The sequence below is a fragment of the Macaca fascicularis genome, chromosome 9 (assembly GCF_037993035.2).
Source record: "Macaca fascicularis isolate 582-1 chromosome 9, T2T-MFA8v1.1".
Taxonomy (NCBI): domain Eukaryota; kingdom Metazoa; phylum Chordata; class Mammalia; order Primates; family Cercopithecidae; genus Macaca; species Macaca fascicularis.
In genome coordinates, this window is record NC_088383.1 from 87,536,004 (window position 1) to 87,608,092 (window position 72,089).

The 72,089-nt window shown below is 38.9% G+C and overlaps 1 long non-coding RNA gene across 1 annotated transcript; it reads right to left on the reverse strand.

Moving 5' to 3' along the window:
• Positions 1-17,765: 17,765 nt before the first annotated feature.
• LOC135964966 (uncharacterized) lies at positions 17,766-48,494 on the reverse strand. Its single transcript, XR_010577701.1, has 2 exons — positions 48,331-48,494; positions 17,766-18,872 (listed from the first exon to the last, which is right to left on the reverse strand). It is a non-coding gene; the product is annotated as an uncharacterized lncRNA (long non-coding RNA).
• Between the last annotated feature and the right edge of the window lie 23,595 nt (positions 48,495-72,089).

The window sequence follows — 72,089 nt, forward strand, 5'->3', positions numbered from 1 at the left end:
TCAATACTATTATTTTTGTCTTAATATTACTCAAACTATCATTACTAGTATACTGTAACTAGTATTGTTATTGCTTTTATAATTATTTGGGACTTGAAGGGCTGGTAGATAAAAGCCAGGGGAAGGATAGAGACTCTGACAGAGTAACAACATGTTTGAGGGGCTACAGGCAAGAGACATAGTCGCCTGGGGTGACTGGACATTTAGTATGTGTAGAATATAAAACAAGAGACCGGTTGGAGACATAGACCAGATTGTAATCATGAAGAATTTTATAAGGCAAGTCTAAAGAGTTGAGATTCTACCCCAAAAGCCACAAAAGGATGTTACATGCAGTAACATGATTACACACAAACATATCCCATACACAGACTTACACACTCACACCACACTTATATCCATAATTTTCAAATGATCATGTCATAATACAGCTAGGTTTTGTAGAAGAGGTAATTCATGCTTTTTAATTTTAATATTGAAAGAACTGAGTCTAAAGGGAGTAACAGGACATAAGCAGGATAGCAGAAGTAATTACTTCATATCTTTTGAATGCAAATACCTTGCTTTTTCCCACCACACCACACTGCTCTCCTTATCACCCTTTCCATTATTAATACCCTGCTGTTGGCCAAACTGGAACACTTAGTTTCCCAACTAAACTCTTTACCCTTGAAAGTATGTGGGAATCTGTAGAAAATTCTGACACTGTTGAATTGTCTCTAAAAACCAGACTCAAACTTCACACACTGTATTACAGTGGGTTCTTGGGAATCCAGTGGTTTTAGCTTTTAAGCACTGTAGAATTCTCCACAAGTAGATTTTACTGCAAACTGCCCTCCAACCCCCACCATGATTCTTCTATAGATAAAATTCAGTACCAAATTAACACAAAGATGACAGAGAAAATGTCCCCCAGAGGAGCACCCTACAGATTTCAGGAGAAAAATCATGTTGGAGAATGGATTTGTCTTGATGTTGATTCTAGGTGGTTTTGGGGTTTGAATGTTTATAATTTTTGCTAGGCCACAGAGACAAATTCCTTGCAGCTCTCAGATGCCTTCCTCAGTCACTGACTGTAAATTTGATGTAAATCACCAGACTGTAAATTTGATGCATTCTGCACCCAACAACCTACTGTTCCCTCACAAACTGTTTCAAGGGTTACAATCCTGATTTTCCATATGTTAACAACTTTGAACATACCACCAAAATGCATCTGTGTTAGATATCTCTCTGTAGAAATGCCTCTATTGAACTACCATTTAATATTATATATTTTTAAATTGTGTGTTCATAAGATGTCTAACCTGGAATTCCCCAAAAAGCCGGACACATGGACTTGCCTGCCCATTAATAGTTTATTTTGGGAGGTGGCCCTAATGACTAGTAATGGGGGACTGCGAAGAGTGAAAGAGGGAAGCAGGGAAAGCCAGTCCCATGTGTGTAACTGACATGGTCACTGAGTGGGCAAAGAGCCTCAAAACTCCTGAGACGTTCTGAGGAGCTGAGGAGAGCAAGCCACAAAATTGTCCTCAAGAAACAGAAGAGACTAATTAATAACTGACTCCCATCTCCATTGGTTAAAGGTTTGTCCCACAAGTGGTTAATTTTCCTGCATTTTCAGACTTGTGCATGAATCAGAGTGTTGAACAGGTTTCTACAGGTGTACCATGTGGTGATGACAAAGCACAAAGCAAGAGACAACAGTGCAGCTGAGGCAAAGTATGATTGGGATAGGTATCCCAGCTATGGCAGGAGAAAAATGCAGACCAAGAGGACGTGAGATGGAGCACCAGAGGTGTCAGGAAACACACAAGGTGCGGAGGAAGAACTAGGATTTCAATCCAAGTAGTCTGTTTTAGAAGCCCAAGCTCTTACGGCAGTGGTTCTCAAACTTCAGTGTGCTTCACACTCAGCTGGAGGGCTTGTGGAAACACAGCTTATGGAACTCCACTTCTAGAGTTTCTGATTCTGTGTGCCAGAGGTAGAGGGCAGATATTTTGTACTTTTCTCATTTTCAAAGTGGTGCTGCTGATGCTGGTCCAGGAACCACATTTTGAGAACTGCTGCATCACACATGAACACTGCTATCTTGCTAAGGGTCGCTGAGAACAGCAAAGGAAACATTCAGCGCTATGGGGGACAGTTGTGCCCAATTCACTAACTTTCAAGTTTTTAAGAAACTGCTTAGATACCTCTCAAAAGGAAAATCTTCTCCTCCACAGGCAGTGCATGAGTGCGTGGTCTAGATCATAAATATTTGTGTCAGAAATGATACGCTTGGTTCATGAGGCATTAGATAATCAAAGAAATGGTATTGTGGTCAACTGCCACACTTCAGGCAGGAATCCTAAAGAAGTCACCGTGAAACTTAGAAAGTCATAAAAATCCAAGAGGCTTGGAGTATGATGAAGCTGAACTTCAAAATGAGAGTGTGAAAGTGAAAATGGAGCAGCTGTCTTAACTGAATATTTATATCTGGGGTGCTCTGTAATGAGCTTTCAATTTTTGCTACATTTAATGAATAGCGATTACATACAAAACTGAAAAAATACATAAGACATAGTTTCTATTTTTAAACGTTTACAGTTGAGTAAAGATGAAAAACAAGAAAGCAATTAAAATAAAAAGATATTGGGTAAGCTTTTGGAGAAAGAAACAGAACTCTGTGAGAACATAAGAAAGTCGCAAAATTTTGTCTCACAAAACGTAAAAACATTTTAATAAGGAGGTGATAATTAACTGGGTGGGAAGGAGGAAAAGGGCTTGCCATGCAAAGAAGGAAGGAAAGATCATTCTGGGCAGAGGGAACACCACACAAGGAATCATGAAAGGCCCAGAATGTGATGAAAACGATGTTGTGATCAGCTTGATTAAAGAGTATCAAGGTATATACTGGAACCAGACTGTGAAGTTTTCATGTGCCAGCTAAAAGGCTTGAACTTCTTCTAATAAGCAGCAGAGAGATAGCAGAGGTGTTAAAACAAAATTTGGCACAAGCAGATGTATTTTTTAACATTCAATTTTTTAGAAAGATTTCTCGATGAAGTGTGGAAGATGAAATTGATTGAAGTGAGGTGTGGAAGATTAAATGTGGAAATGAAGATTCTGAAAACAGGCACTGGCAGCAGGGATATTCTATCTGTGCTGAAGAGGGCAGGTTTGAAAGATAAAGAAAGATCAAAATCAAGAATCTAAATGGATGCAGGATATGGGAGAGAGGGAGGCAGAAGGAATTTCAGGAGTTAGTTATCAGTTTGGAGTTAGTTCTTCACAAATACGTGAGCTCTTTATCTGGCTCTGTGGGTTTTCCCATAATGCTTAAGGGTTTTTGTTTGGTTTGTCTTGCTATTAAATACCTAGGCATAGGTATCAAAAAGAGACTAAAGCTTCCCATGTTGTTTTCAAAAATACTAAATATAGGCAAAACAAATGTGTCAAGGTCATGTAAATTCTCAAGGCTGTCTTAAATGTGCATTGAGATCCTCTGAGTATTCTCTATTCCCTAATTTACCCAGTTCTTAAAATTCTTTTTATTACAAAAGATCTCTTAGGACCTGTGTTCCGTTGAGCACATTCTGGAAAATGCTGTCTTAGGAGGCCCAGGAGCTCATCTCTTTGACAGTGGGGTAACTCCTAACAAATAGAAAAATGGAAGAAGATCCCTCCAAGGAGGACTTGTGGTGGAGTGGACAGGTACTGACTTCAGAGGCAGTCAAACCTGGGACAATACCCAGATTCTACCTTTAATATGTCTGTGATTTGGGGCAAGTTAGGTAAACTCTGGATCTCAGTGTACTTGTCTGCAAAGAGCAAATAAGGATACCTACCTTGCAGAGTTGTTGGGGAATTAGGAAATATATATATAAAGTGTCTGGTACGTAAGCAACAAATTATAGCTGCTAATTTTACATTGGATAGGCTTAGAATTTTAGCTCTGCTAAAATTATTTTATTATGACTTCTCCTGTTCTAGCTTTTGACTGCATTCTGAATGTCCTTATTCTCCTGTGTCTCCCGGTGCTTTAAATCTTCACCTTTTGTTTTATATTGTTCACCAGTGCTATTTGTTTTATATTGTTCACCTTCTATTGGTGTGTGTTCTTGCGTGATTTGGCTTTTGTTTTCTGAACCGGGTGATCAGTTCATTGGAAGAAGGTCAACGTATCTGTGGTGTGGAACTACACTTGATGATTTCTAGGGTCAGAAATCACACAGTTAGGAGAGTGCTTTTCAAAAAGAAAAAAAAATGGCAAAAGCAGAGTGAGAAATCTGGGAAGCTGAAACATGAGCTATTTCTGTACAATTCCATGGCTCCAGATCCAATTTCTGTTTTGCTAAGAAGGATGACTCATAAGGCTAAATCACAAGCATATCAGAAAAAATAACTATTATGACCTCTTCAGGTTGTGGTTGAAAATGATTAAATGCTATCGCAAGGATACTTCCTCTGGCTGGAGGGTAAATGTTGGCTTAACTGGAACACAAAACTTGACGTATTCTGTTCTTAATTATAAGATTCTAAGCCAGTGAATTTTTTTTTAAATAGTGCATCACATTTGCTCTAATATCAATATCTAATATCAGCTTCTACTCAACCTCTCTCACAAGCCAAAGTAATTTAGAAACCTGACTGCAATAAAGTTGTCATTGGTCATCAAGATTAACAAATTTTAGGCATGTGTTTTTTCATTTTTCTGCTCAAAATTTTCCTTGGATCCCCATTGTTTACTGAATTAACCACAAACTGCTTCAGGTGCAATTTAAGGTTCTCCACAGAAATCATGAAGCAAAAGGGGAACTAAATTATACATCTTAGGCCATGCTTCTCTAACTTCATTATACATACAGATGACTTGGAAATCTTGATAAAATGTGCTTCTGATTCAGTAGGCCTGGTGTGGTGTAGCTCAGAGGAAGGCTATGGCAAGATCTTAGCTGATGAGGGATTAAGGAAGCAAGAAAGGACCTTAAGCACTAAATCACATGCATGACAGGAAACAAGACAGTGAAGGGCTTCAATGGAAAATAGGAGTAAGAGATGAAGAATCCTGGAAAAACTCCCAAGAGGATTTTCCTCCAAATGCTACACTCTTTGAGACAAATGCAGGGTGTTCAGGCATTTGCCTTTCTTTCTAAGGTTTTTATTTTTCTCTATCCAGGTACTTCATACCAAGTTTCCAAGAGGCTTGGAAGTAATAATGTAAAACCACTTGAATTTTTAAAAATCTATACTATACTAGAGCTGTGTTCTAAGTTGGAGAATATGTTCCTTGACTGTTCCATACTTTAGAAAATATATCCATCTTTTTAGGGTAGATTAGGGCAGCCTTCACTTCTCTTTGATTTGAAAACTTTAATCATGATATGTAGGGGCCAGACCATCAGTCACAAAGCCCATTCCAAAATTACATGGACGGTTTCATGCACATCAGACTTGCCAGAAATTTCCAGATTTTTAAGGTGTTAGGATGTCAACTTACTAAACACTTACTATATAATGGCTACCATTAAAAGACTCTATATATATTATTTCACTTGAATCATAATACATCAGCTCTGAATGACTCTCATTTCAATGGAATTGAATGTTTCATAAAATATTCTAAAACCTTTTTTGCGGTTTGGTTAAAGTTGGTCCTTTGTATGATTGGTACATAGTGGTTTGTGTTTTTGTTATTCGATACTGAGTATTTAGCTTCTCTTCATAATTTTGAGGTTATTAGACTCAAAGGTAATTACTGAAAATTCATTATCTATAACTGGAGGTGATTTTGAGCATTAATAATGCATTTGAAGTGTTCTTATTTGGTGTTTGAAAAACATACTGCTCTAAAAATTTCGAGTTCTTGGCACCATTGTTCCTTCTGGGATTTTGCTCAGCTCCTTAACTGAGTCATTTTCATTAATCAAACTGTTGCTTGGAGTTATGATAATACCATAGGAAGTTCTTGTATGAATCTCACTTTGGCCTTTACTTGGTTAATATTCCATTTTGAAATTCAGTTCATGGGTTATGTCTCCCTTCACTGACTTCTGTGAAAGTAAAACATTAATGTGTTAAATTGTTACCCGCTTACTTGCTTTTTAAAGAGAAGTCCAAAGGTTAACAAAATAGAAATATTTTTTCAGCAAAGCTCGGTTGTAATATTAAACTTCTAGTTTGTTTCTGGAACCAGATCCACAGGAAAGCTTTCTCTACTACGTGGAATTGTTTAAACACAGATGCTTTTGGCCTTGGTCTCTACTGTAGTGGTTCTGATCATGGCTATGTCTAGAATAACCTTGGCAGATGTTTGAAAGTATAGATCTTTAGATCCCTATCACAGCTCTAGTGAATTAGAGTCTCTCAGGTATGGCCTGGAACATCTGTGTTTTATTTTATTTTATTTTATTTTATTTTATTTTATAGATGGAGTCTCGCTCTGTCGCTCAGGCGGGAGTGCAGTAGTGCGATCTCAACTCACTGCAACATTTGCCTCCCAGGTTCAAGTGATTCTTGTGCCTCAGCCTCCTGAGTAGCTGGAACTACAGATGCATGCCACCATGCCTGGCTAATTTTTGTACTTTTAATAGAGACGGGGTTTCGCCATATTGGCCAAGCTGATCTTGAACTCCTAACCTCGTGATCCGCCCACCTCGGTCTCCCAAAGTGCTGGTATTACAGGCTTGAGCCACTGCACTCAGCCAGAACATCTGTATTTTAAAACCACTACCATCAGCACCACTGACCACTAGCTCACTGCATGATTCTTGTGCCCAGCCAGGTTCAGACCCACTGCCTTGAAGGGGTCTGATCAAAAATGGAAGACAGCCATGTCTTTACTTGGCCAAACAGCTTAGAAAATCAGAAGTGTGCTCTGGTGAATACGTCAGAATCTCCTGTGAAGTCTATTTAAAAGACCAGTTCCAGGACCTTAACCTGGACTCTCTGAATCACAATTTCAGGGTCTCAGAAATCTCTGCTTCTGTCAGGATCCCCAAGGGATTTCCATGCGCACTGAAGTTTTAGAATTCCTTTCTATATGAGTGAGCAATCAACCACCTAGGGATACTGTATTGAGTTCTCTGCTGTTATTTTATTTTACCTCTTATTTGTGGGCACAATCAGAATCATTCAAGGAATTGTTCTCAAAATTTTTTTAAAAATTAGTGCCCTTAGTGAAATCTATAAATCTTCTCCCTAAAAAATTTCACACAGGCACATGCACACATTTCACACTTTTCATTTCAGAAGGTTCACAGACTTGAGACCAATTTATATATTCCAGATTAAGAACTGGTGTCCTGAAGAACTGAGTTGATTGACTTCAGGAAACATTTTGTCTTGATGAGTCCACTGCAAGACACAACGGGTCTGCAGAAATAGAGGAGATGTCTGGCTCAGAGAGGTAGAGTGGGAGCGAGAACAGGGAGGAGGACACCCAGTTAAGGCCCTGGTCAATATTAAGTCCAGGCTGAATGGAGGCCTTCCTTTATAAGATCCCTAGACCCAAGGATGTGCGCAAACACTCTTTTTCCCTCTGACCCAGGAGCACTGTGATAGGTAATAGCTGTTTCTCAATAAATAAACATTTTTAAAATACCTACTGTATGGCAGGCATTGCCACAAGCTGGAGGTACAAAGATGGATCAGACACACGTGCTGGCTTCAAACGGCTCACAGCTAGTGGCATATTCCATATCGCTGGCTCTCTCACAAACCTCACTATCATGGTCATGAAATATCTAGCCAAAGACATTAAGCCAAAGACGTTAACCGCAGTTTCAGAGATTTGCCTGACTGCTTTCCTATTTGACCTTTCAGCCCACTGCTCAGTGCATTCCTCTGCGGGCTCTGCTCCTGGGCCCCATCCCTAGCCCTCCAGATTTGCTTCTCTTCCTTTGGGTTTGGTGACCCATTTGGACTTCCTTCTCTGGCATATGAACCTCATCTTTCCCAGACATTTGGCTCTACATGCTCTAATGGCTTTGGTGCCCCTGGAGCTCTGGCCTCCAACGTCAACATTCCTGGCCCTCAAAATCCTCATTAGCACTGCAGTTCCCAACCTGGAGAGAAAGAAACTTTCATTCATTTATTCAACAACATCGAGTGTGCCAGATACTATTCTAGGCACTGGGAGCACATGAGTGAGATAAACAGACAAAAATCCCCAGGCTCATAAAGTTTACATTTTAGCTGGAATAAACTCACAATAAATACAAAATAGTTGCATATACAAGCACATAAATAATATATATAATAAACACAGTCAATTTTTATTACTCATGGACTCCATATTTGTGAATTCATCTATGTGTTAAAATTTGTTTGTAACCCCAGAATTAAAATACAGCATTTTTGTGGTCATTTTAAAACGTGCCAGAGCAGTGAAAAATTTGAGTTGCCTGACACACATATCGCTTGCTGGTGTCAAACAAGGCAAAGTTCCGCCTTCCTGTTTCCATCCTCATACTATAAGTATCATATAGGTTATGGGTTTCTCTCATTTTTGTGTTAATGATTTTTCTGTTTAAAATGCTGCCAGCCAAGCATCATGCTAAAGTGCTGTTTAGTGTTCCTTAGTACAGGAAGGCAGTAATGTCACTTATGGAGAAAATACATGTGTTAAATAAGCTTCCTTCAGGCATGAGTGGTAGTGCTATTGGCCATGAGTTCAATGTTTATGAATCAACAATATATATTAAATAAGGTTCTTTTAAATAGAAACATACATAAAACAAGGTTACGTATTGTTTGGGTGACAAAAACATTGTGACCCCCGACCCGTAGAAAGTGTAATGGTTCAAGATTCACTGATTCATTGTTTGCAGTGACATAACCACAGTGAATAGTGAGAATTGACTGTATATATTAATAGTAGATTGGATTTTAGTAAATGTTATGGATGAAAAATAGGTTCTAAGGTATACAGGGAATGTCCACGGTGGGGGTGAACCTCCACTTTACAATTTGATGTTCAAGTGACATTAGAACAAAGATATAAAAAAGATGAGGGAAGAATCCGTGAATCTATCTAGGGGGAAAAGTATAGTAGACAGAGAAAAGAGCAAGTACAAAGGCCGTAAGGCAGGAACATGTTTGGGGAGGAGAACAGAAGGAGATTAGAGGAGTTGGCATGGGGCAAGCAAAGGGAAAAGTAGTAAAAGCTGATATCAAAGCCTTAATGAGGAGCAAAAGATTCTGTAAAGACTGTGACTTTTTCTTTGAATGTAGTGGAAAGCTATTGGAGAGTTTCAAGTGGGGAAAGTGACACAAACTACTTAATGTTTTAACAGTATTTTCTGCATTGAGCATAGACTAAAAGGGAACCAGAGTGTTAGAAGGTAACCCATTTAGGAGACTTAACAATAATCCAAGGGAGAGATGATAGTGGCTTAGTCCTGGGTGGTAGCAGTGGAGGTGGTGAGGAATGACTAAATTCAGGATATAAATTTGAAGGTAGAGCCAACAGGATTTGCCACTGAGGAAATGTGAAATATAAAAGATATAGAAGAAGCAAAAATGATGCCAAGGGTTTTGGCCTACGCAACTGAAAAAATGGAATTGTTATTTGATAAGTCAGGCAAGCTTGAAAGGTACAGGTTTATGGGTGGTATAATCAGGAGTTCTGTATCGCACATTTGAGATATCAAAGAGATGCTCAAGAAGAGACATATGTTAGACAAATTCAGTATTAATTCAAATTTCAGAGGACAGGACTGGACTGAAGCATCATCATTCCATTGATGGCTTTATAGCCATAATCCTGGATATCCAAGGATATAATATATTCAGGATATAATCCTGAGTATATATCCTCGAGATAGATATCCACATATCGATATAGTAGATGGAAGAAAGAAGAGGCTCTAGTTCTGACCTTGGAAGTGCTACAACATGATGGAAGATGAAGAAAAAAACAGCTAAGAAAACTGAGAAGGAGCAGTAGACAAAGTAGAAGACAAAAACAGGAAAGTAAAGTTGCCCTAGAAGCTCAGGGAAGAAAGTGTTTCAAGGAGGAGGAAGTGATCAACTGTATCAAATTCTGCAGTGGAGTCAAGAAATATGAAAAAAAGAACTGAGCTTTGGATTTAGCAACACAAAAATTATTGGTGATCTTGACAAAGCAGCCTAAGGATGAAAACTTAATGGTGGTGTATTCAAGGGAGAACAAGAGGAGATAAATTTGAGTCAGCAACTATAAACAAGTCTTTCAAAGATTATAGCCATAAAGAGGAGTAGAGAAATGGCAGGAGGAGGTGGGCAACAGTACACAGAGAGGACATGAGGGTCAGGAAAGAGGTTTTCATTAATGGTGGGAAAAATTACAGCATACTTGTTACAAGGCAATTTTCCATGAGTCTCTTGCATTTTTGCATGTCTTGTGATAAAAGACACTAATTTTGCTTTGGCTCTAGAATTTCTTTTCAAGGATATTTGTATAGTGAACAACTTTTGAAGACAGAGAGGGCGTCTCTCTCCAGATCAAAAGGCTGTCATGTTTACTGACCAGGTTAATAAATAATTCGAGTTCCCCAAGTTCAGTGTTCCTCTCTTACAATGCAGCTCATTATGTGTGTAAGTACCACCTGGCCCTTTTTGCATCACTCTGTGGGAACTGGGGCTCATGTAACCAGCACAATAAAATGCTGATCCTCTGGCTACTCCCGTTGCTGTCAGCAATTAAGTCCTTTGTCAATGACCCAAGAAGCTTATGGCTTTTCCCAGCAACCACGAAACTGTGGCAGGCTAACTTGTGGCCTGTAAGTAGGGTGAAACCTCAGACCCTTCGCAGTTCTTGACACTTGTACATTAATAAGAACAATCTGGTAGAGAAGAAACAAACTATTGATGCAGGAGAGAGGGGGAAGGATTCCTGGGACAACGCCTTGAGTGGTAAGAGGGGTTGGAATCTATTGCTCGGGTATAGGATCTCAGACATTTCTTCGATAATAATAGAAAAGAAGGCAGAGTAAATAGGAACAGATGCTGGCAGGTGGATAAGTATGGTCATGGGAGTGTGAGGACATTCTTCTGCCATTGCCTTTGTTTCTTCAGTGAAATAAGAAACATTGTTATTAGCTAAGCAAGAGGTTGGGAAGGAAGTGTTGGAGGTTAGAGAGAGAGGAAAAGGTACAGAACTGTCATCTATGCATGTGGGAGAGAATGAACTAGACAGAAGCAGCTGGACTGATGAGCATTATTACTGTCCTAATTCTCACTAAGAGTGAGAAATCTTAGCAGTATGTACTCACACTTGCCCATTATGACAATCATCATAAACAGATGTTGGTGACTTTTTCCCTCTTGGCATTAATAAACCACTGTGATCAACAAGTCTGTATTATCACAGGTACATGGGATGCACAGTCAAGTCAGGTGGATCCAATTCACCAGTTACACACTGGCACATTTGCCCAGAAGTTCAGGGGGTTTATGTCTCTGTGCAAATAAAGCTTTAGATTCACATTTTTGTAACAAGTGGCTATTCTGTTTGCATTGTGAAATTTTAGTTGCATTACTAGAGAATGGCTGTTCAATTTGTGTATTTTATTGGTGATGCTCTGTTTTCCAGCTTACTAGACATTTACTTTACTTCCAGCTAATTACTGTAGCTTAGATTTTAATGTCCTAATTAACTATCCTGATTAACTTTATGGCAAGAGCTGCAGCATAACAATCAATTTGTACAAAAACATGCTTGATAATATAAATAGTATACCTCTTTCACCTGCAGAGAGACGAGGAAGGCAAAGCCGGTGGCATTCATTTAGGCATGGTCCCACTGAATAAATTTCTTTTAAAGCCCAGGCACGTGGACCAGTCCTCAGTGTCTTGGTGAGACAACCTCACCAAGGCAGCTGTGTTGGCTGGGCAACTTCTTCTCAATTAAAACATTCAAGCCCCAGACACTTTTTGAAAACTAGTAAAGCATGCCAAGAGGAAACATAGTGATGCCTGTATTTCTCAAATAGTCTTTATTCAGTCAGAACTCTCTGATATCCTATTTGTTATGATGATTTAACTAGTCAACCAACAAGCACTTCTCTGAACCTCCCATGTGTCCACATTGTTTTGTGTATTAGTCAAGATAGGCTAGGCTCTGCCATGGTCATAAGTAACTCCCTAAAGCACAGTTGCTAACACAGTAAAGGTTTACTTTTCAGTCATGTGAGTCCTATGCAGGTCAGGACACTATCTCTTATCTTGTGCTACTCAGTCGGGGATATGGGGACCCCAAGGTTACCATGGCATGGGGAAAAAACCCAGAGTGTTAAATAGGATGGATTTGGCTAATATCACTTTTATCCATAGCATATTGAGTGGATTCCAGTACATGACCCTAACCCTAAGTGCCAGGAAAGCTGAAGAATGTGAAGGAGCATATGCGTGGTTGGGGAGCCACTACGGTTTCTATTACATTGTGCCAGGCACTGAGAATGGACACAACGGAGAAGAAGGCTGAGTCCTTGCCCCTGAGAAGATTTTAACCTATTAGGGTGCAGAAGGGAAAGCAATTGATATTCACCAAGTACTTCTCCTTGTCAGGTGCCTTACTAGAGATAATATAATATTTTTGTTCATTTTATAACACTGCATTCATCATTCATCCACTAGTTATTGAACAACTACTATTTCCTAGGGACTGAGAAGTGTACTAGATTTCAAAGTTGTCTGAGACTCAATACCACCTTTCAAGAGAAAAAAAAGAAGATAAGCAAAACTGTCAAGCCAATACAATATAGTGTGGTAAGTACCACAGTAGGAGTATATGGGTTTCCTAGAGCTGCTCTAAAAAAGTATCACAAACGAGGTGATTTAAAACAACAGAGATATTTATTATCTCACAGTTTTGAAAGTTAGCAGTCAGAAATCAAGGTGTTGGCAGGACCATGTTCCCTCTGAGACTCTGGGTGGAATCTTTCTGTGCCTCTTCCTAGCTTCTAGTGGTGGCTGTCAATCCTTGAGATTCCTGGTCTTGAGCTACATTACTCCAATATCTACCTCTGTCATCACATAGAATTCACCCTGTGTATCTTAACCTTCACATGGCATCTTTCTCTTATAAGGACACCAGTCTTATTGGATTAGGGCCCACCCTAATGACTGCATCTTAACTTACTATATCTGCAAATACCTATTTCCAAATAAGGTCATATTCATAGGTATTAGAAGTTAGAACTTCAACATATCATTTAGGGGGCATAATTTAATGCATAAAAAGAGATAAGCTCAGGATACTATGAAAACACACAGTAGTAATATTTGGGTCAAATAAATTTCCTAGAGAAGATAGTGTCTAAGCTAAGTCCTCAAAAACTAGAAGTGAACAGTCACTGAAAGAAAGGCACTTCAGGCAGAGGAACCAGCATGTGCAAAGCTCTAACAGCAATAGGAAGTCTGGTGCACTGTGCAAGCAGTTCAATCTGGCTGGAGATGAAGTTCAAGTTAGGGATAATGGGGAATTTTATGTGTCAACTTGTCTGGGCTAAGGGATGCCCAGATAGCTGGGTAAAAACAAAACACACACACACACACACACACACACACACACACACACACACACACACTTTACTTCTGGGTGTGTCTGTGAGGGTATTTCTAGAAAAGATTAGCATTTGAATCTGAGTAAAGACGATCTACCCTCATCAATGCCAGTGAGCATCATTCAATCCATTGAAGGGCCAAAGAGAACAAAAAGTTGGAGGAAGCATGAATTCTCTCTCTGTCTTCTTTATCTAAGACAGCCATCTGCTCCCATTCTCAGACATCAGAGCTCTTGGTTCTTGAGCCTTCAGACTCTGGGTCTTGCAACAGCATCAACATTCCCCCAATCAGTTCTCAGGAATTTTGCCCTAGTTCTCAAGCCTTCAACCTCAAACTAGAAGTTAGACCATCAGCTCCTCTGGTGCTCAGGTGTTGGAACTTGGACTGAAAGACATCACTGATTTTCCTGGCTCTCCAGCTTGCAAAGGGTAGACTGTGGAACTTCTTGGACTTCATAATTGCATGAACTAATTTCCATAACGCCTCCTTAAATCTCTCTCTCTACATATATCATATTGGTTCTGCTTCTCTGGAAAACCCTGATTAATACAGTGAGAAAGTAGGAAGAGATGGGACTAGAGGGCTGGAGAAAGACTTGATTGTGAAAGGGATTTGAATGAGCTGAAACTATCCTAACAGCCAAAAGGTTTAAGCAGGGAAGTGAGAGTATCAGGGGAAGTGACAGTATGAGAATTTTAAAAATATTATTCTGGTAGCAGAATGGGGCAAGGATTGAAGAGGGCAAGGTTGGAGTTTGGAAATTATTATAATAATCTAGGGAAGAAGGAGTGACAGCCCTGAGAATGGTAGTAAGAGTAGTGGTAAACAGAAATGGGAAGATGCTGGGGATATTTAGAAGGGAAAATTATACTTTATGATTATTAAGATGTAAGGGAGAAATAATAGTAAGAGATGACCCCCAGTTTCTGGCTAGATGGTGTCACATAATTTAGTGAGATAAGGAACAATGGAAGAGGAGTAGCTTTGACAGGGGGTGGGGAGTTGGGGTTGGGTGGATTGAGGATGGGAAAGTTGCTGATGGTGAGAAAGTTGCTGAGCTAGAAATACCTGTAAGACATGTCATGGGGAACTCAGGCAGTTTGATAGCCATGCAGGCTAAAATCCCCATGCTCTTTCAAACACATCTTATTGTCCACCAAACCTGCACTAGCAAAATTCTAATGGAAAACAAAAATATGCTTACACTATTCAGTACTGAGTATAACTGGAATTCATCAAAGGGAAAGTCCTTGTGACCCAAGAGGAGAGATAAGTCTTGAAGAACAAGGCAAAGACTCTTCAACTAGGTGTTTGAATGACAGAATTTGGAGAGCCAAAGAGAAGTGGGAAGGCATACCAGATGGGAGCACAGCAGGAGGAACGGTGAAAAGGGAGACTGAGCCTGGCCTCCTGGGGTGAACAGTTCAATTTGAGAAAGTGAAAGAGAGTAGATGGGGCAGCTGAAGACAAGTGAGGGAGGTCCTGGCAGCCAAACAGCAAGCTCTTTTCAGTGTCATCTCACTAAAATGGCACTGCCTATCTCCCAAGAACATCTCATGCTCTCTCTAGGTATGAGGAGAAAGCTCATTCCACAGTGCTTTCAGAATGAATGAACGTGTGAATGAATGTTTACTGGGATCACCAAATTATTAAGGTTTCTTTTCGATCCATGAGTCAGCATCTTTGTTTACACATTTTATTTTAGTGACTTTTTCTTGTCCTTCAATGAGAAGATGAGGACATTTTTTTAAGAGAAAAGAAAAGAACAAGATGATTTTGCTTTTTTAGTAGTGGGGATTTATTTTAGTCTCAGGGGAGGCATCATAGAAAAAACCCTCAGCCAGAAGTTAGGACATTGTAGTTCTCAGCCACTAATGAGCTGTATGACCTTGGTCACTAGGCCTCTGCAGACTCTGGTTGCTTCATTTGTAAAATAAAACCCAGACTGGGTCATCTTTTGGGTCCCTTCCAGCTCTATTGTTTTAGGATTTGCTCTTAGTCTTTATGAGCCATGTATGATTTATCAGTCTCCCTGATGCACTCAACTCCTGATGCAAAAGCATTGTAAAGAGCTGAATTTTGACTATGTTTTCACAATCTCAGAATAACTCAGTGATTGTTTTAATTCAATTAACCAAATATTCAGATACTTTCCTGCTGGCCTGCATGCAACTATACCTGGTTATGTGCCAATTCTGTTTGCTGTCCTACCCAATCTGATTGGTACCAACAAGGGAGCCTAGTTCAGTTATCTTACTTTGACAGTACCTGAAGATGATTGTTTAACCAGGGACTTTACCGTAGAGGTTCTTTGATTTTAATGTGGGAGAGTGGGGGTTGGGTGGATTGAGGATGGGAAGGTTGATGAGAGTGGGAAAGTTGCTGAGCTAGAGATACCTGAGAGACATGTCACAGGGAACCCAGGCAGTTAGCTAACAATGCAGGCTAAAATCCCTATGTTATTCCAGCCACATCCTATTGCCAATCAAAGCCCCACTAGCAAAATTCTAATAGAAAACAAAAATACACATACACTATTCAGTACTGAGTGTAACAGTAGTTCCCTGAAGGGAAAGTCCTTGTGAGAGAGAATGTTCTGAGGGAGTGTGTGAAAAAGCAGATTCCTGGGCCTTAACCTCAGAGAGTTGTGGGTGGTACCCAAGTCTCTTCATTTTAACAATCTCAAGGGAGGGGTCCATAATATGAGAAATGTTACCTTAGATGGGGAAAAAAACTTTGCTGAAAAACATTAAGTCAACACTCTAGATAAATTGTGGTTTATGGTTTATAAACCAGTAACTTAATTGTGGATGTTGGTACGTGAAATTATTGGGATGATTGGTACTAGGACTACTACACGGCTCTGACATTAGCAACAATTCACTCTAAGAACAGGCTGGGAAAGTGCATAGCTCTGAGTGGCTACCAATATTTTGTCTCCTTCTGGCTTTATGTGCTGCTCTGACTAGTGTTGCCTGTTTCTTAACTGGAGTCATCAATTTGTACTGATGTTGATATTCCCATTGAGGAGAGGTCCATCTCTCTCGAGAACATCCAGTTCTTCTGGTTCAGGCTTCGTGTTTCAGACAAGGAGCTCATCAAATTCCAAGCTCATCAACTTCCCAGCTTGCTCTCTGCCCTTTCTTGTTTGCAGTGTCTCTGCTTTCATGTAGGTCTGTGTAGAGAGACAACCAAGCTTGAGGATGGAAAGACTGCTGCAAGATACTCTGATATGACTCTCTTTGGAGACTCCTTGAGACAGTTTTATGCTGCTGAACAGTGGGAGATTTTAATCATGACACTCAGCATTACAAAGAGGATTCTCCTTGTAGCTGGAGTCTGGAAAACATTTCACCATTTTTACACAGGCTCAGTTGCATCTTGCCTTTTGGCTCTTTCAATGTATGAGAAGTAGGCTTCCGTTTACAGAAGTTTTACAATGTGTAATTACAGTTTACAACACTGGGTTCTGTTTAACACTGAACATATTTGGAACAGAATTGACCAGTCTGTGTGATAGTGTATAGGCACATAACCACAGCACAACTTGGAGTAACAGCCTTACGGTTTGTCCTTCCCTACATCTCCACCCCACCTAGAACAGCCTAAACCAGATGGTCCTCAACCTTTATTCATCACACTCACTCTATGAAGAATTTGGAGGAGAAAGGGTTGCTTCTAAAATATAGATTCCTCTTGCCACCTTCAGATATTCTGATTCAGTGGGCTTGTGCTAGGGTTTAGGAAGCTAAAAAATTAAGCAAACACCCCAAATGACGGTGATTTTGATCACCATAGTTGGTGAAATATTATCTAGCTCTCAAAGCCTTCAGGTTTACATGTTTTTTGGGCATGACATGCACTTCCAGGTCTCAAGGCCTTTATTCAGTTTGCCTATGCTGAAATGCTCTTCCCAGCTTTGTCTAAGGATGGGAATTGAAATGTTAACTCATCCTTTGCAGCCCAGCATAAGTGTCTTTTCTCTTCCACCTTTCTCATAAACTCTCTCTTCTTTACCACTGTACTTTGTTCTTCATCTGTGCTCTTACTGCATTTTCTAAATAACACAAATGTTATATATAAGTAGTTATTAATACACTTGCCTTTCTAAAGTGTGAGCTTCTGGAAAGCAGGGGCTGTGCCACCCTTGTTTCTTCAGTGCCCATCATTGTATCTCACATGCTGTATTAATCTGTTTTCATGCTGCTGATAAAGACATACCTGAGACCGGACAATTTACAAAAGAAAGAGATTTATTGGATTTACAGTTCCACATGACTGGGAAGGCCTCACAATCATGGTGGAAGGCAAAGAAGAGCAAGTCACATCTTACGTGGATGGCAGAGGCAACAAAAGGGAGCTTGTGCAGGGAAACTCCCATTTTTAAAACCATCAGATCTTGTGAGACTCATTCACTATCACAAGAACAGCACAGGAAAGACCTGTCCCCATAATTCAATTCAAGATGAGATTTGGGTGGGGACGAGGCTAAATTGTATAACAAGTTTGAGGTACCTTTTTTTTTTTTTTTTTTTGAGACAGGGTCTCACTTTGTCATCCAGGCTGGAGTGCAGTGGTGCCATCTCCACTCACTGCAACCTCTCCTCCTGGGTTCAAACGATTATCATACCTCAGCCTCTTGAGTCACTGGGATTACAGGCATGTGCCACCATGCCTGGCTAATTTTTGTGTTTTTAGTAGAGATGGGGTTTCACCATATTGGCCAGGCTGGTCTTAGATTCCTGATCTCAAGTGATCCACTTGCCTCAGCCTCCTAAAGTGCTGGGATTACAGGTGTGAGCCACTGTGCCCAGCCTTAGGTACTTTAAAAATACTTTGATTCTAATAAACAGGTACAGACACAGCTAAGCTGTGTAATGCATCTGCACAAACTGATACACAGGTAGCAGTTGTTTTCTTCAAAATGTTGTAAAGTAGCACTTTGATCTTTAGTGTCCTCTTTAGTATCTCAACAGTATAAAGGCACAACGTGAGATGAAATCTTAGTGTTTTAATCAGGAGGCCCTATACTTGTGTGGATCACTCTTACCACTGTGGTCGCCTTTACCAGAATCAGGTTGTAGAATCACTGTTCACTCTATTGTGTGTGTTGCTTTGTGAGCGAGCGATTGCTTCTAGGGGTTAACAATGAGGACAACCAGAGGCAGAAGAGAAGAATCTTAGTGACAGAAGCTGGGATCCGATTTCCTCACCAGGGCAGCTTCTTTTCATCTCTAGTGAGAAGGCCATTTCTGCCTTGTTCTTTGTCTGTTTCAAGCTTTCTCAGAAGCAGCGGCTCCATGGGAACAGGCATTGCTGTCACACATCAGGCATTTAGGCGTCTGTTAAGGAAAGATGAAAAGAATATTAGATGTGGCAGGGAAGCGGAGAGGCAGTGGAGAAGCGTGCAGAGGACAGGATTTGGATTGTGGATGGTTATCTTGCTAGTGGGAGTAATGTGTGGCTGGAGGGGGATGTAATGGCATCTATTGTCAGTCCCCTTAAGATTCAATTACCGAAGGACCTACAGCTGTCCTTCCTGTACTCCAATCAGCTGCAAAGAATCCAGAGAGAGGAGCACCAAGCAGAGAGCTTCAAGAGCCTGAAAGTAATGCAGCTTTGAAAATTTTCAGTTAAGTCTAGTCTACTTCCCTCCAGTATCTCCCAAAAAGTCCGAACTCAGCTTGATTTCAGCCCAGAATCAAAATGTCCCAGAACCTCTCCTCCAGGAAATATTTTAAAAAGATGTTTGTATCTATTACATTTTCTCTTCATGACCATGCTATGAGGGAGACAGGCACAATAAGAAGTCTCAGTTTTAAAGATGAAAAACCTACGGTCCAGTAATTTTCTCAGTTACTTCAATTAATGATGACAGAGCTATGGCTGAGTGAGGAGTAATCGCTCCTTTTCCAGCCATGCTGAGGTATAGGTTTGGGTGTAGGGAGGTGAAGGACTATTATTTTCCCTCCCAGACAGAAAGCATGAAAGAATAATAAAACTAAGAAACAAAATATCCAGCTCAGTCATTTCTAAGAGCAGAGCCCAATACTCAATGGACTGTTGATGGCAGATGTGTGAACACTAAAATCAGAAAAGGGGACTTTAATCTGGAGGTAATGACAAATTCAGTGTGGGAAGAATCAATAGATTATTATGTGAGTCACTGAGCATTGTTATGAGCAGCAGCCTTTCACAGCAAGCACCTTATTGCCATCACACAGCAAGACAAAGAGGGCTTCTTTTCCTTCAGATCATGGGAATTAAAGCTATTACAATTTGGATAGAAATTACTTTTAAAAGCATTTGTTTATCACCTATCTCCCGGCTACTGGGTGCTGAAAACAGAGGCAAGCACCGTCTTCCAAGTCTCTGAGTGCACGCTATTCGGCACCAGCTAGTATTTCTTCAAACCTCCGGTGTGAATCACTATTAGACCACCAGTTTCTATTTGGGGGTTGGAGGATTTAAAGTCCTAACCTCCAAACAAATTGATCATTTTCTATTTTTAATCAGTATATATGTCTGAGAGCCTGAACTACATTAGATCATATTGTCTCTTTTGATGAAACAGAATGGGTGTGTTGGGGCTAATGGGCAAGTTTTTCTTCCCCTTCTGAAGGTTCACTGAAAAATCATCTCATACAAGGTAGATTAATTAGAGAAAAGGCATACAACTTTGTCTAATGTGCACATGGTAGACTTCCGAATAAACACCCAAATATACAAGGGAAATTGCCCATTTTTATGCTTAAGGTTCACCAAAGAAAGTACGGCCATGTAGAAATATGGTGGACCTAAAAGGGTATGACCTAATGCTAATAGACTGAGTGGGGAGATGCAGCAAGTCCTGTCTGTCTAGATTCTTCTCGTTCTCTCTGAGCAGCATTCCTTCCTTCTGGGTGTATGGCAAATCCTTGTCTGGAATAGGGGTCATATGACCTGCAGTCATAGAAGTTAGGTCAGATAATTTGTTTATGGCCAGTTTTCACACAGAAAGGTGCAACAAAAGTTAGAGTGATGTGTTTAGGTTTTATGGCTGGCTTTGGGAAAAAGGGGTTGTGATTTCCATAACCTACCCTGTGGAAGAGGGATTCTAGTTTCTATATCTAGCCTCATGGAAGAATGAGAATGAGAGGCTGGAGGACAGGAGAAGTTTGGAGAGAAATTTAGACTGCTTCTGAGGCCTTTTTTTGGGTATTGTTTTCTGAATTCCAATAGGAGCATAGGAGTACCAGAGTGATGATATTCTGTTTAGACTTCTGAAACACTCTTCGACATTATTTTGTGATGAAAGTCCATGAAAATGACATATATATGTGAATAATGTAGCTGAAAGTGACATAATAACTCATTGATTGGCATCTAAAAAGGCCCAGATTAATAACAGTGCTATTGCCTATTATCTTTCTCCTTTTAAAAGATGACTTCATTGAGGTATATTTTACTTATCATATAATTCACTCACATCAAGTGTACAATTCAATGATTTCTTAGTGCATTTTCCTAGTGGAGGCAACCATCACAATACATTAGTTTTAGAACATTTCCATCACCCCAGTAGGATGCCTCATGCCCATTTTATGGGTTAATTCCCACCCCTACTCCATGCCAGGCAACAACTAATCTACTTTCTGTCTCTATAGATTTGCCTTTTTTGGACATTTTATATAAATTGAATCAAACAACAAGAGGCCTCTTGTGTCTAGCATCTTTTACCTAACGTGTTTTTGAATTTTATCAGTGTTGTAGGATACGTCAGTAGTTTGTGCCTTTTTGTTGTTAAATAGCATTCTGCTGTATAGATATACACATTTTGTCCATCTGTTTACCAGCTGATGGTTCTTTAGGTTGTTTCCAAGTTTTGACTGTTATGAATAATGCTGCTAAAAACAGTGATGTGCAAGTCTCCATGGATATGCTTCCATTCCACTTGGGTATATACTAGGAGTGGATTTTTTTTTTCTTAGGTTACCCTCACTTCCCTTACCATGGAATTTCTTTAACATGATGACCCAGGTCAATCTATGTATCATCTGACTTTTCCATTGGAAAGTCAAAGTGAAAAGAGATGATAAATCAGGTAGTCAAGGGATATTTGGAGGCAAAAATCTCCCAAGTTGGTAGAAAACAATTTTCCCTGAGAAAAATCATAGCAGGAAATGGATAAAAGCACATGACATCAACCAACGCAGAGAAAGAGAAGTTGAAATGCTCTAGTTTACATTTTCTCCTGTCCTTCAATCTCCTGCCACTGTATACTTTTGGCCAAATATGGCTGGAAGCCGGTTGGCAAAGGCATCCGGAAAACAGAGCAGGGCAGAAGAAGGGCAGAGAGAAAGATAACAGAGCAAACAGGTAAAGGGTCAGTTTTGCTTGCTTACTCACCTAATTCACAGTCGTCAGAGTGTTTGTGTGTGTGTGTGTGTGTGTGTGTGTGTGTGTGTGTGTGTGTGTGTACGCCATGGATCTTCTGGCCTCCCAAATGGAGCCAATACAAATTCGTGTATGTTTTCCATGCCTTGAATAAGATTCTAGTGCCAGAGGGGATGTTATCGACCGTCCAGTCCTATGGTTTTTGAAGTCCCATAGGGAAACTGCTGAGCAGAAATCAAAACAATGCTGCTTTTTTCTGTTTTACATGTTAAAGCTTCCAAGTAAAATTCACATTGAGTAAAGTCTATGGATTTCAAAAGGTAGAAGTTCACTGGTTAGTCCAGCTCTGCCTTTGACAAGTGGAGAAAATGAAGAATGAAGAACTTAGTGACATTTTCGACATCCTGCTGAGCTTCCTCCCACAGCTGAAAAATATTTGCTGAGGGCAGAGCCAGGACTCAGGTTGCCAGGGCTCTGTGTACTCACCACCAACCTCTACACTAAAACTCTCAATCTCTAGTGTTATCATATGTATTTAAAATTATCAGAAGAATTTTAAATACATATGTAGGTGCCTTCCCTCCCCACATCAGAATATCCAGGGTCAGGGCCCAGATATACATTATGTTTTTTAAAGTTACACAGGCTTTTAGATACAACCCCGGGAACAACTGCTCTAGGGAATCACCAAGACTCTTCCATCAAGAGTAAATTCAATTACAATCATCCCAACTTACGTCTGTATAGTACTCTCCCATTTATTATTTAACTTAAGCATTGCAGAACCCTAGGAAGTAGATGGCAAAGAGAACTAAAGCTTACTCAAAGTCAAACAGCAGGAAATGAGCCCCAGCATTAGAATACTGGGCTTCTGACATACATAGTCTTGTGCTCATTCTTATCACTGCATGTTAACTTTCTCTACTCTGGTTATTATGATAGGAACATGGCATTTTAGAACACTTTTCAATAAGGGAACCATATACAATCCCTGTTTCTGTAAGCATTATGAATATCATGAAAACAGTAGGAAAGAAGTGTTTCTTCAGTTGCATGCACATCTGTAATTTACAAGAAAACCACCTACTCCAAAAATCAAGTGATTTCAGGAAGTCCACAGCATTTGCCTCTCATGTACTAGGAAAAAAGTATCTTTTCAGCGTCACACAGAGCTCACTATGTTCTTCCCCTCATGCTCTAGCCACAGTGGACTTTCTTCTGACCTTCTCAGTGTGCATATATGTGATTCCCCTCCCACTTCATCTCAGTGAAGTCTGTGGGTAGAAGCCACCATTCTCTTTGTGTTATAGTGTGCACTTAACCAGCCACTTCAACATTGGAAATTATCCGTCTCCCCCTTCATGCTCGGTCTGTGATATAAAGCAGGAGCCTGGGTATTCTGAAAATGTTACTGATTTCATTTCTGGTGTGTAAACTTCTGATTTTTACTACCTCCGTCTCCTTGGCTGGCCTCCCTCCTGGCATCAGCCCATTACCTTTGGGCCAAATGGGGACGCTTCATATTCTCTTCTTTGAGGGTAGTACTTCCCTGGAGGCTTGTGGGTCCTGTGCATAAATGGACCCATGGTGAGTTTATAACATTAGCTTCCTAGAAATGTCAGAATTTATTATTAGTTTCCAAAAGATGACAGCTCTCCTAGCTCAGTTCAGAATGAATTTGACACAAAATTAAACGAACTGGAATTCCTAATTATCTGAGCATCCTAATCAAGATATTATTATAAATATTATAAGGTAGATGCTTACAGTCATCAATATTTATTTATTTTAAATCAGAAACCAATTACTTATGGATCTCAAATACTGATGTGCATAAGAATCATCTGGGGAGCATATGTAAAGTACAGATTCTTGACTTTTCCATCTAGAGGTTCTAATTCAATAGGCCCTCGCCACAGCCTGAGAATTAGCTTTTTCTTAAGCACCCAGGTGACTGATTGGGTTAGAACAAGACCAAATCCTGAGAAGCACTAGTTTACAAGCTCAGCCCTCTAAATGTTAACTTTTTTTCTTCTTTAAAACCTTTCAAATAAGTTCCACTTCAGAGCTATTTAGAACCAGAATCTAGCAAGAGAATAGGAGGTAGGAGGATAGTAGATTATATCTGCAGTAGATTCAGTAGATCGTCTAGAATTGGGAACCAGTCTTAAGTTTTATTTTGCCCTAAAATTAAAAATCATTATCAACACATGAGAATTATTTGATTTGAGAACCATGCTTCTCATAAGTCTGACAAAATGACTGAAAGGAAAACTGTAGGCTTTCCTTGTGTAAATGAACATTTTAAAAAGATATCAGGTACCCAAATACAATGTGATACTTGAACATTTTATCCTCAAGTGATAACATTGTATGTTTAATTTAAATTTTCATATATTGGCTTCTCTCTGACTTGTATTGTCAGACTATTTTACTAGGTTGAAAGTTCCAATTAGGATAAATTCTTATCATTCTATTCAGTCTCTTTGTACCTTCATTTTCCTGCCTCTCTTTTCTATTAGCAAATGGACAGATTAATTTTACCTAATGTTACCATATTCCTCTTGCCAAGATATCAGAACAACAATCTAACAGAAGCTTAAGTATGCTTAAGAAGACAATGAGACCAAATGTTTAAAATTAGAGCTGCCCTGGAAGATGCAAAACACACCTTTTCCTGTTTGAAATGCTGCGATTTTCTTATCCTCACATATATCTCTTAGCTGTTCTAAGCACCTCCCCCTACCCTCCCACAGCATATCAGCTGCTAGGTGTAGCTTAACTAATTTAAATACCATGTTGAGGCTTGCTGTGCACCAACTACTCTCTGATTCACAAACATGGTTCCAATACAGACTGTTTTGAAGATGTAGGCTTTGGAATTATAGAATCCTCTATAAACTCTTCTAAAGTACATGTAAACCTGGTCAGATTTAAATGCTTTTCCTCTCTCTCTCATTAATTTATTCATCTCACTCTACAAACATCTATGGGGTGCCAGGGCCTATGATGGGCCCTGAGTACAAAGATGAAGAGAGCCCAATATACCCAACAGTCCGGAGGAAGAGAGACAGTAAAACACATTAAACAAATGATTATGGTCATGTTAATTATAACTCAGTGATAAGAAGTACAGTAATAGTTTAGTAACAACTAAATACTAATTACTATTGGTAATAGTAATAACTGAACAAGAAGTTATGGCAAGGCACAAGAGGGAGAAATTGCCTGGAGAAGGATGGTGTTGCGAGAACGTCTCTCCAAGGAGTTACCATTGGAATGGAATCTTGAAAGTTAGGCAGTTTGCTAAGTGCATGAGACAGGAGACTGCAGAAGGAAACAAACGGCTTAACTGAGGAACTGAAATGCATTCAGAACTGCAGAGTGAGGTGTGAAATTATAAAGATAGATCCAGATCATAAACGTGCTTGTGAGGAACATCCCACAAAGCAGTCTCCTGAAGGACAGGTACAAAGGACTTTTGGAGTCGGCCCTGGGTAGACTATGAGAGAGAGGGAGAGAGAGAACTGTGGCAGCTTTCAACGCCTTTCTTCCAGACTCAAGTCTCCAAAGCTGCCCTGCTTTCCCCTTCCTAAAACTGATCCTTCAGTGATTTCTTTTATCATGTGCCCCCCTCCTCTCCATTAGCCTTCTAATAGCTTGAGCTACTTTGAATCAGATTTTTGTCACTGACTCTCTGGTGCACTGACTAATGAGGAGGTCTCCATTGACCCCTCTTCTTCCAGAAATACCCACAGTCCCCCACCCTGTATGGAAAGAGAGGCTCTTCCCAAAGTTCCCATTTGTCATAGTAAACCCCTGTCCAAAAATTCCATGCCTAAACAAACATAAAACATAAACACATACACACACACACACAAAGCAAACACCTTTTACTTAAGAAAAAGCAGCAGCTGTTCTTAGAAGTAGACCACTAACAACAAAAAGTAACAGCTGTGGCATGGATAACCCTGATTATTTGCTTAAACTACTATGCCAGTTGCACAATAGAGCAAACAGAACTACAATCATCAAGCAGACAGGATATAGAGTCACTGCTGTTTGTGAGTCTTTTTCATTTTGTCCACCTGTTTGAAGATGGCAGAGACTCAACTTAGAAGGTTAAATTTGTGGTCTTTATTTCCACCACACTAGTAGCATGATCAGATGTGCATTTAAGTCAGATTTTTCTGGTTTGCTGCTTGGGAGATCGCTGCACTATAATTCTTCAAAGTGAGTGTAAAGTGAGTTTATCCAGTGTGTGGTTAGAAGAATTAGAAACCATGCTGATTTCCTAAAACACACACACACACACACACACACAAATATATATATATAAAAACATCAAATTAAGGGCAAGTGCATCAGTTCTCTAGGGCCAAGACCAACTGCTTTAAAAAGTGCCCCAGAAAAGAATTCAGTTTCTATTCACTTAGAAGGAAATAGGTTGTCTCTGTCAATATGAGGGGCCAAATTGGAAAGACTTTGGCAAGCCAAGTGCTGAGTTGCTGGACTGAACTGACTGGAGCCTGGCTGTCTCCAGCCCTGGGCAGATAACACTGGCTTCAGGTTCTAGAGGCATTTCGAGGGCAAACCCCAAAGAGGCTGCATTCCTGTAATCTGGCCTGAGTGTTCTCACAGCACAGAGGGAGACTATCTCTGACTTGCCAATCTCCATCTGAAAAAGCAAACCCCGTTGGCAGCAGCCTCTGCTCCCAAGGATTCTGGGAGAAGATCCAGACAGAAGCACTTTATGTGGGGCAAAGGAGGTACCACTTCAGCATCCTATTTCCTCTCCTGGCAGACAGACATTTTTCTAATTGTCTGTTGCAGAAACTAGAACTGGATCATGTGCCTAGGACATCTAAAAGATGGAAATCAGTGACTGAGGGAAAAACTGCAAAGTTTTTGAGGGGGCCAGGAAGAGAGGAGGGAGAGCAGAGAAAACTCTAATTCAGGTACCAGTGCAAATCCCATGGGTCTGGCTAATACTGACAAGGAGCCTCTAGTGGGAGGCTGAGATGGGGCCAGCTTGCACAGGGGACTTCCGTTAGCAGAGGAAAGTTTCTGGTTCTGGAATTGTTGGCATCATCTGCCATATTTGGGGTGAAAATCTTCTATTTTTACCTAAAGATGAAATGGTTACCTTTTGGATGGCAAGAGAACACTAAAACTGCGATTGCAACAAAAACCCATTCTTGCTGGTTGGCCATATGAAAGCTCTTTCTCCTCAGTCTCAGACTACTCTTGGATCTCTCACATATTCCTAAACCTGGCCAATGTATACCAGCTACAAAGCTTTTATTTGTTAAAAATGACATTGTTACTATTTTCTAACTGTATATGCTCCTTGGAGAGAAAAAACATCAAAGAAATATAGAAAAGTACAATATTAAAAGTGAAAACAATCCAAAAGTTCATCAACTGCTATAAACATTTTTGCAAATCATCTTTCCATTCGCCTTTCTTTCCTTTACTGAATCCTTTCTGCTCCCAAACATTTATTGAACATTTACTTGTTCAGCATTCCCCAACCTTTTTGCACCAGGTACTGGTTTCATGAAGATAATTTTTCCATGGATGGGGGGGTGGGGCTGGGAGTTGGGGGATGGTTATCAGGATGATTCAAGCATTTATTGTGCACTTTATTTCTATTATTATTACATTATAATATATAATGACATAATAATACAACTCACCATAATGTAGATTCAGTGGGACCCGTGAGCTTGTTTTCCTGCAACCAGATGGTCCCATCTGAGAGTGATGGGAAACAGTGACAGATCATCAGGTATTAGATTCTCATAAGGAGTGCACAACCTAGATCCCTTGCATGCGCGGTTCACAATCGGTTCCAATGATGATCTAATATCATGGCTGATCTGACAGGAAATGGAGCTCAGGAGGTAATGTGAGTGATGGGGAATAGCTGTAAATATGGATGAAGCTTTGCTCACTTGCCTGTCACTCCACTCACCTCCTCCTGTGGGATCTGGTTCCTAATGGGCCATGCACCAGTATTGGTCCATTGCCCTGGAGTTGGGGACTCCTGTAGTAGTTGACAGGCACTGCAGATTCAAATGTGTGTGCAAGAGAGAAAAGTGTCTGTCCTCATACCTTAGAACCTATGTCCTCCACCTCTCTGTGCATAAACACTCACATGCATTATATGCATATATATATGCATATAATTCTTAAAAATGTGTTGGATCAACATATAATTTTACATAAAATTGCTTTAAAATCAGAATGCAACCTATTTATTTCCCCTTTCAAGAATAGATAATGACCATATTGAAAATATATATCACCATGTTAATGGCTCCAAAATGAAATCATTCATTGAATGAACATTTTATTCATTCATTTGGCACAAGCACTACACTTTTGTCCAAAAAGGCCATGCCACTTCAAGCAAGCAATAATGACATATAGAAAATCTTGTGCACCACATCGAGTTTACTATTGTCTTTCAACCAAATTTATACTGATTTTGTTTCACATTCATGTTTTGTGTTTTTCCTTATGGAATCAAATTTATCCATCTTTTCTCTCATAGTTTCTTTTTTATGATGTTTGGAAAGGCTTTTCCTGTCATAAAATTATTTTAAATGATACTTTCTTCTAACACTTTTAAGTTATTTATATGTATATTCAAACCTTTGATCCATCTGGAATTTAATTTAGTGTAAGGATTTACATAAGGATACAGATTTATTCTTTTCTAAATATACTCAAAAATTATTATTTCAAAGGACTGTTTTTATGCGTAGGCTGCATGCTTCATGGTGTAATTTTGTATTTCTTCCACATGCACACTGATGCTAGAAATTCCACTGCTAGAGACTGGTTTTTCATCCTTCGTTAAAATATAAACATCCTATGGAGAGGAAATACCTCAAGGTTTGGCAGTCCTTCCTTTCACTCAGTGTAAACTGAGACTTCTCAAGAGCAGTGCAGGACATATGGAATGGTTTTGGAGTAAGGACATGGAAGGTACAGTATTTCCGGGGGAAAAAAAAACTCTAAAAAGAGAATTTGGCATAGCTAGAATATGGAACCAGTGACAGAAAATGATGGGCGATGGGGCCAAATGAGAAGGCAAAAGCCAGACTCTTGGTAAGTCTTATATCTATTTTAAGAGGACTAGACTTTTTGTGATCTGGGTAGGGGTAAGGAGCCACAGAAATGCTTAAACACAACAAAAACATGGCAGATTTAGGTTAGGGGTAGATAATTCTGATGGCTTTGTAGCTCATCTATTTGGAAGCAAAAAGAATAAAGCACTTAGGAGGCTGTGGAAGTTGACAAATTAAGAAACAACAGAGGCAATGGATAAAGGTTTTGGCAATAATCGATGGCAGTGAGCCAAGAGATTTGAGAAATATTTATGTGGAAAAATTAGTATGTGAGTGTAAAGAAAGAGGAGGGACAAGGATGATGCCCAGATTTCTAATTTGTGACCAGGTGGACAGTGGCACCAACTTAATGAAACATAGCATGCAAAAATGATTAGCAAGTAGTTCCCAAGCAAACGCAAATTAAATTTGTGCACACACCTGAATGGCTAAAATGCAAAAAGACTTCTTTAGCAATACCAAGTGTTAGTAAGGACGGATAAATGGGAACTCACGTATGCTATTGATAGTGTTGATAGTGTGTAAGTTGGCATACACTTTAGAAAAGCATTTGGAAATATCTATTAAGGTCAACTTACGTGTAACCTTGAGCCAGCAATTCCATTTTGGCCATATAGCTAGCAGAAATCTGTACATATATTTGCTAAAAACATGTATAATAAATGTATAGCTTCATTATGCTTAATAGCCTCATACTTAACCAAAAACCCTATCAGTAGTTGACTAAAAATAAATAAATTGTGGTTTGTTAATACAGTAGAATATCATATATTTATGAGATGAACATGCTACAGCTATATACAACAACATGGATGAATCTCATAATATTGTGCTGAAGAAGCCAGACACAGGGAACATACTATATGATTCCATTTATAGAACATTCAAAATCAAGCAAAACTAATCTATGTTATTAGAAATCAAGATAGTGTCACTTTTAGAGTGGGGAAGATAAAAACTAAAAGGGGTATGGGGGTGCTACTAGCTACTGGTTATATCTTAGCTTGATGTGGGGTCTGCTTATATAAATGTGTGCACTTTCTGGATATTCATCAAGTCATGCCCTTAAGATTTGTGCTGCCTCTAGTGTTGCAGGAAGTCAGGGACCCCAAACGGAGGGACTGGCTGAAGCCACAGCAGAAGAACATAAATTGTGAAGATTTCATGGACATGTATTAGTTCTGCAAATTAATACTTTTATAATTTCTTACACCTGTCTTTACTGTAATCTCTGAACATAAATTGTGAAGATTTCATGGACACTTATCACTTCTCCGATGAATATCCTTGTGATTTCCTATGCCTGTCTTTACTTTAATCTCTTAATCCCGTCATCTTCTTTGTAAACTGAGGAGGATGAATGTCGGCTCAGGACCCTATGATTGTGTCAACTGCACAAATTTTTTGTAGAGCATGTGTGTTTGAATATGAAATCTGGGCATCTTTAAAAAAGAACAGGATAACAGTGATGATCAGAGAACAAGAGAGGTAACTTTGAACTGGCCGCCAGTGAGCCAGATGGAAACAGAGCTATATTCCTCCTCTTTCATAAGCAAATAGGAGAAATATCGCTGAATTCTTTTTCTCAGCAAGGAACATCCCTGAGAAAAAGAATGCGCCCTGAAGGTAGGCCTGTAGACGGCCCCTTTTTAAGGCGTCCCGTCCAACGGGATGAAATAAGCCCCGGTCTCCTATAGTGCTCCCAGGCTTACTAGGATGGGAAAATTCCCACCTAATAAATTGTGGTCAGACAGGTTACCTGCTCTCAAACCCTGTTTTTGATAAAATGTTATCAAAGACAATGCGTGCCCAAAACTTCATTAGCAATTTTAATTTCTCTTCATCCGGTGGTCCTGTGATCTCGCCCTGCCTCCATTTGCTTTGTGATACTGTATTACCTTATGAAGTATGTGATCTCTGTGACTCGCACCCTATTCATGCCCTCCCTCCCCTTTTGAAAATCACTAATAAAAACTTGCTGGTTTTACGGCTCAGGGAACATCACGGATCCTGCCGACATGTGATGTCTCCCCCGGACACCCAGCTTTAAATTTCTCTCTCTTGTGCTCTTTCCCTTTATTTCTCAACCCAGCCGAGACACTTAGGAAATAGAAAAGAACCCACGTTAAACATCGGGAGCAGGTTCTCCCGATACTCTAGCCTGTATGTTATCTTTGAATAAAAAATCTAATCAATTCTGATATGGTTTTGCTGTATCCCCACTCAAATCTTGAATTGTAGCTCCCATAATTCCCACATGTCATGGGAGGGACCTGGTGGGAGGTAATTGAATCATGGGAGCGGGTCTTTCCCATGCTGTTCTCATGATAGCGAATAAGTCTCATGAGATCTGATGGTTTTATAATGGGCAGTTTCCCTGCACATGCTCTCTCTTGCCTGCCACCATGTAAGACATAACTTTGCTCCTCCTTTGCCTTCCACCATGATTGTGAGGCCTTTCCAGTCACATGGAACTGTGAGTCCATTAAACCTCTTTTTCTTTATAAATTGCCCAATCTCAGGTATGTCTTTATTAGCAGCATGAGAACAGACTAATACAATTCCTTATGAAATACAGTGTATGAATAATTAGTTCAGTTTGGCATATGTTGGACATTGAGGTGAACCATCAGACAAATAGATCACTGGGTGCATGTGTCTGAATCTCAGGGCAGGAGTAAAAGGCAGCAGATAAGGAATCTTAGCCACCCTGTGGGAGGAGATTGTGAATGAAAGCAGATGGCCTTGGATATAACTGGAGAATATGAGCACTTAAAGTATGGGCAGAAGAATTCTGAATTTCTGTTTACTCATTTTATTAAAATAAAGCCATCAATACCTGTTTAATAGAATTAAATGTATGAAAATAAAACAAGTGAATGTGTCTGCCTGTTATTGTATGTTTTTCCCTTATTCTCCTTCTATATGCATATAAGCTCATGACACTCTCTTTCCTGAAGGCAAATGCAAAAATGAAAATTACAATGTATACAGTGCCAGAAAATGATATCTAATGGGAATCTGGCCTGAAGACAGTTCTTGACTTTGAACAATTTACAATTGTTAATGTCAGTAATTCTCAAATTCATATTTACTATATTATGCAAAAGTATTCAATAACTGGACTCACAGATAACCCAGAATCAAACACTCTTCATATGAGAAAATGGAAAGCCTGATTAGAATAAAGAAAGAAAGAGTTGAACTATGCATTGAGAAACTAGATGGATTATCAGTAGGATCTTCCAGGCATCAAGGTGGCACAAGGTCACCACTACTGCTTAATAGGCCTTGGGCGACTGAATGAATTCCTGGGCACTACAAAAGGTGATATTATGCCTTGGGGTAGATTCATCCATTAAGGACCAGTTAGGTGGGAAATTGTGTGTTTGGAAGTGGAATTGATAAACCACCTTTCTGAATGGTATACTTTCTGTACTTCATTAAGTTGAGGGGGATGGGAGGGAAGAAACTGCAAAAAGTATTTTGCTAGTGCATGCTAGGAAATTTAAGCTTATCCATTGACTAGTTAAAATAGACTTTAAACCAAAAGGAGTAAAAATAAATGACAAAGAAGAGCATTACATAAAGATAAAGGGTTCAATTCAGCAAAACTATTTATCCTAAATATGTATGCACTCAACATTGGAACACCCAGATTCATAAAACAAGTACTAGACCTATAAAAAAGACACAGATGTCCACACGATAGTAGTGGGGGAATTCAACACTTTACTTGACAGATCATCAAAGCAGAAAACTAACAAATTCTGGACTTAAATTCAAGACTTGACCAATTGGACTTAATAGACATCTACAGAACATTCAACTCAACAACCAAAGAATATATGTTCTTACCAACTGCACACAGAACATACTCTGAGGTTGATGACATGCTTGGCTGTAAAGCAAGTCTCCATACATTAAAAAAAATTGAAATTATACCAACCATACTCTCAGACCACAGTGAAAGAAAAATGGAAATCAATACCAAGAGAATCTCCTAAAATCACAAAAATTACATAGAAATTAAACAACTTGCTACCGAATGACTTTTGCAAATATAATGAAATTAAGACAGAAATCCAAAATTTCTTTGAAACAAATTAAAACACAGATACAACATACCAAAATCTCTAGGATGAAGCAAAACCAGTGTCAAGGGGAAAGTTTATAGTGCTAAACACCCACATCAAGAAGTTTAAAAGATCTCTGACAATCTAATATCACCCCTTGAGGAACTAGAAAAACAATAACAAACTAAAAGACCTCAAAGCTGGCAGAAAAGAAATAACTAATATTAGAGAACTGAATGAAACTGAGAGCGAAAAACCTATACAAAGGAGTAACAAAACAAAAAATTTGTTCTTTGAAAAGTAAACCACAATGAGATATCATCTCACACCAGTTAGAATGGCAATCATTAAAAAGTCAGGAAAAAACAGATGCTGGAGAGGATGTGGAGAAATAGGAAGACTTTTACACGTTGGTGAGACTGTAAACTAGTTCAGCCATTGTGGAAGACAGTGTGGTGATTCCTCAAGGATCTAGAACTAGAAATACCATTTGACCCAGCCATCCCATTACTGGGTATATACCCAAAGGATTATAAATCATGCTGCTATAAAGACATGCACACACGTATGATTATTGCTGCACTATTCACAATAGCAAAGACTTGAAACCAACCCAAATGTCCATCAATGATAGACTGGATTAAGAAAATGTGACACATATACACCATGGAACACTATGCAGCCATAAAAAAGGATGAGTTCATGTCCTTTTTAGGGACATGGATGAAGCTGGAAACCATCATTTGAACAAACTATCGCAAGGACAGAAAACCAAACACCGCATGTTCTCACTCATAGGTGGGAATTGAACAATGAGAACACTTGGACAGAGGATGGGGAACATCATACACCAGGGCCTGTCATGGGGTGGGAGAGAGGGGAGGGATAGCATTAGGAGATATACCTAATGTAAATGATGAGTTAATAGGTGCAGCACACCAATATGGCACATGTATATATATGTAACAAACCTGCACATTGTGCACATGTAGCCTAGAACTCAAAGTTTAATAAAAAGTTCATTAAATTTGAAAAAAAAGATAAACAAGGTTGATTAATCAATGACTAGATTAATAAAGAAAAAGAGAGAAGATTCAAATAAGCACAATCAGAAACAACAAAGATGACATTATAACTGATCCCACAGAAATACAAAGGTCCTCAAAGATAATTATGAACACCTCTATGCACACAAACTAGAAAGTCTAGAGGAAATAGATAAAGTCCTGGAAACATACAGCCTCCCAAGAATGAATCAGGAAGAAACTGAAACCCTGAACAGACCAATATCAAGTTCCAATATTGAATCAGTAATAAAAAACCCACTAAACAAAAAATATCCCTGGACCAGACGGATTGACAGTCAAATTCTACCAGGCATACAAAGTAGAGCTGGTATCCTGATACCAGTATGACAAAGACACAATGAAAAAAGAAAACTACAAGCTATTATTCTGGACGAATATAGACAAAAAATCCTCAACAAAATACTAGCAAACCAAATCTAGCAGCACATCAAAAACTTTTTTACCACAATCAAGTAAGCTTTATTCCGGAAATACAAAGTTACTTTAACATACACAAATCAATAAATATGATTCAACACAGAATCAAAAACAAAAACCGTAAGATCATCAAAATAGACACAGAAAAAGCTTTCGATAAAATCCAACATCCTTTCATAATAAAAACCCTTAACAAACCAGCCATCAAAGAAACATACCTCAAAATAGTAAGAGTCATCTATGACAAACCCATTGCCAAAACCATAATGACCAGGCAAACACTTAAAACATTCTCCTTAAGAAAAAGAACAAGATAAGAATGCCCACTCTCACCACTTCTATTCAACATAGTACTGGAAGTCCTAGCCAGAGCAATTGGGCAAGAAAAAAAATAAAAGGCATCCAAATAGGAAAAGAAGACCTCAAACTATCTCTGTTTACTGACAATGTGATTCTAGATCTAAAAAACTCTGAAGTCTCCACCAAAAGGCTTCTAGAACTTCAGTAAAGTTTCAGGATACAAAATTCAATGTGGAAAATCAGTTGCATTTCTATACACCAATAACTCAAGCTGAGAGCCAAATCAAGAATGCAAGCCAATTTACAGTAGCCACTAAATAAATAAACAAACAAATAAATAAATAACTAGGAATACATCTAACCAAGGAGGTGAAAGATCTCTACAAGGAAAGCTACAAAACACTGGTGAAAGAAATCACAATGACAAAAAGAAATGGAAAAATAATCCATGTTCATGGGTTGGAAGAATCAATATCATTAAAATGCCATATTGCCCAAAGCAGTCTACTGATTCAATGCTATTCCTATCAAACTACCAAAGTTGTTTTCACAGAACAGGAAAAAACTATTCCAAAATTCATATGGAACCGAAAAACAACCAGCATAACCAAAGCAATCCTAAGCAAAATGAACAAAGCCAGAGGCATCCCATTACCTGATTTGAAACTACACTATAAGGCTACAGTAGCCAAAAACAATTTGGTACTGGTACAAAAATAGACACATAGACCAATGGAAAAGAATAGAGAACCCAGAAATAAAGCTGTGCACCTTTAGCCATCTGATCTTTGACAAAGTTGACAAAAATAAACAGTGGGAAAAGGACATCCTATTCAATAAATGGTGCTAAGATAACTGGCTATCCATAAGCAGAAGAATGAACTTGAACACCTACCTTTCACTACATACAAAAATTAACTCGAGATGGATCAAAGACTTAAATGTATGACATCAAACTATAAAAAAATCCTAGAAGTAAACCTAGGAAATATTATTCTGCACATAGACCTTGGAATAGAATGTATTACTAAGTCTCCAAAAGCAATGCAAAACGAAAAAGGACGAGAAGGACCTAATTTAAAGCAATTCAATAAGCAAAAGACAAATAACCCCATTAAAAAGTGGGTAAAGAAGGCCAGGCACGGTGGCTTATATCTGTAATCCCAGCACTCTGGAAGGCTGAGGCAGGTGGATCACAAGGTCAAGAGATGGAGACCATCCTGGCCAACATGGTGAAACCCTGTCTTTACTAAAAATACAAAACTCAACTGGGCTTGGTGGCACGTGCCTGTAATCCCAGCTATTCGGGAGGCCGAGGCAGGAGAATCACTTGAACCCAGGAGGCAGAGGCTGCAGTGAATCAAGATCATGACACTGCACTCCAGCCTGGCAACAGACTGAGACTCCGTCTCAGAAAAGAAAAAAAAAAAAAAAATGTAGGCAAAGGATACGAATGACACATCTCAAAATAAGACAGACAAGTGGCCAAGAAACATTTGAAAAGCACTCAACATCACTAATCATGGGAGAAATGCAAATAAAAACCACACCGACATACTATCTCACACCAGTCAGAATGTCTGTTATGAAAGAGTCAAAAAATAATTTGTTAATGGGGCTATGAAGAAAAGGGAATGCTTATACACTGTTGGTGGGAATGTAAGTTACTTCAGAGACTATGGAAAGCAGTTTGCAGATTTGTCAAAGAACTAAAAACAAAACTTTCATTTGACTAAGCAATCCCATTAGTGGGTATATATCCAAAGAAAAATAAATCTTTCTACCCAAAAGACACATGCACTCGTATATTCATTGCAGTACTATTCACAGTAGCAAAGACATGGAATCAACATAGGTGCCCATCAACAGCTGGCTAGATTAAGAAAATGTGGTACAAATACAGCCATGAAACAGAATGAAAGTATGTCCTTTGCAGCAACATGGGTGCAACTGGAGGTCATTATCCTAAACAAATTAACACAGGAACAGAAAACTAAATATTGCATGTTCTCGCTTATAAGTGGGAGCTAAACATTGGGTTCACATGGAGATAAAAACAGAAACAATAGACACTGGGGACTACTAGGTGGGGGGTCAGGAGGGGAGGGCTGAAAAACTACCCATTGGGCACTATGCTTACTATCTGGATGATATTAATTGTACCTCAAACTTCAGCATCATGCAATATACCCACGTAACAAACTTGTGCATCTACCCCCTGAATCTAAAATAAAAAAGGAAAAAAGAAAAGACCACTTAATTCATCTCCCATATAGCAAAGATACTATAAAAACAAAACAAAAAAAAAACTACAATGAATCCAATACTGGTGCATAACACATTCCATTATGAAACTATAAGAAAGAATTACTTTCTATGCAGCAGAAATGGTACTCGTTATTTCTGGCTAAATTTTAAAGATAAGGAAATTGAAGCTCATAGAGTTTAAGTGAGTTACTCGAAGTCATACCTGAGTCTATTTGATCTACTGCCTCTGCAAAAGCTTTTATAAAGCTTTGGGGTCTATGCAATTCTCACACTAAGGGGATATGGTATAGACTAGGTTCTGACTTTCTTATATGAGGTACAATCCTTGCTTAATGTGCCAAACAAATGGTACGGAAGAATCACCTCTGTGGCATAGACTGACTAGGTGTTCACCTAACCTATTTCCTCTTACTCCTGGGAAGGCAACCAGATTGTATTTACCAAGCTCTTTGCAGTGAGTTGTGGTCCTGTGATTTTCTAGGCAATAGAAGATCAGTGGACGTGACGTATTCTACCTCCAAGCCTAGCCCAAGAGCAACAGAATAGAAGAAAATTAGATCTCTCAATCACTTCTCAGAGAAGAGACATACTGGTGTTAAGAATATCCATTTAGTTTTGACTTGCATGAAAAAAATAATAACTTCTATTTTTTTAAACCACTGAGATTTGGGGATTTATCTATTATGGCAATCAGAATAACCTTGGAGGCCTTTTCTTTAGTTTCACACTAAGTGGTCCTGTGATTGATATCAACAACTATTAATTAAGGTGGCAGCTAGATCAAATTGGTGAGGGCTGCCAATGCCTTCCTCAAGACAGGAATCAAATTTACTGTAAATTATGTGAAAGTCCTTCAAAACTGAAATAGAAATTCAATAATTATAAAGAATACAGTTAGGAGCAAGCATGAACATACTCAAATACATGATGAGAAAATTGACTAACTGCTGTTCTTCCTGCAAAAACAAAAAACAAACAAACAAACAAAACTTCATGGTCAAAATGTAACACAAATTGGACATAAATAAACAACAATGTTGCTAGTTTAGATGCAATTATTGGTAAATAGACACGCAAAAATATATACTCAAGATATGTGAAGAAGAGTCACATTAATACAGGAATTTGGGGTGGGGGGGTCCTTTTAAAATATGAGAACCTATTATTCACAGGTAAAATCAGTCATGGGTGTCATCAAAAAAGCAATGTGAAACTAGATTGGATAGCATTAGGTTTTTAGTAGAATTGACCCTTCCTTTGCCTGTGACTCCACGTGAGGAATTGGTGATGGGTAGTGTGACCATGTGTCCCACTTTGCCCAGGTTAGTCCCAGTTTGTGACTACTGTGCCCCCTTTCTTTCTCCAGAATGCTCCAGTTTGAATGATAAATTATACAAAAATTATATGATTCCCTTGCTTGGGGACAAAATGCGGGAGCTCAGTACAGACTTCGCTCTCCACTCCCAACTGCTGATGCTCATGTCAGGCTACCAGTATCACAAATACTACCATGAAAGCTAGGTTGATGAAGCAGAAAACATTTTCCTTCCCTGTCAACTTTATGTAATGGCTATTTGATTACAGCTTTGGATGAGATCCATACACTGTTACCCTTCCCCTGTGCTCCACTCCCATAAGAGAATAAATGCAGGAGACAAGTTACATTGTTACAAATCCAAAATGGACATAGCAATTAAGTATTCTCTATTATATTTAATCATTGCCAGAATGAAAAACAACAGATCAATGATATTAAAATGAAAAAATCATCATTTTAGTTGGATTTTTCCCAAATTTTATCTGGATCTAAATAACTCTATACCATATGGCATTGAGTTACAGTAACAGACATTTCACAAACAGTGTATATTACAGGGCACATTGGGATGTAATTCTGAGTGATGCTTTGTCTGTTGATGCTTTGTCTGTTGATGCACACTGGGATGTAATTCTGAGTGATGCTTTGTCTGTTATTTGGGGGTGGATTCTGTGAAGGAGGAGGTAAGTGATGAAAACTCCTCTGAAATATCTCACATGCTAAAGGTACCATAGTCATTGCTATGTCTCAGATTCTCAATCTGAGCTTTCCATAACCCTGGAGAACTCCAGGTAACAATAAACATGATGTATCTTTTTAGGAGATTCAATTTCACTTGGTGTTAATAATTTTAACTTTTTATATTTGAATAGACATGAATATATTATTAAATGGAACGCAAAACATACATGGATTTTTAAGATTAAAAAGATGAGCTCCTAAATAATCTCTCCCATTTCTGGTAGACCATGTTGTGATTCTCCCCATGTCTTCTGAATACCAGGGTAGAAAAATTAGAAAAGTAGCACTTTTCTAATTAGAAAATTAATTTAGAAAAATTAATTTAGAAAACTAATTTTCTAATTAGAAAAGTGCTACTTTTCTAATTTTTCTAATGGGGCCTTGATCATCCAATCATCTGTTTGTTACTATGGTCCCAAACATAATGGGCGATAATATAGCCTGGGGGTTAAGACCACAGGCTCCAATATTGAGCAGACCTGAGTTTTATCCAGGCTGTGCCATGTACTATCTCTGAAACCTTACATGAATGCGAAATAGGGGTAATGATTGCCATAGTATTTTAACTATTAAAGAATGTATGTAAGTTGCTCAACACAATACCTAGCACATAGTAAGCACTCCACAATTGTTCGTAAGTATTGTTTCTTGAGAGGTCTCCTGGCCTTATTCATTGGAACTCTATGATCACCTAGTCTGTACAATTTTGTTCCAGAAAGTATAAAAAGAGACATAGAAAAGCTGCAAGTGATCCTGAGAAAAAAAGCAACAACAAAGGCTTTTTAAAAAGCTGGGAAGCTGTAAATAAAGATGAAAGGAGCTGGAGTGTTTTTAGGTTAGAGAAAAGGAAGCCAAAAAGTGACAATAGCATCCAAGTGTAAGAATCATTAAGAGGATGCGGCTGACAGGTTGTTTTCCATTTCAACAGGGGTTAGCACACGTAAATATTACAGCAAAATAACTTGATTTAACACAACTAAGAACGTTTTTTCAGGGAGAGTGACAATACTAACATGGCATCCTAGAGAGGATATGGATATGTCAACCTTAGTGCACCTAAAAATATCCTGGCTAATTTAGGTGAAGATCTGGTTGTGGCTGCCCTGGCTGACCTTTTGAATATGGGTCTCAGAGATAAGTTTTCAAACAGCTCAGGGACACAGTTTTTGGTAAATGTTCATATCAGACTCTGTAACATAGGGCAAAGAGATGTCTCCAGTCTTTTTGAGAGACATTTATAAAAATTAATGTGACATATAATCAGAAGAATACTCTTAATTTTGTAATAATAATGATGGTAATGTTAATAACAATGCTAACATTTTTAAGTACTTAACTACATGAAAGATTCTATTCTAAATATATATCTTATCTCTTGTTGTTTCAATAATTAGCATTTGCACTTAATTACATGAACTCTTCCAATCCAGGTGTGCCTTGGACCTTTTAGTTTAAATCTACCCAGAGGTGAATACATGATGAAGGACACCCCACCTAACCAAATTCTACACATCCTTCTTTGCCAAGCTTAAATTGTTCCATCTCTGTGAGAGCAGTCTGACTTTCTCTAGTAATTTTTTTTTCTCTGAACTCACAACACTTATCCTCAATACCATTCAGAGGGACTTAATCATATCATTACTTTGAGGTATTTGTGCTGTTGTTTTACTTGGCTATTCAACTCTTATCCCTTTGGTTAACTCTTCATGGAGGCATGTCACATCTCCCAAATCTTATTATGAAATCTCCAGGAGAACTAACTGTAGTAGTCATATATGTTGGTTTCTTTGGCTGTACAGTATTCATTTCCCTAGTTTGGTAACAGCAACCTTTTTTTTCTTTTGAAAAATATTCTCTCTGTTCCAAGGTGGCTGAATAGGAACAGCTCTGGTCCATAGCTCCCAGCATGATCGATGCAGAAGACGGGGGATTTCTGCATTTCCAACTGAGGTACCTGGTTTATCTCATTGGGACTGGTTGGACAGTGGCTGCAGCCCATGGAGGGTAAGCCAAAGCAGGGTGGGGCATCGCCTCACCCGGGAAGTGCAAGGGGTCAGGGGATTTCCCTTTCCTAGCCAAGAGAAGCTGTGACAGATGGTACCTGGTAAAACGGAACACTCCACCCAAATCCTGTGCTTTTCCAATGGTCTTAGCAAATGGCACACCAGGAGATTATATCCTGTACCTGGGTCTGCAGAACCCACACCGATGGAGCCTTGCTCACTGCTAGCACAGCAGTCTGAGATCAACCTGTGAGGCAGCAGCCTGCCTGGGGGAGGGGTGTCTGCCGTTGCTGAGGCTTGAGTAGGTAAACAAAGCATCCAGGGAAGCTCGAACTGGGCAGAGCCCACCACGGTTCAGCAAGGAGAGCTGCCACTGTAGACTCCACCTCTGAGGGCAAAGCATAGCTGACAAAAGGCAGCAGAACCTTCTGCAGACTTAAACGTCCCTGTCTGACAGCTCTGAAGAGAGCAGTGATTCTCCCAGGATGGTGTTTGAGCTCGGAGAACAGACAGACTGCTTCCTCAAGTGGGTCCCTGACTCCCGTGTAGCCTAACTGGGAGACACCTCCCAGTAGGGGCTGACAGACACCTCATACAGGTGGGTGCCCCTCTGGGACGAAGCTTCCAGAAGGAGGATCAGGGAGCAATATTTGCTGTTCTGCAATATTTGCTGTCCTGCATCCTTTGCTGGTGATACCCAGAAAAACAAGGTCTGGAGTGGACTTCCAGCAAACTCCAACAGACTAGCTGAGAGACCTGACTGTTGGAAGGAAAACTAACAAACAGAAAGGAATAGCATCAACATCAACAAAAAGGACATCCACACCAAAACCCCATCTGTAGGTCGCTGACATCAAAGACCAAAGGTTTTATCTACCAAAGGTAGATGGGGAGAAACCAGAGCAGAAAAACTGAGAATCCTAAAAACCAGAGCACCTCTTCTCCTCCAAAGGATCACAGCTCCTTGCCAGCAACAGAACAAAGCTGGACAGAGAATGACTTTGATGAGCTGACAGAAGCTCATCAGATGGTACCTGGAAGAACGGTAATAGTAGGTCAGTAATAACAAACTTCTCCAAGCTAAAAGAGGATGTGCGAACCCATCACAAGGAACTAAAAACCTGGAAAAAAATATTAGATGAATGGCTAACTAGAATAAACAGTGTAGAGAAGACTTTAAATGACCTGACGGAGCTGAAAACCATGGCACAAGAACTACATGACGCATGCAAAAGCTTCAATAGCCAATGTGATCAAGTGGAAGAAAGGGTATCTGTGATTAAAGATCAAATTAATGAAATAAAATGAGAAGAGAAGTTTAGAGAAAAAAGAGTAAAAGGAAACAAACAAAACCTCCAAGAAATATGGGACTATGTGAAAAGACCAAATCTATGTCTGACTGTTGTACCTGAAAGTGACAGGGAGAATGGAACCAAGTTGGAAAACACTCTTCAGGATATTATCCAGGAGAACTTCCCCAACATAGCAAGGCAGGCCAACATTCAAATTCAGGAAATGCAGAGAACACTACAAAGATACTCCTCGAGAAGAGCAACTCCAATACACTTAATTGTCAGATTCACCAAGGTTGAAATGAAGGAAAAAATGTTAAGGGCAGCCAAAGAGAAAGGTTGGATTACCCACAAAGGGAAGCCCATCAGACTAACAACAGATCTCTTGGCAGAAACTCTACAAGCCAGAAGAGAGTGGGGGCCAATATTCACCATTCTTAAAGAAAAGAATTTTCCACCCAGAATTTCATATCCAGCCAAACTAAACTTCATAAGTGAAGGAGAAATAAAATCCTTTACAGACAAGCAAATGCTGAGAGATTTTGTTACCACCAGGATTGCCTTACAAGAGCTCCTGAAGGTAGCACTAAACATGGAAAGGAATAAACAGTACCAGCCACTGCAAAAACATGCCAAATTATAAAGACCATTGATGCTAGGAAGAAACTGCATCAACTAACGGGCAGAACAATCAGCTAGCATCATAATGACAGGATCAAATTCACATACAACAATATTAACCTTAATTGTAAATGGACTAAATGCCCCAATTAAAAGACACAGATTGGCAAGTTGGATAAAGAGTCAAGACCCATCAGTGTGCTGTATTCAGGAGACCCATCTTATGTGCAGAGACACACATAGGCTCAAAATAAACAGATGGAGGAAGATCTACCAAGCAAATGGGAAGCAAAAAAAAAAAAGTAGCGGTTGCAATGCTAGTCTCTGATAAAACAGACTTTAAACCAACAAAGATCAAAAGAGACAAAGAAGGCCATCACATCATGGTAAAGGGATCAATTCAACAAGAAGAGCTAACTATCCTAAATATATATGCACCCAATACGGGAGCACCCAGATTCATAAAGCAAGTCCTTAGAGACTTACAAAGAAACTTAGACTCCCACACAATAAAAATGGGACTCCCACACAATAATAATGGGAGACTTTAACACCCCACTGTCAATATTAGACAGATGAACGAGACAGAAAGTGAACAAGGCTATCCAGGAATTGAACTCAGCCCTGCAACATGCAGACCTAATAAACAGAAATCTCCACCCCAAATCAACAGAATATACCTTCTTCTCAGGACCACATCACACTTATCCCAAAACTGGCCACATAGTTGGAAGTGAAACACTCCACAGCAAATGTAAAAGAATGGAAATCACAATAAACTGACTCTCAGACCACAGTGCAATCCAATTAGGATTAAGAAACTCACTCAAAACCACACAACAACATGGAAACTGAACAACTTACTCCTGAATGACTACTGGGTAAATAACAAAATAAAGGCAGAAATAAAGATGTTCTTTGAAACCAATGAGAAAAAAGACACAACATACCAGAATCTCTGGGACACATTTAAAGCATTTTGTAGTGGGAAATGTATAGCTCTAAATGCCCACAAGAGAAAGCAGGAAAGATCTAAAATTGACACTCTAACATCGCAATTAAAAGAACTAGAGAAGCAAGAGCAAATAAATTCAAATGCTAGCAGAAGGAAAGAAATAACTAAGATCAGAGCAGAACTAAAGGAGATAGAGACACAAGAAAACTCTTCAAAAATCAATGAATTCAGGAGCTGGTTTTTTGAAAAGATCAACAAAATTGATAGATGACTAGCAAGACTAATAAAGAAGAAAAGAGAGAAGAATCAAATAGATGCAATAAAAAAATAAAAAAGGGGATATCATCACTGATCCCACAGAAATACAAACTACCTTCAGAGAATACTATAAACACCTCTATGCAAATAAACTAGAAAATCTAGAAGAAATGGATAAATTCCTGGACACACACACCCTCCCAAGGCTAAACTAGGAAGAAATTGAATCTCTGAATAGACAAATAACAGACTCTTAAATTGATGCAATAATTAATAGCCTATCAACCAAAAAAAGTTCAAGACCAGACGGATTCACAGCCAAATTCTACCAGAGGCACAAAAAGGAGCTGGTACCATTTCTCCTGAAACTATTCCAATCAACAGAAAATGAGGGAATCCTCCCTAACTAATTTTATGAGGCCAGCATCATCCTGACACCAAAATTTGATAGAGACACAACAAAAACAGAGAATTTTAGACTGACATCCCTGATGAACATCAATGCGAAAATCCTCAATAAAATACTGGCAAACCGAATCCAGCAGCACATCAAAAAGCTGATCCACCATGATCAAGTCGGCTTCATCCGTGAGATGCAAGGCTGGTTCAACATATGCAGATCAATAAACATAATCCATCACATAAACAGAACCAATGACAAAAACCCTGTGATTATCTCAATAGATGCAGAAAAGGCCTCCAAAAAAATTCAACAGTCCTTCATGCTAAAAACTCTCAGTAAAATAGATACTGATAGAATATATCTCAAAATAATAAGAGCTATTTATGGCAAACCCACAGCCAATATCATACTGAAAGGGCAATAACTGGAAGCATTCCCTTTGAAAACTGGCACAAGACAGGGATGCCCTCTCACCATTCCTATTCAACATAGTGTTGGAAGTTCTGGCCAGGGCAATCAGAAAAGAGAAAGAAATAAAGAGTATTCAATTAGGAAAAGTGGAAGTCAAACTGTCCCTGTTTGCAGATGACATGATTGTATCTAGAAAACCCCATCATGTCAGCCTAAAATCTCCTTAAGCTGAAAAGCAACTTCAGCAAAGTCTCAGGATACAAAATCAATGTGCAAAAATCACAAGCATTGGTATACACCGATAACAGACAGAGAGTCAAATCATGAGTGAACACCCATTCACAATTGCTACAAAGGGAATAAAATACCTAAGAATCCACTTACAAGGGATGTGAAGGACCTCTTCAAGGAGAACTGCAAACCACTGCTCAATGAAATAAAAGAGGACACAAACAAATGGAAGAACATTTGTTTGTTCATGGATAGGAAGAATCAATATCATGAAAATGGCCATACTGCCCAAGGAAATATGTAGATTCAATGCCATCCCCATCAAGCTACCAATGACTTTCTTTACATAGTTGGAAAAAACTACTTTAAAGTTCATATGGAACCAAAAAAGAGCCCACATTGCCAAGACAATCCTAAGCAAAAAGAACAGAGCTGGAGGCATCATGCTACCTGACTTCAAACTATACTACAAGGCTACAGTAACCAAAACAGCATGGTACTGGTACCAAAACAAAGATATAGACCAATGGAACAGAACAGAGGCCTCAGAAATAACACCACACATCTACAATCATCTGATCTTTGACAAACCTGACAAAAACAAGAAATGGGGAGAGGATTCCCTATTTAATAAATGGTGCTGGGAAAACTGGCTAGCCATATGTAGAAAGCTGAAACTGGATCCCTTCTTTGCACCTTATACAAAAATTAAATTCAAGATGGATTAAAGACTTAAATGTTAGACCTAAAGCCGTAAAAACCCTAGTAGAAAACCTAGGCAATACCATTCAGGACATAGGCATGGGCAAGGTCTTCATGACTAAAACGCCAAAAGCAATGGCAACAGAAGCCAAAATAGACAAATGGTATCTAATTAAACTAAAGAGCTTCTGCACAGCCAAAGAAACTACCATCAGAGTGAACAGGGAACCTACGGAATGGGAGAAAATTTTTGCAATCTACCCATCGACAAAGGGCTCATATCCGTAATCTATAAAGAACTTGAACAAATTTACAAGAAAAAAAAAACAAACAACTCTATCAAAAAGTGGTCAAAGGATATGAACAGACATTTCTGAATAGAAGACATTTATGTGGCCAACAGACACATGGAAAAATGCTCATCATCACTGGTCATCAGAGAAATGCAAATCAAAACCACAACGAGATACCATCTCACACCAGTTAGAATGGTGATCATTAAAATGTCAGGAAACAACAGGTGCTGGAGAGGATGTGGAGATATAGGAACCCTTTTACACTGTTGGCAGGACTGTAAACTTGTTCAACCATTGCGGAAGATAGTGTGGTGATTCCTCAAGGATCTAGAACTAGAAATATCATTTGACCCAGTGATCTCATTACTGGGTATATACCCATAGGATTATAAATCATACTACTATAACAACACATGCACACGTATGTTTATTGCAGCACTATTCACAATAGCAAAGACTTGGAACCAACCAAAATGTCCATCCATGATAGACTGGATTAAGAAAACGTAGCATATATACACCATGGAATACTATGCAGCCACAAAGAAGGATGAATTCATTTCCTTTGCAGGGACATGGATGCAACTGGAAACCATTATTCTGAGCAAACCATCACAAGGACAGAAAACCAAACACCACATGTTCTCACTCATAGATGGGAATTGAACAATGAGAGCGCTTAGACATAGGGTGGGAAACATCACACCCCAGGACCTGTTGTGGGGTGGACGACAGGGGGAGGGATAGCATAAGGATAAATGCCTAATGTAAATGACGAGTTAATAGGTACAGCAAACCAACATGGCACATGTAAGCCTATGTAACAAACCTGCACGTAGTGTATATGTACCCTAGAACTTCAAGTATAATAAAAAAAAGAAAGACATCAATAAAATCCAAAAAATCAGTAAATAAATATACAAGAAATGAAACACTTAAAAAAAAAAAAAAAGAAAAATATTCTCCCTTCTCTCGTGTACAATCTTGATTGGACAATCAGTCAAGCCTCTCTGCCCTTCTTTTCCTAAGGTTAAATAAATGACTTAATTAGGCCAGTAGGAATTTCTCTCCAGGAATTTGAAACTTCAATGATGTATCATAAACAGAGGGAAAACAGTTGACTGATTTCAGAGGCAGTGACCTAAGGAAGCTGTCTATCTTCCTTTACCTTGGGCTCTAGATCTACTTCCCTGGCCCAAGACTGCTATTCCAGCCCTTCTTTGAACTACCAGAAAGCCTTGCAATCAGTTAGCCAGACTTTCTGCTGCTGGCAACCTAAGCATGCTAACTGTTACAGGGGCAAATCCTCTAATTCTTTAGATGACCTACGATACAAAGTATAGTACTTGGCGCAAAGTAGGTGTTCATGAGTGATATTTCAAAGAACATAATGGAAAATTGAACGCTGACAAAAACAAAGACCAACTATGAAAGCATTTTGTAAATACATAAGAGGTATAAAAAATTCTAGTGTAGAGGCCCAGGAATGTGACATTAGTGATAAAATGATTCAGTATTGACTCTACACAATCCTAACATCCACCCTAGCTACCTTTGCTTTGCTTATTAAATCTTTGAGACAGGAAAGCAGCACACTCTACTAAATCCCATTAAAATGCCCCAAACATGCTAGTTTTTAAAATTCTTACATCTAGAACTTATAGCACGTACCGGCCCAGAAGGCCCTCCCTTACCTCCTTTAAGGAATGATAAAGAAATTGATCCGAGCCAGGAAGAATGACACTCACTGGATCACACCACAGAGGTGTCCTATTTTTCATTTTGAAATGGATTTAGCACAATCATGCAAATGTGTACTACCCAGGGTTGGAAAGAAATGAGGACAGAGCTCAGAGAAGTCAGGCAAAGGTCAAACATGAAACCAAAATAGAAAGCAATACCCACAGCAGTTGTACTGTTGCACACATCAGGTAGGCAGCTGGACCGAATGACCTCTAAAGCCTCCTCCAGTTCAAGCATTCTTTGATTCTACTTCTTTTAGTTGTTCATGCTTATAACTGTCAGACTCGGCCCCACTAAGAAGCACTGGTAAGTGTAAAAAGACTGTTGAAAATGATGTTTCAACAGTTTTCTTTTAAAAAGAAAGAAACTTCATTAGTCTACGAGCTGAATTTTTCATTCATTAAACATTTACTAATGACTTGTTATGCACAAATAACTGTGCTAGGAGGAAGGTGAGCAAAGACACAAAGAAAATAATTACAGGTGCTGTCTTTAAGTAGCTAATAATTTACTAAAAATAATGCTGGGCCACTTTGTGCTTTCTGACTAAGACTAGTCATTGTAAACAGCAGCAATTTACAAATTCATCAGTGAAAAATGAAGAAGCCTTCTTACTCTCAAGGAGCTTTTTAGTTCTTTGTTCATTCACTGATTAATTCCACAGTCCTCACTGACTAAGCTCCATACCCTACACTACGTGTCATGGAGACCAATTACCAATATTAATAAGGTGTCTGCCCACAAAGAGCTCGAAAGGAAATGGGGTGACCTATGCCATCTACTTAGTTTTGTTATGCCAGTTCTTAGTCTTCTCCAAGTCTGTTCCTCCTGTAGTCACAGTGCCATTCTGATCAGGTCACACACACCCCCCACCGTACACCCCCCTTATCCTTCCCCTGCTTAACACACTTTGTTGGCTTCTCTTGCTATATAACTCAAATCTGAATGGTCTCTAAATGGCAGGATGGCAACCTCTCATAATCTAATGCAGCCTAGCCTAGACAGATTGCAGTTGATGTAATAAGCAGGATGAAGTATTATCACCAAGCTTAGCACAAATACCCTGTGAGTATTCAGTCATCATCTCTACCCACACAATCCCCAAATCTGGCCAGAATATAGTGAAGATCCAGAATTGATGGCTGTGAATAAATAGATCACAGGCAGAAATTGAGACCAAATGATTTATGTTTTATTGCTTCAAGGCAAGCACTCTAGCCTCAGTCCAATAGATATGTGGATAGATGCAGACTTAAGAAAGGAGAAAACATGATATCCTAAAAAGATCATTGTGGCAAGGATTTTTATCATGTTTCTAGACCTTTGAAGCATTCTCTGGATAGTTATTTGAGATGTTCTCAGGTCCTCGTAGGCCGCAATTGAAGACTGTGGAGAAATTTTGATCCTTTACAGGAGAGATGTGCTAGACCAAAAATATACTTTAAAGGGACCAACAATATTTATAAAATTCCTTAGAAAACTTATAATTCAGTAAAAATTAAGAACCACAATAGACAAACCAGCTTTATGGGCATAATTCCATTATTGAATTCCAGTTTTCTTTGCTAAGAAGGGCAAACTAGATTCCCAGGTGAGTATACAAGGCCAGTGGTCACTGAAATGCTAGCTTACTGAATAATGAAAAACTTTCTCTAAACCGTGGTTTCCTTAGCTATAGTTGGGAATACAAATACTTATTTTACAAGGTTATTGTAAGGATTAAATAAAATAATGTGTGAAAAGCATTTGGCACAGTGCTTGAAACTTTGTAGACACCCAAAATGCTGTTCTTGCTGCTGTTATTTCTCTGTTTGTCACGTGGAGTTAATGCCCATAACTTTACATTTTCCCACTGGGGTGCTACCACATGCCATTTCTATGCACCCCTTTTCCCTCATGAAGAAGAACATTATTCTACATCCTCAGATCTTTTGTAAAAACATAGAATATTAGTGCTGGAAAGAATTTTGGAGAAACTCCAAGAAATAGTATGCCAAGGCCAAAGACTTATTCAAGGTCTCCCAGCTAATTCGTGGCATAACTATGTCTTGACCTAAGTCTTCCGTTTCCTAGTTCGGTGGCTTTTCAGCTGCATTATTATTGTCCAAGTTACGAGGGGAACCTCAAATCAATACATTAATATAGTCTTATTGAGCACCTACCTAAAAGATATAGAGCTGCACTGACAACTTTGGACAATATAAAAGAAGTATGAGACACATTCTTGCTCCTCTCCTTGCAGACTTCTTTCCTCATTAATTTTATATTAATTTTGAATGCTCCTTTTAAGGCTCCTGTCTTCAACTATAAGAATAAGAGAATGCAACTGTATACACGAATTCTTAGCTAAGCAGTTTATGGCTGATTATTACTACGTGGAAGTTCCATGGTTAGGGTCAGGCATGCATCCATTTACTTTACATACATTGTCCAGTTAAATTTCCCAACAATCCTATTTTATAGATGAAATGAAAAAAGAATGGAGACATGAAGTTACTTGCCCAAGTCTCTCTCTTGGATGCCAGACAAAGCCCCTGTTCCTGCCAAACAGACTCCTTTGAACTTTTTAACTTCAATATTAATCCTTTGAAGCAAAATAAATAAAAAAGGACAATACTCAAGTGGGATGCATATAAATTGCTTAATTAGTAGACATTTATTCCTCAAATATTTATTAGGTGCCAATTATTTACCAGACTACATCACAAGAGGGTAAAATCAGTGTCACAGCAAACAGCCACAAATGGTGCTTTTGCACTTTGCCCATACCCTTGCCACAGGAACTCTCACCCATGGGTCTTGCTGTGGTTGTGAGCTAGTCCTTCCAGCTGCCAAGGGCTCAGAGCTGTTGCTTCTTTTGCTGTTTCATCTCTGGGTGATCAAGCTTGCTGCTCAGGCCACTGTGCCCTTGACCTTTTTAGGCTCTAGAAGTTACCTCAAGGGGGAATGCTTAGTTCACCCAGAATTTAAGCCATTTAGAAAACCATGTGGACATGTGCTCTGAATGCGCAACCAAAGTGTGAGTGAAGGGCATTTCTCCTTCTTTTAATCTCATTTTGGGCCTTCGTCTAAGCCTGAGGCATGAGTCCCACAATCTAGACCATGGAAAAGTTGAGTAGCAGATAAAGTGTGGTATTCAAACTCCTTCCTGAGCTTGGCCCATGGCCAGTAGTTGCTTGAACCTGGAAGAATTCTTGCCTAGGAGACTCCGCAGGCCTTCTAATAAGTTAGGGGTGGCCCAGCTACAGAGACCTGTGGGTATGCCCAATCCTGAGAGTGAAGAATGTTTAGGTTCTCAAAGATTAATCCTGTTGCACTCTCCTATGGGATGTGGAAGTCCTGTGTATGCAAAAGAGAGTGGGACCTCATTCCCTCCAACAAGCTTTCCACTATTTTTACCTGCTAACTGAGGCTCCCAGATATCCCTTGGTTTTATCCACACATTGAACTCTTTCTCTAACTCCATGTCTGAAACAGTGATTCTGCATATGGTATGGCTGAGGAATCACCCTCTCTCTATCAAAACAACTTTCATTTGAAATAACATTAATTAGCCTATGGTGAACTGCAACTTAAAGCAAAATAACATATAATGAAACCAATTTTACCACAGGCTAATTGAAATAAACAAGAGTTAAATTCCTACAGCATATTTCTGGTCACAAAAACATCAGCAAACTTCTAAATAAGAACCAAAACATTTCTAGTCTAACACTGAAATAAATGTGAGCTATATATACATTGTCATGCACTTGTATGATTATCATTGAATCTACAAATTTTTACTTGATAATAATAATTATTTATTTATTTATTCATTCATTCATTTTCTATTCTGCTTTTTCTAGTTCAAGGTCACTGGTGGCCAGACCCTATCCTTGCAGCTCAGGCTTCAAGGCAGAAACCAGCTCTTGCCAGCACATTGTCCCATTACAGGGCATGCACACGCGTGTTCTCTCACACCCACACCCACACACACACACTCAGATTTGGACTATTTGGACACGCCAATGATACTAGGAGTCACATCTTTGGGATGTGGGAGAAAACCGGAGTACCTGTAGAAAACCCAGGAAGACATGGGGAGATCCTGCGAACTCCACACTGACGGTGGTCCCAGCAGGAATTGATTAAAACAATGTTATTTGAAGACCTGCTGTATATATCATTTAAACCTCAAAGGAGCATAATTGCTTAGGTACGAAAACGGAGGCTTCAAAAGGTTAAATAGTTTCCCTGAGGTCACCTAGGTCTTAGGTAAGAGAGCTGGGAGCAGGATGAAAGCCTGACCACAGAGACACTTTCCTGACAACTAAGCTACTTTGCCTTCCCTAAACTGCTTCTGTTTAATACTAACTGCTGAAATGCAAAATAGATAAAAGGACAACATAAGTAAGAGGAATACAAATGCATAATTAGCATGAATAAAGTGTACATTATCATTTTATGTCAAGCCCATTTCTGCGAATGTTCCATTATAAGAGCGTCTCAGTTGATAAAAATTCAAAGATGCACATTTGCTAGTTGAAGCAAGAAAATGTCAATAATCCCACTTTATTTTATTAATTTAGATATGGCTCAGGCAAGTACAGCTGGTACTGCTATTCTTAGAGCTGGAAGGAATGAGGGGGAAAATATTTCTGTTAACAGACAGACTCAATCAGATTCAGGAACTGACTCTACTCCCCCAAATCCCTAGTCATCCCGCATCCTGCTCTGCCCCTAACAAATCATCCACTGCAAATTGCCAGAGAGATGAATGTGAGAATGAAATTAATCAAAATAAGATAAAAGACCAGCAGTCTATCCCAAGTGGCAGTTTGATTAATGAAAGCCAGAAAGCAACTAGTACAATTTGGGAAATCAATGAGACCTAGGTGAAAGCAAAAACAACTGGAAAGCTCTAGTTTTCCCTAGGGGAAAAAATGCTTTGTATTTGTTTAGACCCTTTGACCTGAGGATGTCAAGGCATTTCACAAGCAATTTATTTTATTCTAGTTTCTGTTATGTGGAGAAATAAACACTGACATTAATGCAAGTTTTCCTCTGGGCTAACAGAGGAAACAGGAACAGAGAGAATAGAAAAGGAGTCACTGTGCTCACAACTTTCCTTGTAATTGATGTCTCCATGAAAGATCAACCAGGCCTTTATGCAGTCATTTTGATTAATCTTGTAGTAGATATCTTTGGGGGCATCTGCCCAATTCAGAGTGGTCCTTCTCTGAGAACTATTCCCTTCACTCATAGAAGCAAATCCTATCTGCCATATTTGTTCTGAGTCCTTCCCTATCCCTATCCTGGCCATAGTGGATTGTATCAAGGGTGGACACCTGACCCACCTGGGGCCAATCATATTCTTTCTACAATAACTGGAATTGGGATTCAGAGAACCATTTAATATGGAAGTCAGCCACCGTGAGTTGGGCAAGAGCAGAGGCAGTCTTCAAAGAGAAGAACGAAGCAGTTTAGAGAACTGAGCAGGTGTCTTGCTTGGTTCCTGATAGCTGTCCAGTTCCTGGTTCCAGCCCCCTGTGATGCCCAGTCACTTGGTCTGACTTTAGGTTGGGTTAAACACTCTTGAACACTGTCATTAGATTCGTCTCATCTACTTAAGTTAATTCAAGTGAGTTTCTGCTACTTGCAACTAGAAGTATCATCGTAAGTATTTCATTGCTGGGTCTGCCAGGTTCACCTTTGTCTCAAAATATCTGCCTTGCAATCTCTTTCAGTTATTCTCCTTCCTCTCTATCAATTTCCATTCATTGTGCCTTTTGTTTCTGCTTGCTCATTAAATATAGGTATTCTCTAATGCTCTGTGCTCAATCTATTTCTTCTTCGCCTTCCTGGAGAATCTCATCTCCTCCATGGTTTCAGTTAATACCTATAAGCAACTAAATCCCAAATCTATATCTTCAGCCCATACCTCTTGGCTAATATTGCTAAGCCACTCTGGACAGACCTATGGGCTCCCCAAACTAAAAAAAAAAAAGTGAAATTACTCAATCATTTTTCCTTGAAAAAATCTGCTCCTTCTCTCCTGATTTATATTAGAATATGGCATTGCACTCTTACCAGTCACTCAAGCTAGATGCCACAGAGTTATTTTCAAGTGTCTCTCTTATATTCCTTTTCATAGTTCTGTCTTCATCATCTCTCAATTGGACAATTTGCTGTAGTTTCCTAAGAATTTTCCTCCTGTTACATAACTACCTCCAACCATTGCTAATCCATTCTCCATACTGTCAGAATTATGATTCTAAAACACAAACCAGCCAATGCCACTCATATGCTCAAAAAGAGTCAATAGATCCATATTTTTAATAAAATAAAGGCCAAGATACTTTTTATGATATATAGGTCCTTTCTGAACTTGGCTTCAAATTCTTTTTAACTCCATTGCCTACTTGACTTTGTGCAACAATCACACTATTCTGTTATTTCTCAAACACTTTATGACATTCATTAACTTTTCCAACATTCATCAATCCATCCATCTGTTCATTAATTCAGTGAGAATTTACTGAGCACACCATAAATACTTTGCAAGGCACCAGGATTATAGGCATGACTTAGGCCTAGTATATGCTCTGAAGGAGCTGCCAGCCTAGGAAGAGACAGGTCATTTCAATTTAGTGAGCCTCCATACTGTTATCCTATTATACTCTTTGTCTAGATATACTTCCTTAACTCCTAAACCCAAGAAAAGTCTACCCATCCCTCAAAACCCTAACTCAAATACCTGCTCAATCTCCTCGAGCCTGAATTACTCATTCACTATGTCCTCAGCACTTCTTCTCAATGCCAGTTTGTTGTAGTGTGGTCTGCATTAAAATTAGGTTAGTGTTATATCTATTTCTGTCTTTACTTGTGAGTTCATTGAGAGTAGTTTGTTGAAGAAATATTTGTTGAATCAATTTTTGTTAAATTTAGGACTAATTTATGACAAAAATTCCTGTTTGGATGTATCATGTTTGCTGAAAATTTCATTTTGAAGCCAATAATTTGCACTTTACCTATAGTCAAATTGGACATCTTAAGAGCAGGACCTGTCTCATAGTTTCCTGTGAGGATCAAATGAGTTAACAAATATAAAGCTATTAGAAAAAATAGCAGATACATAAAATAATTAGCTATCATTATTACTACTGTTGTGTCAGTGGTCAATATAACTAGAGAATTGCTCATTTCACTTTCCTAGGTTTTGAAACATAAAAATATAGAAAACCATGTGAGAATCAGTATAAAAGGGTTCCAATATTTCCACATTCTCATCAACACTTTTTATTATCTATCTTTTTTTAGTATGGCCATCCTAGTGTGTGTGAAGTCATATTTCATTATGGTTTTGATTTGCATTACCCTGATGGCTGATGATATTGATCAACCATAATACTGTGCTTGATTTCTGTGCTTATGGCCATTTGTATATCTTCTTCAGAGAAATTTCTTTTCAGATTATTTGCTCATTTTAAAATTGGATTATTTGTCTTTTTATTATTAAGGTATAGCTGTTCTTTATATATTCTACATATAAGTCCCTTGTCAGATATATAATTTGCCATTTTTTTCTCCTCTTCTATGGGTTGTCTTTTTACTTTCTTGACGGTATCATTAGAAAAAAACACATTTTTACTTTTGTCGAGGTCCAGTTTATCTATTTTTTGTTTTGTTGCTTATGCTTTTGGCATGATATCTAAGGAACTATTGTCTAATTTAAGGTCATGAAGATTTACATCTATGTTTGGTTTAAGGAGTTTTGTAGTTTTAGTTCTTAGATTAAGTCTTTGATCAATTTTTCAGTTACTTTTGTGCAGAGTATGTGATATAGGTCCAACTTCACTCTTTTGCATGTGGATATCCAGTTGTCCTAGCACCACTTGTTGAGAAGATTATTCTTTCCCCATTGAGTTATCTTGGTATCCTTGCCAAAAACCAATTGGTCTTAAATACAAGAGTTTGTTTCTACACTTAAACTTCCATTTCAGTAATCTATATATTTGTTCTTACAATAACACCATGCTATCTTGATTGCTATAGCTTTGTAGTACGTTTTGAAATTGGTTGGAATTTCTGGGGATTTCCTTTAAAATGTAGATTTCCAGACCCCTTCTCTAGAAATTCTGATTTAATCAATCTGGGGCAGACTGTGGGAGCATGTATTGCAGGATTTAAAGAATGCCATAGAGTAATGGTGAAGAATGCAAGTTTTGGCCAGGCATGGTGGCTCCCGCCTGTAATCCCAACACTTTGGGAGGCCGAGCTGGGTGGATTGCTTGAGGCCAGAAGTTCAAGACCAGCCAGGGCAACATGATGAAACACTGTCTCTACAAACAAACAAACAAACAGACAAACAAACAAACAAACAGGCATGATGGTGCATGCTTGTAGTCCCAGCTATTCAGGAGGCTGAGGTAGGACGACTGCTTGAGCCTGGGAGGTGGAAGTTGCAGAGAGCCAGGATAACTCCACTGCACTCAAGCCTGGGTGACAGAGTTAGACCCCATTAAAATAAAAAGTGAGCCTGACTTACCAGACTTACCAAGATGGAATCTGACCTTACTTACAGGATGACTTGAGAATGACATTTACCTTCTGTAAAATAAGAATAATAATGAAACGGGAAAAGTTCCCTTATCCCCCTCACAGGGCATGCGATGGGGGTGTGGCTTGCTTCTTCCCTGCTCTGCTGCTCAGACCTCTAGGGGAGCATACAGTTGGGCAGGCTGTGGGGCTCCAGCCCCACGACACTGTCTAGGGGTGAATGTTTATAGCTGAAGCCTCAGTGGGCGTGTGTTACAGGGTGCTCTTTTAGTTCAGCCATCTGTAGGCGGCTTGTGTTAGCTCAGCTTGTGTCAGTCAACTCAATTAGACTCCCTTCCTTATCTCAAGGACAGAAGGCTTTTTGTATCCTGGGATTTCTTGCCTTGATGTACCAGAAGAATTGGATCACTTGTGGGCTTGGGGAATGAGTGCAAGATTTTATTGAGTTGAAGTAGCTCTCAGCGGATGGGGGAGCCAGAAGGTAGATGGTTTTCCCATGGAGTCTGGCCACTCAGCGGCCCAGGCTCTCCTCCAACCTCTGCAGCCAAACTCTGCCTCCTTCTGCTGGCCACTGGTCAATGGCCTGCCGGCGTCTTTCCTGTGTCCTTCCCCTGGCATGCTCCCCTAGACGTCCTCTCAATGTCCAGCCGCTCGTGTATTCCTTTTGACATCCAGCTGCTTGTGTCTCTGCCTACCAGGGTCTTGGGGGTTTTATAGGCACAGGATGGAGTCGTGGAGGGCTGAGATGGTCTTGGAAAATGCAACATTTGGACAGGAAGGCAGGAGTGCCTCTCATTACCTAGGTTAGTGGGCACAGGTCCGGGAGTGGAGCCCTCCCCAGGTACCACGCCCTCCTCTACCCTGCACTTCCCTGACCCCCTTCCATAGCAAAAACAGTAATACTTTTCACATAGAGGTTATGAGAACTAAATTCATCAATTCATGTAGGACAGAAGGGTGCCTGGAATTCAATAAATGTTAAGTAATTGGACTTCCTAACAGTTGGTCATAGGAGCAGAAAATGGGAAAATGCAGAAAGGTAGAAAATGCAGAAATGTAGTAGGTTTCAGGGGAGTTGGTCCCTGTTACTAAAAACATTTGCACTGTGAATAAAAGAAAGGTAGAAAAAAGTATGTGTCAATCTAATGAGATCGAAGAATTTTTCAGAGACTTTGCAAAATCTAGGAAAAAAGTTTTGAATAACAGGAAAAAAACACATGCCCTGATGAGTAGCTGATCTTTTCTTAAATTGTGGTAAAATACACATAGCATAAAATCGCCATTTTAACCATTTTTAATAATTCAGTGGCATTAATTACATTCATAATATCCTGAAACTATCACCTGTATCTGTTTCCAAAACTTTTCATCATCCCATATGGAAACTTTAACAATTACACAATAACTTGCCATTTTTCTCTCCTACCAGGCCGTGGCAACCTCTAACCCACTTTCTGTCTATATGAATATGCCTATTCTCAATATTTCATATAAGTGAAATCATGCAATTTTTTTTGTGTCTGGAATATTTCACTTAGTGTAATGTTTTTAAAGCTCATCCATATTGTATTGTATATACAATTTCATTCCTTTTTATTGTTGAATAATGTTCATTATATGCATATACCACATTTTTAATACATGAAATTGCTGATGGACACTTGGGTTGTTTCTACCTTTTAACTATTGTGAATAGAGCTGCAATGAACACTAATATACCAATATTTTTGTGAGTCTCTGTTTTCAATACTTTGGGGTATACATCTAGGTGTTGAATTTGAGTAACTGACCTTTTACTAGAAATAAAATGGTGCTTTGGAGTAAAGAAAGCACTTTGCTATCTCTCTCATAGCTTGTCCTTATACGAGGCTACTCTTGTCACTTCTTCCTTGACCTGCATGCCTTCAGCTCATTATAATTGCTGTCTGGGGCACAGAGATATGAATGCCTCTGGAGCCAGGGCAGGCTAGTAGGAAGTAAGTTAAGACAATTCCCAGATGACAGAAATTAGTGATAAGGCTCAAGGGAACCAGAGAGTCTGACCTGTAACCCTTCTTTGCCTCCTTCTCTGACACCTCTTGTTTTGACAGAATGTTTCTGCTCATCCAGAGAGACTAGGAGGTTATGTAAGAACTCAGAAAAGGGTGAAGAAGGACTGTATAATTGTGCACATCTCTTGACCCTGTCATCTGCCAAGGCTATCATTACAGCCAGCAGGAGCCATTTAGGGAAAAGAATAGGAGTAGGTGGGATGGGATCAGTGGGTCAAGGCAGCTATAGGTTGCTAAGGACATTCCCGAATAGAAAGGAAGTCCCTGTCACAGTTGTCCTTTCTCATTACAAAAAGCCCACCTCAGACACTGCCCCAATGCTACTAGTTTTATCTTGACCCCAGACCTTGCACTGTGCCTCCTGGTGTTTCTCTGATTTCCCTGGCTCATAGTGACCTTTCCCCTTAGTTTGGGATGGGTAAATGGAGAGGGTAATGGTGTTATTGATCATATCCTTATAGAGAAAGAGTGTTATTCTAGGCAATATGAATGAGAAATATACCTTATATTAGGTTCTATACATAAAAGGCATAATTCATGTGGTTATCTACACTTAGAATACTTTATGACTTTTTTGGCATGATTAAATATATTAAGATGGTAGAATTAGGCAAAAATGAGCTAGTGAGTAAGAACAACAAACCTCACTACCCTATACTGGGTACACAGGCTTACTAAAGGAGAAGGAATTATACAGAAATCTTGAAGGGCTGTAGTAGGTTTCAGGGGAGTTGTCCCTGTTACTAAAACATTTGCACTGTGAATAAAAGATGATGCCTGAGTAACACATTTGAGACCTTCCTGGGCATCATCCTTGCCTGTTTTCCATTAGCTTAAGAAGAGGCATGAGTATAGTGATGTCTGTAATTGCCTGTCCTACCTGACATGGTCATTGAATGGCAGAATCCCTGGAGTGGAGATGGGGAGCTGATTCTCCTGGTAGCTTGGGTTGCTGGCCTTCTTAGTAGCTTACTTACTTGAGTACTTGCCCTGCTTTTTGGTGGTGGCAGAAAGTCAAGCCCAGCTAGAAAGAGTTGGTCAAGAGACAAAAGGGAAAAATACAAACCAAGCAAATAAAATGTTTAAAAATGTTTTAAGAAATCATGATTTAATATTAACAGCATCCAGTACTTCATTGCCAAGTTTATTAAATGTTGTCAAAGACATTTAGCTGATGTAGATTAAAAGACCCTTAGGCCTCTGTTACTGTCTTCAATCCTATATTGTTAAAAGTGATCTACTTTTTTAAAGTGATGCAGGATATACAAAAATGCTCAATCCCTGCTAGTACTTAGTTCATGTAGAGATGAACAGGCTCCATTTCTCCTAGACTGAGCTGCCATTATCTCCACACCCACTCTACCCTTTTTCATTTTTCCCTAATTCCCAACCTAAGGAAAGAGAGACTGCCCTACTTGGCCTCAAGTTTCCCCTTTTAAGCTTCAGGGAATTAAACATGAAGCATAAGGACATTGTGTTTATCTCCCTGGTTCTGAGGAACCAAATGTCCTATTCCATTCATAACATTTAAATTTTTTTCTTCATGTAGTTGTATAAAGCATTTTACCTGACTTGATTTTAAGATGTCATTTACCTCTCAGAGAAGCAGAATGGTGAAATAGAAAGAACTAAGGTCTAGACTAGGGCAATTCTGGTCCCAAATCCAAGATCTATGCATAAGATATCTTCATCTCTCTAAGTCTCAGTTTCCTCCTATGTAAAATGAGATAATAATAGTTTCCAAGTTTTGGAGGAGCACTATGTAGGATAATAAATGTAAAGCACAAAAATAGGACAACATTAGGTTTCCACTCTTTTTCTTGTTTCCCCAGGGAAAGCTCAGCTTCCTCACATACTGAATACGTGATAAAGTCCATGTGGTCTCCTAGGACGAGGGTCATCTTACATATCCCAGAGTCCAGATCATGTCTGCCCTGTTTTTCTGACATCAAAAGTTTATGCTCTTGTTGAGAGTCCACTGGAAATGATGTTTTCTTGAAGCGTATATAATGATATAAGAAAATGAACAGGCACCATTCATGAAAAAGTAAGATAGAAATTATGCAGTATAAATACAGTTTTTAGAAAGTAATATATGTCCATACATTTATATATAGGACATTTGGTGGCATCACAATTTATCTCACCTGTGTAATATCAGGTAGTTGTTCAGGACGATACAAGACACTTTTCTTTTCTTGCTGACTTGCAGCATTTAAAACTGAAAAGAAAAGCAAAATTGCCTACATGTGGGAAATATTCAGAGGGAGAGAGGATTTAGCTAAAAGCTAAATAGAGAGCAGGAATTTTTAAAGCAAAATGCTGTGTGTTCTCTGAGGCTGTTTCTACCCTTTTCTCTCATCTGCTTGAAATTATCGGTAAAGTAGCAATTGCTCATCTGGTACAAATGATATAAGATGAGGGAGGGGAAAGCCACAGGCTGCTGATGGGCCCCAACTAAATCAAGAGGATTATAATCACATACTCACGCATGCACACACACATGTGCATTGAAAAAAAAAAAAAAAAGAAGGAAAAGACAAAAAAGTTATCAACTTTGTGTAATGATATTCCCTATTGAACTGCATTTTCCAAGCTTAAAAATGCCTCTTGGGCTTTATTTGACAAGCTGAAATAATAAACTGATCATGAGCCCCAAGAAAAACTAAAGCTGTCCTGGATTAGGGTTTTATTCTCTCCACTTCCCAGATCTTTGGTACTGACAGTGGATCCTCAATAGAAGAATAGGGTTATCAGATCTTGAGTTAACCTATCAAAACCCAGTCTTTTAAATCATATAACAATGTACTACACCTAGATGTCACTTTTCAGAGAGATTTACCAAAGGCCACACATAATTAGTGAAAAAACAACCTTGGAAGCCTTGACTCCATGTTACCTCTAGGTCTCTCTTCCTTCGTTGCTTTTATATGCATAAGCATTAAAAGAAAACAATGTGTGTTAATGCATATGTGAGTGTATGTGCATGTATGTGTGTGTGTGTAGAGATAAAGAGAAAAATAAGTGAGAGAAATTACATATATATGCATAGATACATACATGTATCTATATATTATATATATTTCTATATGTTTGTGTGTATTTTTTTTCCTGAGGGTGCAATAGTCTTAATTTATACTTTACATTAAAGTGTAAATTAATTGTACTTTAATGCCAGAAATATCTCAAAACATCTGAACCTCTGTCAGGGTTATGGCATGATGGAACTGTGACTTGGGAAGCCAACCAGGAAGATAGGCTCAAGAAGCAATTCTTAGGACTTAATGTTTCAAATAAAGGGCTTAATTATCATGTGAAACCCTCAGGGCCCAGGCCCAAGAAGAGCAAATTTCCTCTAAAGGACTTCCTCTAAAGGACTTCTGCTTGGTTTGGTTACTCCATCAGGCACAGCTCCCTAGTGTAGTCTCAGGCAGGCATTCTCTCTCATTTATAGCCTTGGATCTAGCCCCATTCTATGAGTAGACCAAGCTAGTTCCTTACATGACAAGCTAGTTCCTTCCATTCAGTCCAGGGGGTGACTGAATGGGTTGGAGAAGGTCAATTTCTTAGTCTAACCCTCTTTCACCCCTGGGCCAATAGCTAAATCCAGTGCTCATTTCTCCTATTTTTGCTTTACCCACCTATAATTTCACCTTAGATTATATAGTGATCATCACTGGACACACCTCCAAGAGAAGGGTAGGGCCCTAGAAACCAAACTAACAAGAGTAATAGATCTGCCCTTCTAAAAATAGTGACTATCCTGTATTAATAAGTAAAGATCAGCAAAGGACAGATGCAAATTTAACACCGGAATGGTCCTTAATTACAGATCCTCTAGACAGGAATTTCAAAACGCTTTGTGGTGCTCCATGCCTCTTTGGACTTGCTACAGATTTGTGAGTTGTTTTGTGAAAAGTCTTGGGCTCTCAGTGCTTTTGCACAATTAGAAATCTTTCACATACTAAAGGGCTTTAGTTCTGTGTGCAGCCTAATGCTTCTTTACAATTTCCAGATTATGTATGTTCTTGCCTTCCCTCTGGTTCAGGACACATTTCTGACGCTGTAGCCGTACGGCATAATGGGAGGAGCATGGGCTTTGAAACCAAACAAGCTAGACTTCATTCTCAGGACTGCCACTCATTAACCTGTTGTTAGTAGCTCTGGGCATCAGTTTCCTCACCTATAAAAAAGTATGTTTTGGTGGGGGGCGGGGGGGAGATGCAAGGTAAGGATTAAGCAAGATTGGACAGTGCCTGCAATATGGTAAGAAATGTCTGCTACTACTACTATTATTATTATTTCTATTACTGTTGACCCAAGTGTCTGAGCAAGATTGCTTTACATTGTCACCAGGAGGTGGAAAATTAATAGTTAATTTGACAGGCCTCAAAAAAGGAGTGACATGAAAAGGAATGAGAAAGATACTATAAATATCCACCCATAATCTTATTTTTAGTACTTCATTAACATTGTTATTATTATTTTTGGAGTCTCCCAATCATTTCTGCAGAATTTTTTTTTTTTTTAATTCATGGATCATAGGTTTCAAGCTGGCATAATTCTTGCTTTATTATAATTTGCCATATGTGGACATGTTCTCTATATTTAGCCTTTGAATATAAAAACTTTACCATCTTGCCGAAATGCCAGGAGTTTTGAAAATTTGAATATAGTCAAACTGTCTGGTTTGTAGAGGAAATAACAGGTCTACAAATTTTAGCATACTTGCCAAAAAGGATCACAGAGCAGAATTTGGATTTTCTCATTTCTTAACAACTAGTTCATGGGAAACTAACATAAGACCCACAGAGCCTCAATTTTAGTGAGATACACAAGAAGAGCATTTAATTGTGCTGTGAATTTGAAGCAGATACAACTTGAAAAGAATTGGAACCGTTCTTCACGTTGGCTGTATCATCCCAGTCCCACAGTCTCCTCTGAAGGACAACAGAAGAAGAAATAGCCTGAACAAGAATCCAGTACTTCTTTCCAAACTCCAGGCCAGGTTTTTCTTTTTGAATTGTGGATTTTAAAACAGAAAGAAAAAAAGGAAAATGAAGGGAAAAATCCCCTTTTTGTTATCTGATTTCCTCACAGTATTTTTCTAAGAATATCCCATGGTTAGTCACTGTATATGGTGCTGTATTTGTTTTCTCATATACCGAAAGGTTAGGAAGATCTTTTACATTTTAAAGATCTTTATATTTTTAGGAAGATCATTTATATTTTACAGATAATGTCTCAATAACTACTTGGTTAAAACCTAGCTTCTCTTTTTAAAAGAGCTTACTTTTATTGCGATGATGGACTTGAGAGAGGGTTTTTAAAAATTTATTCTTTTAGTATTGTTTTTATTGTTGTTGGTTGTTTGCTTGCAAGAAACAAGCTTATTTTTCCATAGAATCATCTTGATAATGTAGCTGTAGAAATATTTTAGGGATCTAGAGGAGACCTATGAAGAATGCTTTCTAAAAACAGTTCCTTATACTTTAGAAGATTGACACCACAGACATGTATGCACACACGCACACACATGATGACTCAGACAGCAAGTTACTGTTGTCAATAAACATGGCTAGGACCATTTGCCTGATGCCTGGCCCCACCCTCCTTTTGTCACTCTCCTTCTCTGGGCTCCTGATACCCATCTGCAGCCCAGTTATCTCCCAGGCTGACTCCCTGCTGCCAGAGCTCTCCAGGTGACACAGAATCACGGCATGTATCCTGCTAGTGTGTTTCTAACTATGAGCCACATTTTAGTTGCTGAGTTCATTTGTTTCTGAGTTCACTTCTAACTCGTGACATAGTTCCAGGACCTGCACCCTATTTTGGTCCCCTGTGCCACAGTCTTTTTGCTTATAATCTATACTGCACGGCAGGTTTACCAGGATGGAGGCTCATTTTTATTCCTGTCAAACTAACCTAAGAACTAGAGTATTACCCCACATCTGGGATTTTGTTTCAAACCTTCCCAATAGCAGCTTCTAGACTGTTGGCCTGGATCACTTCCCATTACTTGCTCCTAGGCTTATTGCTGTTAATCCTGCCCTGCAATGTACTAAGCATTGATTATGTACCAGGCATCATAATTGGAATTTACCTTACTATGGCTAATGTGCAATATTGTGGTTAAGAATACTTACTCTGAATGCCAGGTAAATTGTAGCTCCACCATTTACTATGATTTAGAGCAAGATGCTTAATGTTTCTATGCCCCAGTCACTTATCTATAAACAACATAAAAACATCACCCACTCTTTAGGGTTCAGTAAGAATCAAGTGAAGTAATAAATATAAATCATGTCAACATGCTGAGCACTCAGTGAATGTTAGTTATGATTATCATATACTCAGGTCCATAGAAATTTCAGAACTTTATTCCATAGACATTTTATACCCATTTCATGTATAATTTTACTTAGAGATAAGTAACTTACCCAAGGCCAAGTAATAGAGCTAGGATTTGAAACAAGGTCTGTCTGACTCCAAATTCATTCATTCAACAAATGTTTGTTGACTATTCATTGCTGGCTTTGACAAAAGATGGGCTTTAATAAGCCAAGGAAGCATTGATCATCAGAGAAATGCAAATTAAAACTACAATGAGATATTATCTCATCCCAGTTAAAATGGCTTTTATCCAAAAGACAGGCAATAACAAATAACAAATGTTGGTGAGGATGTGGAGAAAAGGGAACCCTGTACACCTTTGGTAGGAATGTAAATTAGTACAACCACTATGGAGAACAGCTTGGAGGTTCGTCAAAAAAACTAAAAATTGAGCTACCAAATGATCCAGCAATACCACTGCCATGTACATACCAAAAAGAATCAGTACATGGAAGAGATAGCTACACTCCTATGTTTGTTACAACAGTGTTTACAGTTGCTAAAATTTGGAAGCAAGCTAAGCGTCCATCAACAGATGAATGGATACAGAAAATGTGGCACATATACACAATGGAGTACTATTCAGCCATAAAAAAGAATAAGATCCTCTCACTTGTAACAACATGGATGGAATGGAAGATCATTATGTTAAGTGAAATAAGCCAGGCACAGAAAGACAAACATCACATGTTCTTACTTATTTGTGGGACCTAAAAATCAAATCAATTGAAGTCATGGACATAGAGAATAGAAGGATGGTTACCAGAGTCTGGGAAGGGTAGTGGGGATTGTGGAGGAGTTGGGGATGCTTAATGGGTACAAAAAAATTTAGAAGGAATGAATAAGACCTACTATTTGATAGCATAATAGAGTGACTACATTCAATAATAACTTGATTGTATATTTTAAAATAACTTAAAGAGTATAATTGGATTGTTTGTAATTAAAAGGATAAATGCTTGAGGGGATGGATACCCCATTCTCCATGATGTGCTTATTTCACATTATGTGCCTGTATCAAAACACCTCATATACCCCATAAGTATATACACCTACTATGTACCCACAAAACTAATTTAAAAACAATTAAAGAAAATAAAGTCAAGGAATATGGGTAGCCTCTAGAAGCTGGAAAAGGCAAGAAAATGGATTATTCCTCAGAGGCTCCAGAAGGGAATACATCCCTGCTGACACCTTGATTTTAGCCCAGTGAGACTCATTTTAGTCTTCTGACTTCCAGAACTGTAAGAAAATTAATTCATGGTATTTTAAGCCACTATGTCTGTGGTAATTTCTTACACCAGCAATAGGAAATCAATACAGGTGCCCATGTTATGTGTCAAACAACTTGTATTTCCATAATCATAGCATATCTCTGTGCCCTTACTTAATAACTTATATAGCACGTGCTTAATAAATATGAGTAGAGTTATTCCAGCTTCCTTCATTTCTATCTAACCATGAATATATCATGTTGGACATTGATAAAATGATCTCCAAAATCAGTTCCATCTCTAGTTATCTCTGGCTCACAGTCACATAAATAGATTTTTAATACCATCTTTTTTAGGACCACTTCTGGGAACACAGTGGCTGCTTAGTATGTAGTTGCAGAAGGGAAGAATGGGATGAATGATTCATTGTCACAAAGCAGTCTTTATTTATTTGTTTGCTTGCCAACAACCAAACACCCAACTACAGTAACTTTCAGTGGACTAGAGGAGGGGGCTAGAAAATCCAAAATGGAAGACTATGTCTCCAAAAGTATTATTTTAGTTTCAGAATATCTTTCTGTTATCAGCAGATCCACAATTATTTTAAAATAACTACTGGGGTTGTGCCCTTATGGTACAAGCTTTACATTATATATCTGATTTACTTCTCTAAATTAAATTTAGAATAAGTTGGTTTTTATAAAGATATTTATAATCCCTGATCACTGATACTTTCTTAGTCCACTGTGTTGGTTGGCAGAAAAGGAAGGAATAAAGGGAAAAGGTAAAAATAAGTCAGGGGTCATTGGCCGACAGCCCAGGGAAGCCTCAGGGACCACTGTGACTTTGGGTGGTGTCAGGGATAGCTATTGTTTCAGCTTTCTGCCTAGGCTCCATTGTTCCTTGATCTGATATCAGTACTGCTGCTATCTAGTTGGAAACTACCCCTCCCCCATTCTTCATCCTTATGGGCTAGGAGGGGCCATCCCACTCTCCAGTTGCAGTGTAGTCCTATGATCCAAGTCTCTGCCCAATTATCACATTCTATTTTCCTGATCCCGGTGATTAGTTTGGGCTTAGCCACTTGATCCAAGTCAAGGCTATTAGATATTGGTCCAAGATTTTGATGAAACTGTTGGAAATAGAGATTTTCTCTTTTCTCGTTGGAATGTCTTAGAATTTAAGACTGATTTAGATCTACTGACAACCATTTTGTCATGACAAAGGAAAACCTGAATAAAAACAGGGCTAATGGAGGATAAAGCAGAGACTAGCAATAGAGAATACAGCATCTGCAATGGAATTATTCAAACTCCTGGATCCTGCTTGCCTAAACGTAGTACCACCTAGAACTTTTAAGTGAGCTAATCAGTTTCTGCATCTGCTTAAGCAAGTTTAAGTTGTATTTCTGTCTTGTGAAAACCAATTTTTTTTTGCCTAATACAAGGAGTCATCACAGTCTTGCAGACACACAAACTTAAAATTGAGGTCTTTAGAAATGATCAGACCCAGAGGAACCGACTTACAGTAACTGAATTTAAAAGAGACTGAGGTGTAATACAGAATAACTACTTTAATAGACATTTGCAGATATCTACAGTATTAACATCTTCTACCTAGGACGCCTACTTTCCAAAAGCATTTGACTTGAGAAGCCAAATTGGCAAACAAAAGATAGCCTCAAGATTCAGAATCAAAGAACCTTGGCTAAATTGGACCTATTTTATCTGGACCAAGATGAAGACTTATGATCTACAATGCTGCCTACAAGAACACCTGAATTAGAATCTACTAGATTTGGCACATCCTTTCTCTGGACACTATTACATAATTCTCAGACTGCCTTTTTATGCTTCAAATTGGCTATCCCGCTTCTGCTCACAGAAGTTAATCCATTATATTGACTCTCTTCTTTCTCCAAATATTCAATTAAATTCCATTTCCCAAGTTGCAATCACGTTCTCTTTCTGCTTTCATGATCTATGTCCTGACCACCTTTGGCAACAGTACAGCTGTTTTAATGCTTTCCAGACTCACATGCATGGAAATTTCTTGATCTGCACTAACAAGTAGCCAATTTTACCCACTGGTAATTTTCAGTAGTTTAACTCACAGAGGGCAACGGGAGAAGAGCACCTCATTATTGTCCCAAATACTGTCTAGAAGGGAAAGTCTAACTGGGACTGGAGAAATTGCTGTATACTTGGACTGCCAACATTCCAAGTACCTGAGGCCCTTTTTTTTTCTAATTGAGGTAAAATTTCTAACAGCATAGCAACATATCAAGTCTTAGGTGCATAATTCAATGCATTTTAACAAGTGTATATAGCCGTGCAGCCAATATCCAAATGAAGATATTCATAACTGCAGGAAGTTCACAGGATTATTTATTTATTTATTTATTTATTTATTTATTTTGAGATAGAGTCTTGCTCCTGGAGTGCAGTGGCACGATGTTGGCTCACTGCAACCTCTGCCTCCCAGGTCCAAGCAATTCTTCTGCTTCAGCCTCCTGAGTGGCTGGGACTACAGGTGCGTGCCACCACGCCTGGTTAATCTTTGGATTTTTAGTAGAGACAGGGTTTCACCATATTGGCCAGGCTGGTCTCAAACTCCTGATCTCAAGTGATCCACCCACCTCAGCCTCCCAAAGTGCTGGGATTACAGGAATGAGCTTGATACTAAAAGTTTCACAGACACCAAGCAATATTAGTTGTACTTTCAGTATCCATTGATTGAGAAAATACATACAGTATTGACAGAAATATGATACTAATTCAGTAATGTTGTTATGTAATTATTTGTTTTAATAGCCATGATTGTATTGAAATATTTGAAAAATAGAACTGCTTAGAATAGAATGTTTGAGATATTACTTAATTTGTGAACAGATAATGCTTAGTGTCCGTAAGGATTCAAATGCTTTTAGAAATAACCTTTCAACCACCTCCATAGAGGTCTGTGTCTCACAGATTAATAGGGCCTGCTTTGGCTAATCCAAAATGTATATGGCCATGAACATTTGGGTATGTAGCAAAGTACAAAAAACTTTCTAATATCATTATGACTGTTGGCATAAACAGTTCACAGATAGGTAAAAGTAAAAACATGGGGGCTATGTATTCAGGGCAACCTGAATCTATGTCTCCCAGGCTGAAGTCCTCAATCTTGGCCCAAATTAATTCTCTACTTATATATATATTTTTTTTTTCCAAAAAAAGCATGATCCATCTCTGTCATTTATGACTTAGGTAAACATGGGAAAAAAGCTAATTCTTTTTAAATCTTAGTTTTTTTCCTTCTATTAAATTAGAATGATGACTTACCTTTTAGGGTTTTTATGAGGATAAAGTGAGATAATGTGGGAGAATCCTGAAAACTCTAACTTTCATTCGTATTGCTACTCATTAACAGATAAACTATTTGAAGGGATACTTACTGAAGTACTCCATTCATTGCTCTTTCTTCTGGCAAGTAACATGCTAACTTATGTGGGTAGAATCCCCTAGCACAGTGCAAAATGTTTCTCCTGTTAGAAAGAAATGTTAATGGAATTTAATTCCAGTCAAAAAGTCTCAACTTAATCGCATTAGACTTTCAGGATCTCAATTAGATAATCTTAGAACTGGACTATAATCTTAGCACTGGACTGTATATTCTACAGAGATACGTCTGAATTTTTCCAGTGAGGGGAAAAGACCAAAACCGGTAAGTGTAAACCATTACAATAGAGTGAGAACCCAAATTCAGTTCTCCTGACTCTTACTTTAGTGCTTTTTTGCTGCTACTGATTAGTGAATAAATGATTTGAAAGGAAATGTTTTACTAAAACATTTTTCACTAGATCACTGAACACAACAAAAACTAAAACTTCTCAAATCCTTTGATATGTGGAAGCATATCCCTACTTAAGGAAATATATCTGTGTAAAACTGCCTCTCTGACAGTTTTCATTCTTCTGGTATTTCTGTCTGAGGAGTATTTTAATTTCCCAAGAGACTAAAACATTTATTCTCTCTGCATCTCTGTAATTCATTTGCAGGACAGAGTCTGCCCAGGGTTAGTTGGGCAGCTAACAATCTCAAAAGAGCATCTCAACTTCACAAGTTCTGCCATTGCCACTCCCCACCTGTGAGTGAACCCGTTAAAATCACAGCTGTGCTCCACCTCTGAAGTCCAGGGTTTTAGTAACCACCTAACATACTGTGGAGTTCCCAGGGGAAATATTAAACTGGATGATTTCACAGTAACCAGAGTTGAATTGCGGTTGAAGCAACGTGCCTAGTTAAGTCATAAAACACACCTTCAGAGGTACCACAAGGAACAAGACATTTGGCTTTCTCTGTCTTCAAATTCACAGTGGTAGAAATGAGAGGGAGCATAAATGGAAGTCAATGTTATATTTCCAGCATTCAATTCATTTCTAGCCCTAAGGCTTGATGTGAAGGCAGCAGGGTTAGTAATTAAGCTGAGATGGAAATGAACAATGCTGCCAAGCTGGCCCCAGTGTTGTTCGATATTCTATAATACCTGTCAAAGGGCAGATGGACAGATCTGATGGCTCCTAGGTGAGGCAAATGTACTTTTCATTAACCCAGGAAGGCCAGCAATATTCTAGTAACTTGGAAGAGATTCTGTTGGACAAACTTGACTACTAGAAATGCAATCAATAGCTGCAAGCTCAATGCCACTCATGATCATTCTATTTGGAGCTGCTCAAGATGATTAATAACAAAACTTACCAGATCCATTTGTACAGTATATTTTTAACCATGCTCTCAATATGACTGCAAATTGCATCAATTAAAACCTACAAATTACAAATTTAATTAAGCCCTGTGTAAGCGATTAAGTTCTGACTCACATTCCTATAAGTAAATTCTATCTAATAAAAATAGCTTCTATTTTTTGAGCACTTATTTGTCAGACAACAAAAAAATGAAAAAATGTATTCCGTATAGCTTATTATTCTTTACAGAACTCTGTAGTGTTGGTATTATCAACAGCATAAAGCTGAGCAAACTGAGGCTCAAGAAGGCTAAATAAAATTGCACACAGTTTCTAAGCTGGTAAGTGGTGGAGCCAAGGATAGGACGTGGGTGTAGCTGATCCTAAACCCGGCCTTCTTTCAACCATATATAATAGCATTTGGCTACATGGGTATATGTTTCTATACCGGTCACTTATCTTTCAAAGATAAGTGGCTACCTCTAGTCCAGCCATTTCCATGAAAGCTTCTTTGAATATTCTTTGAATATTCCCCCCTATTTCCTATACAAATCATAGGTTTCAGGCTGGGCAATTTGGCTCTTGCCTGTAATCCGAGCTCTTTGGGATGCTAAGGCAAAAGGATCACCTGAGGTCAGAAGTTCAAGACCAGCCTGACCAATATGGTAAAACCCCTTCTCTACTAAAATTACAAAATTAGCCAGGTGTGGTGGTGTGTGCCTGTAGTCCTAGCTACTCACAAGGCTGAGGCAGGAGAATCGCTTGAACCCGGAAGGTGGATGTTGAAGTGAGCCGAGATTGCACCACTGCACTCCAGCCTGGGTGACAGAGCGAGACTCCATCTCAAAAAAACAAAGGTTTTTGAGGTTTCAGAGTCTATCAGGCCTGGTTTGAGGACCCCAGCTCTGCTATTTATTTACCATTTGACCTTGGATGATTCATTTAATCTCTCTGAACCTCACTTTCCTCACTATAAAATGGGGATAATAATACT